This window comes from Silene latifolia, chromosome 11 (assembly GCF_048544455.1).
Source record: "Silene latifolia isolate original U9 population chromosome 11, ASM4854445v1, whole genome shotgun sequence".
NCBI classification, from domain to species: domain Eukaryota; kingdom Viridiplantae; phylum Streptophyta; class Magnoliopsida; order Caryophyllales; family Caryophyllaceae; genus Silene; species Silene latifolia.
This window is the reverse complement of record NC_133536.1, coordinates 87,890,188-87,962,276: the sequence shown is the minus strand read 5'-3', so window position 1 is coordinate 87,962,276 and position 72,089 is coordinate 87,890,188. Positions and strand designations below refer to the sequence as shown.

At 37.9% G+C, this 72,089-nt stretch overlaps 2 long non-coding RNA genes across 2 annotated transcripts; both read left to right on the top strand.

Moving 5' to 3' along the window:
* Positions 1–34,786: 34,786 nt before the first annotated feature.
* On the top strand, positions 34,787–38,600 carry LOC141614972 (uncharacterized). The gene is made up of 3 exons (XR_012529511.1): positions 34,787–34,892; positions 34,991–35,099; positions 38,527–38,600. It is a non-coding gene; the product is annotated as an uncharacterized LOC141614972 (long non-coding RNA).
* Positions 38,601–44,403: 5,803 nt separating this feature from the next.
* On the top strand, positions 44,404–46,512 carry LOC141614971 (uncharacterized). The gene is made up of 3 exons (XR_012529510.1): positions 44,404–44,509; positions 44,608–44,716; positions 46,439–46,512. It is a non-coding gene; the product is annotated as an uncharacterized LOC141614971 (long non-coding RNA).
* Positions 46,513–72,089: the final 25,577 nt, after the last annotated feature.

Genomic DNA, 72,089 nt, shown 5'->3' with positions numbered 1-72,089 from the left:
TTCTAATTAACATTACCGCAAGGGGAATTTATGACTACTTCGTCACTTTTACCAATGATTCAAGTAGATAAGGGTATATTTACTTAATCTAATAAAAGATGAAGCATTTGAGAGATTTGAGAAATTTCCAAAATAACGTAGAGAACCAATTGAATTAAGTTCTAAGCATTACGACCCAATCGTAGTGGCAAAGATCTAAGTAATAAATTTGATTTATTAAAGATGGATTTTGACCTGGCGTCACTACCCATAAGATCAAACTAATATGAGTCGGTTTGAGTTGATGAACTCAATTTTGGGAATTTGCAATCCAAAACGAACAAGTAATTCTAATTGGATGGTCAACCATGAGATACCTAGAATAGAGAGTCTATCAAACAGATGACATGGATAAGACTCGTATATTATCAAGCTGCCATGTTAGGATGGCCTTTTGAAAGCTAAACTCCGTTAAAATATATATGTTTGTGTCTCACAAAACTATCTCTCAAGAAGATAGATGTATTTCTGAGAGATAGAGTGGGAGAAGATTGTATCGTCACAAACATCTCTTATAGTTAAAATGTTACTTTGTGAAAGTAATAGAATTATAGAGTTGGAGTGTAGTTGAACTATTGTCTATAAAAATAGAAAGAGAGTATAGTTCAATGGGAGTTTATCACACATGTCTTATTGTTTGAAAATATTACTTTGTGAAAGTGATAGTATCATGACTTTGTTACATACGAGCCGAAGCATTACAATCCGAAAATTGTTACTCAAGAGTGGATTTACTTTAAGGCGAGGGTCTCCTCAAAAGTAAATAGTTCTCTACAGTACATTAATGCATAAGATTTACATGAAGATGTTGATCAAGATAAATTGTGTTAGGAATTGCCGCATTTCATTATAATGAAGAATGGCAAATAAAAATTCACTTTTCTAAAATGGGAATTTTGAGAAGGAAGTGTTTGAAACACAAAACCTTAGATGAAGATCTAAGAATCCTAACATATTATGCATAGCTATCTTAAGTGATCACAGGATGGTCTTAAGCAAGCACTAAAGGATTATACTTTTCGTTCATGTGATTATAGTGAATTATCTCATTCACATGATTGAAGAATCATGATATACATGAAGTTAAGTGGGAGCTATAATTGTTTCTCCATGTCTTATATGTTGATAACATATTACTTATTGAGAATAATATACCAATGCTCTCTTCTGGTAAGAGTAATTGGGAGACATGGAAAGGGATGCAAAGTATTCTAGATTTTGAATCTATGTGAGAGAATATTGGCATAGAGTTGAGAGTCTTATGAGGATAAGATATTTCACATCTGTTGTACAACAACAAAGTTGAATGGCTTATTCATGATGATGAAAGTGGAATTACTATGATGGAATCGTAGTCGTTCACTGAACCCATTAAGTTGTTGATTACATGAAATCGATTACTAATGTTTCCGCCATTAGAACGATTATGTATTCCAACAGACGCACATGCTGTGATGTACCTTATGCTAAATACATTATGAATCAATAATAAGTTAATTCATTAGATGGGCTTGTGAAAGCCTTAAAGTACAATTGATGACTTGTACACATGTTTGGATGATAAACTAAGTTAAGGTGTTGAAGGGTTGCACCAACTTTAGTTTCCAAGCTTAAAAGGATTTGATGAAATCCTAAGCTAATGTTATTGACTAAGGAGTAAGAAACTAAGAAAAGTGTTTTAGTTTCAAGCATTGCAAATTCTACAAAAGGATTCTAAGTAAATAGTGATTAAATAGTCAACGAAGGGATTAAGGGTGAATCCCTCTACAAATGACTTTATCACAAGTTATGCGATAACAGTGGGAGCTTCTTTCAAGTTAAAAAGCTCAGGTCTAGTATGAAGTCTAGACATATATTTAGAGAAATTCATGTCATTAGAGATGACATTGAATGGAAGGAAATAGCAATTAATAAAGTTGGAATATATGGATATCGGGTATATCCATGCCAAGCTTGTATTGCATTTTAACTAGTGTTATTAATACACTAAAGATTATAGAATATGAAGTAGTAATAATTTATTGACTATTCATATGTGATAATCACATTTATCGTTTGAGTTTTATTAAACTCACTCGCTACCTTGTCGTATCCGAATGGGTTGTAGAGACAAATTGAACCCCATTAAAGTGAACTGGATTGACATGGTATTCGCCCCTAGTTACTTATATGAGGTGACGTGTCCAAGTGACTAGAGTGTGATGCGATTGATGGCAAGTTCAAGTGCCATAGAGTCATATGGGATGACTAGTCGATCACATAGGCAGATCAGATGGGACAATCTTTCGGCGATGACCGTTTATAGAGTTCTGGTAATTCATAAAGCCTGGTCGTGGCAAGAGCTACTATAGTATTCTTATGAGTCAATTCTTTTGACTAGAGACTATTCGCCCAAGTTGGCACAACTTCTGATTAGCTTTGATTTATACTCTACGATTTCGTAAATGAGGTCAAACTGGGTATATTTTGGGTTATGATGGACTGTGGGAAACGAAGGAATAGGGCGATAGGAATTGTCCACCCCTTGTCGTGATGTTTGAAATCTCAAGGCCACTCGAGGAGTAGTTAACTCGAAATGCGTGGCCACGCTCGGAAGGTATCTATGATAGATAATTCCGGTCGACGCTTAATCTCCGGATCGAGAAAACCACTCAAGATATGATCAAGTGTAAGTACGACCTGCAAGACACCTTACATTGAGTGGGAGATTGTAATAGGACAAGAGAATTGGTGACGCACACTTGTCGAGTACAAGTGGGAGATTGTTGGGAAATGTGTCCTCAACAATAGTGCGATCACATGATTTAAATATCATTATTAAATCTCATATAAAGAATACATAAGGGATGATTCAATAGTCAACTGATCAACATTAATCGGTAACGATTGGCTTGCTAGAGTTTGACGTTACTGTCGTGGGACGTTGGTGGTCAGTTGATCCCTTAAGGTCACACCTAAAGGATGATGCCCTTATCTATAAAGTTAATTAATTGTATGTTGATACAAGTTGATTAATTCCTTAAATATGAACAATTTATATTTATGAGAGGAAATATGTATCTTATTATAATGTGATTAAATAAGATCATATTTAGTGGATTAATATGTTAATTCACTAAATTATGTTGAGGTTTTATAAATGTTTTGAGGTAGAAGTAATTAGTTATTTACATTTACAAGAGGTTGTAATTTTAACTAACTATCTATTATGGGACCCATTATATGTTGATATAATGATAAAATATTACCCAATAAGTTGAGTGAATATATGTTTATTAATTTGTGTCATAATTGTTGTATGATCAAATTAATATTTAATTATGTAAGATAATTAAACATAAGACTTATAAGCATTTGTGGGACAAATATTATAAGACAAAAATGGACCCATATAGGTACATATGTACCATCCAACACATAAGATGGTGGAGTTTTTTGTTTTTGTCATTTAGTTGTTGGAAAGATGCTCCAACAACTTATGACAACACTTTACTAAAGCCTACTACCTACACTATATGCATAAGACAAATTGAGAAGAGAAAAATGCTCATAAAGAGAGCAAACTGGCCGGTCCACTACACACACACACAACACTTTGATTGTTATTATTTTTCTCTCTAATTCTCTTAAAAATGATGCTTATGCAACATGCAAAAAACATCTCTCTTGTTCATAGTTTTTCCTCTAAAAACTTGAGAAGTTTGATTCAATTTGTTCATAAAGATTACTAATATTATTAGTGTAATATACGAGTATTAGTAATCAATTTTAAGGTAAACTACTAAACAAATATCTAGCAAATATTATTTAGTGGGGATAAGGGATAATCTTGGGTGCAATCAAGAGGAGTGACTTCTATACTTGAGGTCTTTGGAGGATCATCCTAATACTCATCATAGCTCAAGAACAAGTGAAGGTAGGAGACCTTACTTGTGCCCATAAACTGAAATTTACAATGTAAGGGACATTGTTTTCTTATAAATCTTTCATTTTGTTATGCATGCACTAGATCTAAAGAACAAATAATTAACAAGTTAATTAGTTCACTATTAGAGGAGTCTAATAATAGGTATATGAACCTAACAATGGTAAGTTGTTCAATTGATGTGAAATTATGTGTAGTCATCAAGTTCAAAATTTGGGAACACTAGGAAGATAGGTGGCCATTGCAAAGTTTGAGTGGGGTGAGTTTATCATGAGAGACAACCTATGAATAGTGGGTGGAGTGCGACCAAGATTGGATACTTAGCGGTTGTTCGAACTCATAATTAGAGAACGGCATTTAAACGACATGTGAGAGTGAGCTTATTGAGCATGACTCGAGGATTTTGTTTAGCCTACAGCTGTGTTGAGACTTATGGAATGATGAGGGAATATTTGAGGTACCAAGAGAAAAAGGAGAGTGATGACATGAATTGATAAAATTTTTGGAAGGTATTAGATAGAATTTGAGGTGATCAATGAGATTTGAGGGTACGAGATGTCTAATAGAAGTTGTAGTACTGTTTAGGTGAAAGTACTTGAGAGTTGTTGTACACGTGTGATATGGTAAACGATGGTTACATTATTATGCCAACGTCGATCCTTCTAGGAAAGTTAATTTGTGAAATAAAGTTATAGATGTAGTACTACCAGGTCGGTCTCCATGAGTATGAGTGTGAGAGTGTGATATATAAAGCGTGTGGGCTCAATTGTGTGGTTAAGGTATCCTACTTTCTTGTGTTATGTAGAATGGCCGCTTGAGCTAAGTATGTATGCATGGAGTGTGAAAGTAGTAGGGTGAAATTTTGTCCTAAGAGCGGTAATATAGATGTTATTTGTAAAGTTGCCTCCCAATCGTCGAGTGAAGCGCCCACGATGTACATTATGATCTAATTGTTGTAGTGTCATTTGAGGAGCTAGAATGATGGCCTTAGGGCCAAGAGTTTGTCTATTAGCATTTGTGTATTGAAATAGGAAAGCTTGGAAGCAAGTTTGAGAGCAAATACCTTCTACCCAGGTGACGCTCGACCGAGTGCACCACGCACTCGACCGAGTGGCCAACTCCTCGGCCGAGTGGTCGCCTATACTCGACGAAGTGGTCTGCTTTGACCATTGTTTTATTCATACTTGACCCAAATATTGGGTGTATACCCTTATCTCGCGGTTTATGTTGGTTGACTTGTGTTTGGATGAATATGTTGACCTGATATGGTGATATTTTGTGAATTATTTACGTTTGATCATCTTGTGTGGCATGTTGCAATTAAATGGAAATCGTGATTCGACATGAATGGATTGGTGACAGAAATGATTGTGATAATCTTGTTTGATGTGTGTTAACCGACGTGATTTATTTTATTGTGTACAAGTAAGATGAAAATGCAAGTTATGTTACACATAGTGGTCATTGCATGATAGTGATTGTGGTCTTCCGTATAAGGGGAAGGGGTGATGATGGATGAGAACGGATATGGAAACAAATGTGTGATCATGTGGTGGATTAGACGTGGTATATGCGTCGCATGACGTCCGAAAATGGGAATGTTGAGCATTGTTGAGTCACATAACGAGAATTTTGCATTAATTGATTGTTTCTTGTAGTCCGTATATTCGTGATTGATATGCACACATATTAATGTATGAGGATTGACGTGAAATATATACGTAGTAGTAATCGAGTTATACCCCGTGATAAACACGTATTCATATAACCGGCATGAGTTAGAAGTTATCTGTGAGATTAGAGTTTCAAACCGTGGGTTAGACCTGGCGCTTAACCTTTGGGAGGCTCGTAGGGGTACCTGTAGAGAGACTTCTAGGGAAGTTTCTAGATTGAGATTATAGCAATGGCATAAGACGATACGAGATTTGATAATGGAATTGCAATAGGGAAGAGAGTGTGTTGAACCTGAAACATAGTCATTTGTTGACTTTAGTAACGAGCGTATGATAGCACAGTTTGAGGATTGATAGTCGAACTTCGGGACAAGTTCTCTATTAGGGGGAGTAGATGTAATAATTCAGAAATTTAGGAAAGAGAAAGTACAGAATGTCAGAAAGTAGTGAGAATTGAGTGAAGAACTTTGGGGTGAGTCTGATGTTTAGAAAGAGCGTATACAGTTGATAGACATGTAAGGTGCGGGAGAATGCATGAGATTTGAGGAAAGGAGAGAGTGAGGTGAACTTCGGGGACGAAGTTCATTTTAAGAGGGGAAGATTGTAATCTTCCGTATTTAATAATTATATAATAGTAACTGAAGGAAATGTAGATTCATATACACTTTAACATACTCATATATGTCTAAAATAATTTGTCATAAAATTAAAACGGATTTTATGCATGCAAACAATAATATAAAAGAAGAGAAATAATGTCCTTACATTCAATATTTCGGCTATATTGGGCACAAGAGAGATCACCTTTCTCTTCTTGTTCTTGAGCTATTCCAATGGATGAACAAGATCTAAGAATAAGATCTCTCCCCAAGCTTTATACCCAAGGCTTAACACTTAATCTAATTAATATTATGAATACTAGTATAATATTAATCTAGTAGAAAAATGACCCAAAATTATTATATACACTTAATAATTTCGGCTATATGGGAGAGAAGAAGAAGAGAGAGTTTTGTCTCTCTAGAAATCTTATATTTTGATGAGTAAAAGAATGAATGAACATCCACTACCTCTTAGTGAATATTAGGCAAAAATAAGAAAAATCTCAAGTGTTTTTCTTCCCAAAAACCGGTGGGAGTGGAGGAAAGGAAAGAGCCAATGCATGAAATTGTTGCTCTTAACAATGTTCATAGGCTTGCATGGCTAGATTACTTTATAATCATTATGCTTTCTTATTTAAAATATAAACACAATTTAAGCCTAATCCCCTCCATTATTTCGGCATTTACATAATATGGAGTCCATATTATTTTTGTCAATTGTCTACATGTTACATGTCACATGTCACATATATTTGTTATGTAATTTTTAATATATTAAAAATTCAACGTATTATCAAAAATACGTCATATACAAAAATTGACTTAGTAATTTCATAATTACTTGTGCCAAAATATTTTTACCATTTATAAATCACAACAGATTGTATTTATAATAATTCATTCAAATCCAATCGTTTCTTTAAACAATAATTTCATCCGAGTAATGATACAATTCGATTACTCAGACCGTATCTCATTTAATCATATTTCAATTTGATACGTAAATTTTACTACCAAAATTGTCCGTCAATTTTTCAAGAAATTTAATTAACTCGTAACATTATACGATTAATTAAATAATCAATTAAGTGTATTGCCCTTTAGGTATGACCTAGGGGTCAATCGATCACCACCGTCACACGACAGTAATGTCAAACTCTAGTCACCAATCATTACCGATATATGTTGACCAGTTGACAAAATAATATTACTTCCCAATTGTATTCTTAAAAATGAGATTCAATAACGATATTTAAATCATGTGGTCGCACTATTGATGAGGACACATTTCCCAACAATCTCCCACTTGTCCTCGACAAGTGTGCGTCACCAATTCTCTTGTCCTATTACTATCTCCCACTCAATGCAAGGTGTCTTTCAGGTCGTACTTGCAAGTGATCATATCGAGAGTGGTTTCCTCGATCTGGAGAATAACTGTTTGACCGGATTTATCCACTCTGGATACTTTCCGAGCGTGGCCACGCATTTCCAGTTCATTACTCCTCGAGTGGCCCTGAGATATTGTTTTAACCCTGACAAGGGGATGGACAATTCCTATCGCACTCATTCCCTTCGACTAGCCACAGCCATCATAACCCAAAATATGCCCATTTGACCCCATTTACGAAGGTCGTAGTAACACAAATCAAAGTTAATCTGAAACTGGGCCATCTTAGGTGAATAGTCTTTAGTCAAAAGAATCGACTCATTTGAATACTATAGCAGCTCTCGCCACGACCAGGCTATATAAATTTGCAGAACTCTATAAGCGGTCATAAGGCCCGACAAGGTGTTCCTAACATCTGCCTATGTGATCGACTAGTCATCTCACATGACTGTATGGCACTTGAACTTGCCATCAATCGCATCACACTCTAGTCACTTCGAGACGTCACCTCATACAAGTGACTATGGGCGAATACTATGCTAATCCGTGTTCACTTTAACGGGGTTCAATTGTCTCTACAACCCGTTTGGATGTAACAAAGTATAATAAAAGAGTTTTAAAATAAAACTCGAACGACAAATGCGATTATCACACATGTATAGTCAATGCCTGATTACTATTTCATGTTCTATAATCTAATTTGATCTTGTACATAGTTGTTCATTTCAATTCAATTGAAATAACATGACTCATCATGTTTAGCCTTTGAGAAGGCTTTGGTTAGTAGGTTTTATCAACTTCTTGTACCTTACTCAACCTTACTACATACTCGTTTTCCTTTGTAATGTATACATTTGCATTACAAAACTTTCTGAGTACGTGTCGAGGTCCAATCAAGACATAGGTCCTCTAGCCTAAGAATAGCTCCCACTGTTTTCACAGTGTGCGGGACTCATCCTTCTTGCACATCCCATGATTGCAAGTGTACTCAATTTCCGTTATAAATATCTCTCATTGTTCTTTATTGCCTAGAACGATTCTAGAAAATCTACTTCTTAATTATCATAACCACAATGGTATCTTAACCATCATAACCACAATGGTATCTTAACCATCCTAATGTGTTTTGATTATGGTTTTGTCGGAAACCATGCGCAACCTCAATTGTCAATTGTCACTTGTGTAACACCCTTACACAAAATTGCATCATAAACACTTTGCATTATAGCCTTAATGCTTCTGCAAGCACTTAAGGACAATCTTTATGGCGTACTTGGCAAAGATTACTTAAATTCGATTTTGAAAACAATTCATCATACTCAAAGTATATGAAGTGTTATACATCATTACCTATTTAATTGATCCGGCAGCGGAAGCAAATGGAATCAATCAAATATGTTCAAATTAATTGAACTAGTCATGAATCTTATCAACATAAGACTTCTTATTGACGCTAATATCATGTGGATTTATCTTCATAAATCCGGATAATAAAGATGTATTATAATACTCCAAAAGTCTTATATCATTCGCAATGATCAATATGTCATCCACATATAAGACTAATTAAAACTTCCGTAACTCCCACTAAACTTCATGTATAAACACAACTTCTCGATTTATCGAGAAAAGTTTTATAACATGATCAAAACATTGATTCCAACTCATTGATGTCTTACTTAAGATCCTCTCTTAAGTTTCACATTATCTTAGGATTGCAAGAATCTATAAAACTCATGACATGTATTGAATACATTCCTTCTATTGAAGAAGTGTGTTTTAGATTCACTCGCTATGTATTTCATAATAATGAAACACAATCCCTAAGAAGATCCAAATAGACTTAAGCATTTCAATTGGTGCAAAACTCTTTGCAACCAATCAAGCCTTGAAAACTGTCTTTATTAGTGCAAAACCCTTTGCAACTAATCAAGCCCTTTTATTTCGGATTTTCATGGCTCTAAGCCTTATATTGAGTTGTGACTTAAACACTCTTATGTAAGTCATATGTTCATTACTTTCTAGAAGTAATCAACTTGAATCAAACAATTTCTTTTGTAAGTTATAAGCTCTTTACTTTCTTAAAAGTAGCATGAATTCATCATTTTTAACAAGTGACGAATTTAACCTCCTAGGTTTTTGAAGAAACAATGCCTTACACAAAACATCTCATGTAGCCAAGAAAGACCAGTTTCTTGCGACATAATATTCTTTCCAAGAAAGACCAGTTTCTTGCGACATAATATTCTTTGTGGCATTCTTTGTGGCTCTTGAATAATTTCTCCCACTCTGTCTTCTAAAAATAAACTTGTATTTTAGAAAGACAGCTTCACGAGCCGCAAACCCGTCGTACTCGTGATAATTGAAGAGGAAAAATGAGCATTTGTTTCTTGTGATAAACTTACAACCATGGTACCCTTACCATTTCATATCTCATATGATTCGATTTAGTGGAAAAATAATTTAGACAAAATGATAAAATCCCCAAGAAGATCAAGTAACTCAAAGTAACTTGATTGAAGTCCAAACCATATCGAATAGCGTTTGATTCACATCCAACCACACATTATTCCATAATGCGTGTTGAGAGAGATTAACTTGTGATACTATATCACATTTCCTTTGGCTTATATCAAAGTCTTCACTTTGATAATCCCATCACGACTAAATCGTGACTCCTTGAACTCTTTGAAATTCTTCAAAGATTTCTCTATTTACCTTATTAAGTGAACATATTAGTGTCAACTTAAATCGTTGGTAAAAGATAATGATCAACCTATTTTGGATCGATGATTTACAACCTCGATCTCCTTTTCAACCAAAAGGCACGAGGCATCTTGCTTTGAATACAAGATACGCATATACCATTAACAATCTAATGGTTTCAAGAGTACTCGATAACTCTTTGCGTTCATCATTCCAAAATTTAAGGTTTAATCTTGGGTTACCAATTTGAGTCTTACATCATCTTCATGATATATCATTCTAGTTTGGTTTAGAATATAATCACCTTGATGATGGGCTAGCCATACATCAAATCATGGTGTAAAGGGTCACAAAGGTGAAAACCTCTTTTGTATCTTAACAAGTTTATATTCTTATTTAGAGTTTATGCACTTAATAGTCACAATTAAGTACCACTTTAAATCCAAAAACTAGATTGAGTACACAATTACTCTATCTCTCGACTTCATTGTTGCTAGTCGTCATATTCTAATCATCCTATGTATCAAGTACAACGATGTAAACCACCACTGGTTTCAAATATTGACGAAGTGGTACTAGCAAAATTTATGTCAATCATATAAACATTTAAAGAAGAAGATCCTATTAGATGTCCCACAACTAATTTGTTGATTCTTCAATAATTTGGGGTAGTTTCCTTTCTTGTGTCCAACATTTAAGACAATGGAAACTTTATCGGTCGGGATTGATAGGTTTAGTATCGCTATTCTCAACAACTTTACTTTTAACATTACCTTGTATCAATTCCATTATAATCCTTACTTCTTGAACCTCGTTCTCATCTTAACGGTTTAAGAGAATGCTCCCACTCATTTCAATGAGTCTTTGCTTTGAGAAGCAAAATTGAATTCATGAAGAACACTCTTCATTTGTTCGTTTTAGTTTTAAAAACTTTCATTGAGGTGGTTGCGTTATTTTGGTCAATTACGAATTCTTGACAAAACTAATTACCAAAATAATTTATCGCTTCAAGGTACTTAATTCAATTAAGTATATGAAAAACAATCCATTGTAAGTAGATGTGTTAGTCAAGAATCAAAACCTGTTTGATAATGAATAACTTTAATCTATACTCTTTACAAGAGATCCTTAGCAATGGTTAATTTGAGGTCTTAAGAAGAAAAATCAAATTTTGTCTTTGGTTACGATGTTTTAATGGAGATTTGAATCAAAATCGAAATGATATCGTATATGAATTGTGGTAAAGAAATAGAACAATATAAAAACGGAATAGTGGAAAACTTAACATTTATCGTTTTATTAATACTTGTAAACAAGTATAACATTTACATAGTGACCTCTACCCAACTATGATAAATGATTCCAAGATCCAAATTCATATTAACTTGGGCACGGTGGGGCCGATACATCCCTTATCAATATAACTCGGTGGATTAACTCTTTAATCGATTCTACTTTTAGAACTCTTGGTCGATAAAATTACATTAACATTTATCTTTAGCCCAAAACACATCGACAAGGGCACGGTGGGGCCGATACATTCCTTATCAAATACTTTTGTTGAGTTCAATCCAAATTTCGAATAAATGTGTCCATGATCCAAACCCACATTAACTTGGGCACGGTGGGGCCGATACATCCCTCATCAACATGAATTCGGTGGATTAACATTTATCACCCACTTCCCCTACGTAACAAGGTTTGTACCCCGGTGGGGCCGAGCGCACTCCCTCGCGAAATAGGTTTTCATGGTTTCTACTATTTGGTAAGGCTATGTCTCAATTGATAGTTTTAGCGAGAGGTCATGTCAATTTATTATCTATCACGTTTTAAGTGAACTAAAGCGGTGAACTACGATAATTCTAATTGACACGGTCGATAAACTCGATAAAAAGACAATGCATGTTTAGTTATGGCGATTTAGCGATGCATGTGACATAAAATAAAATGCAAGCATAAAGATAAATAAATCCTAGTATGGCCTTTCCTAAAATAGAAAAACTATTAATCTATTACATATTCGGAAACCAACTCCATTGGTCCCTTGAACTTCGGTTGTGACACGCATCTCGAGGTAACACCGTCTTTATGTATCGCCATTCTTGAAGAAATCCGTCTTTTGGAACTCCTAATGAATAAAATTACATAATAAATTACATAATTTCCTATTATACATTTGTAACTAAAATAAAATAAATCTATTAAATTACAAAACGGTGATACGAGATCACAATAAAAATTACAACCGAATCGATATTCCCATACATTTCGGGCAATATCAATTAAAACTAAGGCCATACTAAGTAAAATTACATAATTCAAAATTACATAAATTAAAATTATGACAATCATAAAGAAAATGCAGCATTATAATATGTATGAACATGCTCAATTTTATGCTAAATCGCCTTTAATTAGCCAATATCGTATATTACTCGGTTTTTACGGATTTGCGTGATTTCAACATTTTATAATCACAAAAATACATAAACTCATATTTATGCATAAGTTAATTACCCTAACCTCTTAGGACTCAAAATATAGTCTTCACTAATAATTTGACCATAATTAACTTTTATTTACAAAATTGTTCATAAAAGGACCAAAAATTACAAAATAAGCTATTAAACTTCAAATAAATCCAAAAATTCCAAATAAATTCAAAATTTGAAATTTAAATTCATGAACATTCTGGAAAAATTCCATGACACTCATAATGTTCAAAATCTTAGGTTAAAAATTTCGAAAATTTTCCGGAAAAACAATGTTGCGGTTTATCGATATTTAATAAAATAATCATAAAAACATGGAAAAATTATTTTCATTAATTTTTCAATTTTAGATCTGAAAAATATAATAAAATGCAACATTAGACGTTTTTCCTAAGTCATAGATTATGTTTTATTAATTTTTCACTAATAATGTCACTATTTATGCTATTTTTCTTCAAAAATTCATAAATCATGCTAAAAGACTTCTTTATAGCCAATTATTTTACACACATCTTGTAAAATTGCATGTGACAACATATTAATTTTCTATGACCAGATTCGAAATTTAACTCATATTAACCTATTTTTCTCTTAAATCCGTATTTAATAATGAAAAATTCATTTTTCGAGCATAACAAGTCCAAAAATTATGAAAATTTGCAGGTTATCTCAAAATAATATATGTAACAACATATCCAAAGATCAACATAAAATTCGAAGTATAGCTAATTTTCGACCAAAAATGACATTTTTACTCATAAAATCACATTTAAATGCCATTATTGTAAAATATGAACAATAAAAATCCGAAAAATTAACCAAAATATCCTAAAACATTTTAGGACCAGAAATATTGACATGCATGTAATTATTTCGTGATATATCATAATAACACAAATTTTACAAGTTTTATTTGTTATTCATATAACTCGGAAAAACTTTTAACCAATTTGCATGCAAACAACCGTGGCTCTTGATACCGATTGAAGGAAATGAAGATTCATATACACTTTAACATACTCATATATGTCTAAAATAATTTGTCATAAAATTAAAACGGATTTTATGCATGCAAACAATAATATAAAAGAAGAGAAATAATGTCCTTACATTCAATATTTCGGCTATATTGGGCACAAGAGAGATCACCTTTCTCTTCTTGTTCTTGAGCTATTCCAATGGATGAACAAGATCTAAGAATAAGATCTCTCCCAAGCTTTATACCCAAGGCTTAACACTTAATCTAATTAATATTATGAATACTAGTATAATATTAATCTAGTAGAAAAATGACCCAAAATTATTATATACACTTAATAATTTCGGCTATATGGGAGAGAAGAAGAAGAGAGAGTTTTGTCTCTCTAGAAATCTTATATTTTGATGAGTAAAAGAATGAATGAACATCCACTACCTCTTAGTGAATATTAGGCAAAAATAAGAAAAATCTCAAGTGTTTTTTCTTCCCAAAAACCGGTGGGAGTGGAGGAAAGGAAAGAGCCAATGCATGAAATTGTTGCTCTTAACAATGTTCATAGGCTTGCATGGCTAGATTACTTTATAATCATTATGCTTTCTTATTTAAAATATAAACACAATTTAAGCCTAATCCCCTCCATTATTTCGGCATTTACATAATATGGAGTCCATATTATTTTTGTCAATTGTCTACATGTTACATGTCACATGTCACATATATTTGTTATGTAATTTTTAATATATTAAAAATTCAACGTATTATCAAAAATACGTCATATACAAAAATTGACTTAGTAATTTCATAATTACTTGTGCCAAAATATTTTTACCATTTATAAATCACAACAGATTGTATTTATAATAATTCATTCAAATCCAATCGTTTCTTTAAACAATAATTTCATCCGAGTAATGATACAATTCGATTACTCGGATCGTATCTCATTTAATCATATTTCAATTTGATACGTAAATTTTACTACCAAAATTGTCCGTCAATTTTTTCAAGAAATTTAATTAACTCGTAACATTATACGATTAATTAAATAATCAATTAAGTGTATTGCCCTTTAGGTATGACCTAGGGGGTCAACTGATCACCACCGTCACACGACAAGAATGTCAAACTCTAGTCACCAATCATTACCGATATATGTTGACCAGATTGATAACAATAATATTACTTCCCAATTGTATTCTTAAAAATGAGATTCAATAACGATATTTAAATCATGTGGTCGCACTATTGATGAGGACACATTTCCCAACAGTAACATTTTATTTTATTTAGCGAGTTGGGCTTGAGACAGAATAATAATAATAGAATAATGGAATAATAATAATTATAGGATGGTAATGATAATTTATAATAATAATAATAAATAATAATAATAATAATAATAATAATAATAATAATAATAATAATAATAATAATAATAATAATAATAATAATAATAATAATAATAATAATAATAAAAATAAAAATAATAATAGTAATAATAGTAATAATAGTAATAATAATAATAATAATAATAATAATAATAATAATAATAATAATAATAATAATAATAATAATAATAATAATAATAATAATAAGCTACCAAAGCTGTAGTAGCACAATGGTAAATGAGCTATCAAGCAGTTAAATGATTCCAGGTTCGAATCCTGGCTACAGCAAAACCCTTTTTACAGGTCCGACATTGTCATGACGGTGCGTTGGACCTTACGCGTCAGACTCTTACTGATAGTTTGACTGTTTATTCCAACGCCAAGAGTTCTTTGAGACGGATGGGACTCTGGTTGTGTGGGGTGTGTTTTATGACCCGTACTGTTAGAGCAAGATGTCGGCATAGTTGGGGTGATTTTGTGGAGCATCCGGGGTGTGTTGATGGCATTTACACCTTCCATATTCATGGTATTCCGAGACCTTTGGCTCCTTCTACTTCGGTTTCTTCTGATGATAGTGTAGAGCTCGTTCAGTGGTCTATATCTTCGCTGGATCGTTTGCTGTCTTTAGACCTTCGCACCGTGAAATCTATTCCTCCTAAGTGCCGTCTTGGGTTTGCTCGGGCTTTGAAAGGGGCCTTGGATGCGGTGTTTGATGCCCCTAGTGATCTCTCCCACTGGGTTCGTTTGCTTGTTCTACCACTTTGTTTGCTCAGGACTTTCGCTCCTCGGAGTAATCATGAGTGTCGGACTGCTATTCGGCGTCATCATCAGGAGGAGAGTATTACCGGGCTATACTTGCTTGGGGACACCGGGGGGTTGCGATTATTCAGAGTGCTTTGATGAGGGTCCTTCTTCATTTTCTGTGGATGAGGATCTGGATTTGAGTAAGCTTAACCTCCGCCAATGCCGGCGGAAGATTTCGATGGCCATTATATCTGCTTCGTTTGTGCGGGTGGTTTCTTCCTCCGGGTCGCCCCTACTCCGATGCCACTCTCGTGGCCCTGCGTGAGAAGCATCCCGTCGCCCCGCCTCCTTCATTGCCTCCTCTCGTCCGGGGATCATCATCCTCTGGTTGCCTCTTCGGCGGTGGTCTTGGATATGATTCAGAGCTTCCCACGTGGTACTTCCCGTGGGAGGGATGGTTTTCGTGCCCAACACCTTATGGATGTTTGAGTGGCGCTCGCTTTGTTGCTATCTCCGATGATTAGATCACTTCTATTACTAGGGTGGTTAATCTTTTCTTTGGGGCCGGTGTCCTCTTCCTCCGGGTGAGTACATTGCCGCCGCCTCTCACACTACTCGTTAAACCGGGTGGTGGAGTTCGTCCTATTGCTGTTGGTACGGTCTGGAGACGGCTTGTCTCTAAGGTTGGTGCTTCTATGGTTGGCCCGTCTTTATCTTCTTATTTTGATGGGCTTCAGTTCGGGGTGGGTGTGTCCGGTGGAGGAGAGGCTATCTTGCTTGCCTTGAACCGGCTCATTGAGGTTCGGGGGGCTCAGGTGGGGCTTTCTATGCTGCTGGTTGATTTCCAGAGTGCGTTCAACCTTGTTGACCGTTCGACCATGCTTCAGAGGTCCGCCGTGTCGTTGCCGGCTCTCTCCCATTGGGTGGAGTTTTGTTATTCCAGCCCGCCCGCCTTTTTTATGGGGAGCACGCTTGTGGTCTTGTCGGGGTGTTCAACGGGGTGATCCGTTGGGGCCTTTGCTTTTCGCGTTGGTTTTGCATCCCTTGGTTTGCAAGATCCGGGACACTTTTGACCTCACTTTGCAGGCATGGTACTTAGATGATGGCACCATTGTGGGTGATACTTTGGAGGTGGGGAAGGTTTTGGACTTGATTAGGTTGGATGGCTCTCGTTTTGGTTTACACCTAAATGTCTCCAAGACGGAGGTCTTTTGGCCTGTTGAGGACCCACGGAGCCGGCTTCCTGGGGTTTTCCCCACTTCTATTTCTCGGCCATTGCGCGGTGTTACAGTATTGGGAGGACACACAAGATTTGTCCTGGTTTTAGCAGTGAGATTGTGGCGACGCGAGTAACTAAGACCATTGAGCTAATGGACTTGGTTGCGAGGATTGAGGACCCGCAATGTGAGTTGCTTCTTCTTCGAGCTTGTACTGGTATTTCTAAGCTCTACTTCTCCCTTCGTACTTGCTCCCCTAGTGTTTTTGGGTCTGTCCATCTTCCTTTTGATGCCGCTCTGCGTTCTAGCTTGGAACATATTGTCACCGCGTCAGGGCCGGGTTTTGGGGATTGGCAGTGGCGCCTTGCTACATTCCCTTTTCATCTTGGTGGACTTGGTGTCTATGCGGCGGGAGATGTTTTATTTTATGCTTTTATTGCGTCCCGCTTGCAGTCTGCTGGTTTGCAGGCTAAGCTCCTCGGCCCTTCTGGTGTTGTAGCCGCACCCCGCTTTTGATGATGCCGCGCAGTGTTTACTGCGACTACGGTTCGATATATTAGGTCACCCTAGTGAAATTGCTGCCCCCAAACTTATGAAGAAATTGGCAGACATTTATTTCACGACGGTTGTTGCTGCCTCAGAGTCTGTTTTCTCTTTGACACCACGCCACCTTGCTTTATGGCAGTCTCAGCAGGGTTCTCACTCCTCTGATTGGTTATGTGCGGTTCCTATCTCAGGGTTGGGGCAGACTATGAACGGGAGGACTTACCGTAGTGTGCTGGGGTATCGTCTGGGTGTTCTGTTATTCACGGCATCTAGGCCCTGTCCTGCTTGCTCTCGGGTTTTTACTGGGGATGTTTTTGGTGACCACGCTGTTTCTTGTCTTTGCATGCTGTGGGCGTTAAACATCGGCATAACCTTGTCCGGGACACTCTCTTCGACATCTGCTATAGATCCGGTATTTCTGCGGGGAAGGAGGTTGATATCGGTTTGGTTGATGGGCATGGTGGCTCTCTTCGTCCTGCGAATTTATTTCTTTATTCTTGGGACAGGGGGCGTGATGTGTGCGTCGACCGACGGTTCTTCACCTTTGACTCGGACTGGGTTGGCAAATTTTGTGCCGGGTGGGTTGTCGGCGATCTTTGCTCGCTCGAAAAGTGGGATTTGTCTTGTGATGCGGTTATGGTTTCCTACCTTTCTCTTTCTCTTCACTTGGGAGCCGAGTTCGGATCTTGTTGCCTTGCTCAAGCGGATCCGAAATTCTCGGCATCTCGGATGCGGGGGGCTCGGGTAGCCGCTTACGCTTTACTAGACTTAGCTTTGCTATTGCTAAGGGTGTGGGAGCCCAGATTGTCTCTCGGCTCCCCACCAATTTCATGTAAACCTTTTATTTTTACTTTAATGAAAGCTACGCGCATCTTATAATAATAATAATAATAATAATAATAATAATAATAATAATAATAATAATAATAATAATAATAATAATAATAATAATAATAATAATAATAGTAATAATAATAATAATAATAATAATAATAATAATAATAATAATAATAATAATAATAATAATAATAAGTTGTAATAATAATAATAATAATAATACGTAATGCGATACATGTATACATATACGTATACTACCTTATAATCTACCCTACCCTTATCCACCCACCTTATCCTAACACAATCTCCACCCACACCACTCATCCTTATCTCATTTCATTTTCCACCACAAAACTTTAGAGAGAAAAGAGAGATTAGAAGAAAATGGAGATTTTTGCCTTCCGGCTCAGGATCGTAAGGTAATACCGTCTTATATTAGCTTTTATATTAATTAATTTACACCGTTGACCCGCCTTGACCTTGACTCATCTTAGGACCGTCTTTGACCACGATTTGACCACCGTTGACCGTTAAAAATCAAGTTTGACCGAGTTTTATAAGGTGTTTAGTGTACTGTTTTTATACTGTCTTAAGACAGATTTTTAACCATTAATGTGACCGACTTGAACTGGGCTTGGCTGGATATGGTCTGGGTTGATGGGAGGGTCACATGGTGGTCACGGGTGGTGGAATGGGTGGCTTTTGGGTGGTAGAAAAGGGGGTTGGAAAGGGGCATACAGGTTTAGTGTACTTGTTGTGTTTGTTGTTGTTGTTGTTGATGTCGGCCCATGTGGTGGCTGCCCGTAGTTATGGGATGGTAGTAGGGTCCACTATGGTCAGGGGGAGGCCATGGTGGTAGTCGTGGTGGCGCTAAGGTGGTGTAAAAACGGGTTCAAAAGTAAGGGTTTATGAGGTTGTACTCGTGGTTGTTGGTTGCTGCTATTTGTGGTTGTTGAAAGATCACAGATCCTAATTAGACTCTCTAATTAAAAAACAAATTATCTCATAATTTTTGTTTATGTGATCTATGTAACATGCATGCAATATAAAAGCATATTAATGTAAAAGATGAGGAAAATAATATTCCTTACATTGAAAAATGGCAGTATTTGGGCACAACCAAGATCACCATCTTGGTTGTTCTTGAGCTATTTATAAATGGCAAGATCATCCATAACCCAAGCTTCCAAAGAGAAAGCCTCCTCTCAAAAGCACCCAAGAACTTACCCAACAACCTTACTAATATTAACTAGATATTAGTAAGATTACCCTTGATAATATGTAAATATTACTAACAATCTTAGTAACAATTTTTGTTTACTAACAACTTAGTAAAAATGTTTTATACAAGTGATATCTTGTGGTATCTTTTATACTTAGTCCTTCTTTGTTATTTACTCATAATATTATTCCAAACTTATAGAACTAGATACCCTAATTACTCTATAATTAAGCCGGATCCTTTCAGGAAAATCCTGCTAAAACAATTGGCGCCCACCGTGGGGCATCTAGTTCTTCAACCAATAAAATTCCCTTTATCATTTTTCATTTAATATTCACACACAAAAATGGTGGAACTCACCGCAGAACAAAAATTAGCGGCTGCCCTGGCCAAGATCAAAGAATTGGAAACAATCCAAGAGAAGGCAGCCAGTGACGAAGCAAATCAATAGGTCAAGGAATCGAGTCTAGCCTTGAGGAAAAAATTGGAAAATCAGGCTTCGGGCTCCAAGACCAGATTCGAACCAGGAACCCCATTCTCATCCATTATCAAAAACATTGACTTTTCTAATTTTGGAACCCCGGAGAAGGATACATTATCCGGTACCCCAACCATTCCCAATGATGAAACAAACAAAATCTGAAGCAAAGAATAATGATGGCTATGCTTCAGAAATCCAAAACTCCACAACAAAATAGAAAATATACCGGTGCCGGACCACTGTGGGTCAAGTAGAAGTTGACAGACTTTGCGATTCACCCTTTGCGGATGAAATTGCAAAGATTGATCTCCCAAGAAATTTACTTGTTCCATCCATGAGAACTTATGATGGAACCTCTGATTCACAAAATCATGTTGCCATATTTAAACAGAAAATGTTGGCTGCCTCAATACCCAGTGAACTCAGGCAAGTCTGCATGTGCAAGGGCTTTGGTACAACCCTGACCGGAGCAAAGATTACGGTGGTTCATCAATCTCACAAATGGAGGTATCAAGAATTTTGCACTTAATCAATGCCTTCAATCAAATTCGCGAGCGAGAGAGATATGGCTAAGAGACCCAAAGAACTGTTCAGGGTAAAGCAACTTCCTGAAGAATCTCTCAAAGAATTTCTGGCCAGATTTATCAAAGAAAAGGTGGCCATTCCAGTGTGATGAAGAAACGGTGGTGGAAGCCTTCAGCAAGGAGTCCCGCTTGACAAAGTGACATCTATGCGGACCGACCAAGAAAGCATGCCCAACCTTTGCCACTGTTCGGTCCATCGCCTTAGAGCATGTCGATTAGAAGAAGATCTCAACTTCGAACGAACTCATCGGCGGAAAGCAAGTCTATGGACACACACTAATCGGAAAAGCTCCTACCGTAAAGGCGGCAACCCCAGATCAGCACCCTATTCCAGGCCCGAAAGATCTGAAGTCAACATGGCACAAGAACACAAAGGTAACCTTTCTAGCTTACCAACTATTCCTGAATATAACTTCTCTATTAATACTGCAGGATTAATTAAACGCCTGGAAAGCCTGGGAGATACAGTTAGATGGCCCAAGAAATCAGACAATCCCAGGAAAGACCCAACGAGATGGTGTGACTTCCATCAGGATATCGGGCACACCACAGAAGAATGCATCCAGCTCAGGAAACAGGTGGCATATCTCCTCAAGAAAGGCTTCTTGAAGGATTTAATCCAACAGCCAAAGAACAAAGATGAAGGACAAAACAAGAGAGATCCAGGAAATAGCAGAGACCCTCCTCCTCCTCCCCCCATCTATGAAGTCAAATTCATAAATGGAGGATCAGAAATATGTGGTCCGACCACTCACCGCCAAAAGAATATCCAGGGAATCCAGGACTTCAACCTCCTCCCGTGCCCAAGTCATTGCCCGCTATTACCTTTGATGACTCGGACTGCGGGGGAATATCAGATCTACACCATGACAGCCTGGTAATCACCATGCAAATTGGCACAACAAAGGTATCAAGAATCCTGATAGACGGAGGCAGTTCAATCAACCTGGTGATGCTTGACGTCCTTAAAGCTATAAAGATAGACGAAGGAAATATCATCAAGAAATCCAGCGTCCTGGTTGGATTCAGTGGAGAAACGAAGAACACCTTGGGAGAAATCAGCCTGCCAACCTATGTGGAAGGCGTGGCTTCATATGAAAGATTTGGAGTAATGGATTGCCTATCCTCGTATAATGTAATCCTGGGCAGACCATGGATCCACAATGTCAAAGTAATCCCATCAACATACCATCAATGTGTGAAAATTCCAACAGAATGGGGGATAACCACCATCAGAGGAGAACAGAGGACGGCTCAGGAATGTTACACTGAGGCTTTGAAACCCTCAAAGTCAGGTAAGTCCCTTGCATAGCAATTAAAGTCACCTGTCAGGGAAGAATATGTAGCACAATCACAGATGGAAACAAGAGAAGTCATATTAGACCCACTTCCCCGACAGAAAGTACTTGTAGGGCCAGATGCACCCGACTCAATCAGACCAAATCTGGTCAGCTTTCTCAAAACTAAAATGTCTTGTTTTGCTTGGTCACATTTTGATATGACTGGTATAGATGCTGATGTTATTACTCATAAGTTAAATATTGACAAATCCTTTAAGCCTGTACAGCAAAAGAGAAGAAAATTCGCTGCAGAGAGGCATGAAATCATCAACCAAGAAGTTGACAAGCTACTGGACATGGGAATGATCAGGGAAGTAATGTACCCTGACTGGCTTGCAAACGTAGTAGTCGTCCAAAAGAAAAATGGCAAATAGAGAGTTTGTGTAGACTACACCAACTTAAACAAAGCCTGCCCAAAAGATCCATTTCCCCTGCCACACATCGATGCAATGGTAGATGCCACTGCAGGCCACGAAATGTTAACATTCATGGATGCCTCCAGCGGATTCAATCGTATAAAAATGCACCCAGCGAGACCGGAAAGCACGCTTTCATCACCGAAAGAGGTATATATTGTTATACTTTGCTATGCCCTTTGAATTAAAAAATGCAGGTGCAACCTACCAAAGGCTAGTCAACATGATGTTCAAAGACCAGATAGGAGACACCATGGAAGTCTATATAGATGACATGGTAGTCAAGTCAAAAAAGGCAGAAGACCACGTCAAAGACCTGGAAGTAGCCTTTCAAATACTGGAGAAATTCAATATGAAGCTCATCCCACAAAAATGCCACTTCGGAGTCTCAGCAGGCAAATTCCTGGGCTATATGGTGACAAAAAGAGGAATAGAAGCTAGCCCTGAACAGATCAAAGCTATTCTGGAGCTAGATCCACCAAAGACGGTCAAAGACATACAAAAGCTGACTGGAAGAATAGCGGCCCTAAACAGGTTCATTTCAAGATCATCAGAGAGGTGCAAATCATTCTATAACCTGCTAAGAAAGAACAAGGACTTTCAATGGACCCCTGATCATCAGGCCGCCTTTGAAAACCTAAAGATATATCTATCCTCTCCTCCCTTGTTGGCTAAACCAATCAAAGATGAACCCCTGACAATATACATCGATCCACAGAAACTAAAACCGTCGGTGCGGTCTTGGTAAAAGAAGCAGACGGACAACAGCACCCTGTCTATTATGTAAGTAAGAGCCTACTAGATGCAGAGATCAGGTATGGCCTACTTGAAAAATATGTTTTAGCTTTAATTATGAGTTGCACAAAATTAAGACCATACTTTGAAAGCCACCCTATAATAGTCAGAACCAATCTTCCTATCAAGTCTGTACTTAGGAAGCCGGAATTGTCCGGACGAATGTGCAAATGGTCGGTCAAATGAGCACATACAATATAACATTTGAACCAAGGACAGCAATTAAGTCACAAGCATTAGCATATTTTCTGGCTGATTTTAGTCCGACCCTAGAACCCGACCTAATAAAAGAAGTGAATAAACTGACCAGCGACCAAACAGACCTAGAATGGATCCTATTCGTCGATGGTGCAGCCAACATGAGGGGCACAGGACTGGGGTTAGTACTAAAATCGCCACAGGGGGATAAGATAGTACATGCTATAAGCTGTGCATTTGAGGCTACCAACAATGAGGCAGAATATGAAGCCCTAATAGCCGGATTAAAGGTATGTATTGACCTTAGTGTGCAAAACCTAAAGGTACGTACTGATTCCCTTCTCATCTCCAACCAAGTAAATGGGATATATACTGCAAAAGACTCCAAAATGATGCTTTATCTGGATGTTGTTCAAATTTTAAAAGGAAAATTTCGAAATTTCAATATTGACCAAATTCCCAGGGATTTGAATACCCAGGCCGATGCTTTAGCCGGCCTAGGATCTAACTTCAATCCCCTAGACTTCGACAAAATACCCATCGTACATTTACTAGAACCAGCAATAAAAAAACAAGATGAGAGTTTCCCAATTTATATTACCAATTCTTGGACCAAACCCTACTATGACTGGCTACAACAAGGAATCCTTCCCTTAAATAAGCAAGATGCCAAGAGCACTAAAAATAAAAGCTGCTTCGTACACTATTATTGACAACGTGCTTTTTAAGAAATCGCAAGCAGGGCCGTACCTCAGATGCCTGGAACCACAAGAAGCTGAACAGATATTATCAGAAATCCACGAAGGACACTGTGGAAATCATAAAGGTGGAAGAAGCCTGGCAAGCAAAGTACTCAAAACAGGTTATTATTGGCCCACCCTGAGAGCCGATTGCCTGGAATTCAGCTCTAAATGTAAAGCTTGTCAGATTCATAGACCATATATCCATCAACCATCTGAAGAACTACATTCCATATCCGCGCCCTGGCCGTTTATGAAATGGGGCATGGACATAGTAGGAAAACTACCTCAAGCACCCGGACAGAAAGTTTTCATGCTAGGAATGACTGATTACTTCTCCAAATGGATAGAAGCTGAATCATACAGGCAAGTTAAGGAGAAGGATGTCATAGCATTCATCAAACATAACATCATATGTAGATATGGCATCCCCTCTGAAATAGTATGCGACAATGGAACGCAATTCGTGGGAAAAAGAACAGCAGCCTTCTGTGCTCAATGGAACATCAACCTAGTAACATCCACACCAGGATATCCAAAAGCCAACGGTTAGGCAGAATCCAGTAATAAAGTCGTAATCAGATGCATAAAGAAGAAGCTGGAAAGAAGAAAAGGCAGATGGGCTGAAGAGCTTCCCCTGGTCCTCTGGGCTGACAGAACCACACCTAAAAATTCCACAGGACAGACCCCTTACTCCTTAGTCTATGGATGTGAAGCAGTAATCCCGGGTGAGGTAAAAATTCCATCAGCCAGATACAGCATGAACACAATAACCAGCAATATACCCCTAATGGAGGACAGCCTGGACCTAACAGAAGAACTAAGAGATACAGCCAGCATCAGGTTAGCAGCATATCAGCAAAGGGTTGCGAAAAGCTACAACAAGACTGTCAAAGCCAGGGTATTCAGGGTAGGAGACCTTGTCCTCAGGAAAGTCTTTCAAAACACAAAAGAAAAGAATGCTGGCAAATTGGCCCCAACCTGGGAAGGTCCCTACCTGATTGATTCAATAGTCGGCCAGGGAGTTTATAGATTACAAACCCTGGACGGCGAAATGATCCCAAGAGCTTGGAATATTGCACATTTAAAACTATTTCACATATAAAATATATCTCTCAACCCAGGTATAATTTCTCACCTTGACATTTCTTGCCTGGCTTGATATGAAACTACATGTATGATACTTGCCATTATATGAATAAATGTCGTATATGATTTCTTCAAATTATGTGCCCAAGTACTTATCGATGTCCTCATGTTTACTTTTACCAAGTAGAATCTTCAATACTTGTTTTACATGCTGCATTTTATTTAAAACAAATCTTAAAGATTGGGGGCCACCCCCATCAATATCCAACTGATATCCAATTTTCAGTTGCAAAACAGGCCTTTAAATACTGAGTTCCACATAAACATACAAAACTGGAAAACTCCTTCCTGATTTGTATAACATAAATGGGTCATAAGCCCTCCAGACAGGCAGGGGACATAAGCCCTCCAGACAGGCAACAACCCTACCCATAACAAAAAAAATATATATATATATAAACTAGCCAGATCCAGCACAAAAACTGGCCCGATCCAGTCAGGTAATTGGTCAGATCCAGCACACATCCGACATTACAAAAGTACCTTGTCAAAACACAAAAAGAAACAAACAAAGACCAAATATTTATTCATTCAAAATAGTCGGCCCTACCACACACCTAATAATCATCCATTCCAGAAACATCTCCCCTGGATGAGCAAAAAAAAAATAATAATAAAAAACTTCTAAATATTCATTCCAGGGACATTCCCCCTGGATAGACCAAAACCCAAAAGAAAAATCTAAGTTATTTTTGAGCCAGTAACCGACTCACAACCATCCACCATTTCCTGGTCGTCGGATTTTGCCTTGGAAGGAGGAGAATCCACTTCTTCTTCTTGACCCATATTGGCCAAATTAGGATACTGAGCGTCCAATGCTGTCTCATCCCGGTCTGGATCCCAATTAGCCCGGTCAGATTTTGGATCCCTCATAGCATCAACCCGACCTTTCCCGAAGAAGTACTGAGCAGCATCAGCCAACCGCGCCTCCACCAATTCCTTTTCAGCAGCAAGCTCCTCATTTTTTCTCAACTGATCTTGCATTGCCTGCTTCTCAGCCTCCAACTCTTGCCGGAGAACCTTCTCAGCATTTTTTGCGGCCACCTCACAAACTATAGCAGCCCTAGTTGCCTCTCTAGCTGCCCCCAGCTGGGATTGAAGTACTACCTCATTACTCCTGGATGTATGCGAGTCACGGTTAAGGTTATCCAGTTTTTCCTCCAAACTAGTAACCCCGGCCTGGCATCCCCGAGCCGACAAGCGAGAGCCAACCCGGCATCCAATCCCTACATACATAAAAAATCAATCAGCCAAGCACAAGGCAAAACAAAAGGCACATGAACAATTAAAAATATCCCTTTACAACTAACCTCCTTAGCCTGGGAAGAAGGTTCATCAGCCTTTGTTACAAGAGAAGTTAGAATAGAAACCACTATGGTAGACGACTCAAGGGTACTAGCAGACAAGAGCTGGCCGCTCATTTTTGCAGAAAACTCATTTATCTGTGCCCGGGCATCATCCATGTCATCAGTCCTAGCAGGCACTTGCCTTATACTCCTGATTGGCTGAGCCTGGATAGGCTCTTTCTCTCCCTCCTCCTCTTCGAGGATAACATCTTCCCTCTTCCTTTTTGGAGCCTGGACGACCTCTGGTGACACTATCCTGGATGGGTCTTGAGAAGGCTGGACATCAGAAACCAGGATATCAAGCGTTTTGTCACTCCCACTAGCCTCCTGGCTCTTAGACTGTTCAGTAATCCTAGCCACCCCTGCCTTCAAATCCTTTGCAGAAAAGCTGGCCAACCTAGCAGAAGACCTAAATACTGAATACATAAAGAATATGCGTAAGTATCAGACAAGAAATGACAAGAAGATAACATTTAACATAAAGACATATAGAAGACGTACAGGAAAGAGCAGTAGAGCTAGGCTTGCCTTTGGGTACTCTGACCCCAGTCAGCTCGGTCTTCATATACCGGGGCAACAATTCCTTGCCCAAACTAGCTGGCCATGTCCTCTCTTCCTCAGGAATATCAAGGAAAGCCTCTATCCTGGAAACAGCTTCCTCATCAAGAGGATCAAAGCTCCAATCAGGAGCTGCAAAAAACCGTCAAAATTACACAGGTGAAAATCAAAATCTACTAATTTCATGTAATATATGTTGCAAAATAAGAGTACAGGAAACCTACCACTCTCCAAGGGAGGATATCTCAGATAATCAAAGCCTGATCCCAAAGTCTCAGTCCGGACAAACAGGAAAGTCTTTGCCCAACTTTTATCATCTCCAGAATCCAGGTTAGTAATTAATGGAGACATTTTTGATTTAATTCTCAAATTAAAACGACCATTAACTGGATTTTTCATATGATAAATTGCCTTGATATCATTAAGGGTAATTGTGAGATTGTGCTTAGCACACAAATTTTCAACAGAATGGATAAGTTTCCAAACCATTGGCATAATCTGAAAAGGTGATACTTCCATTGCACGAATGGTATCGATCATTAAAGGGGTAAAAGGTAACTTACAGCCTGCTTTGAACGCCCATTCAAAAATACAAAACCAACCAGGTGACACCCAGTTAGCTCTGACTGGACAAGATTCAAGGATCCATACCTCAGTCGACTCAGGAATTATTTTCTTCTCCCTTAATATCTTGTCATAATTTGTTTTCAACAAGTTCTCCTCAGGAAAGTAAGGATCCAAAGATTGAAGGGCAGTGAACACAGAGTCCTGGTACTTAAAAGCCACAAAGACGAGCGGGAGGATCAACTTCCATCACCTCTTCCTCCCGAACATCTCGTGGTTCGGGCTCAACAAAGCAGACAGCAGTTTTAGCTCGGATGAAGGACATTTTTTGGCTCCCATGTCTTTTATTGTTTGATTTATTGTGATGAAGTTAAATTATCGAAAAAGTATAAATTAGCGAAACAAGATTGTTTGAGAAATAGGGAGAATTTCAGAAGAAAATTTAGCAAAGAAAGTGGAGGAAAATTGGTGAAGAATAATCTCGTCCCAAATACCGTATTTATAGAAGATGTATAACGACATGGAGACCCTAGGAATTGCAAAACTGTCAAAGATGACATCACTTAGCCGTTGCAGTGTTCAACGGTAAATAGGAGTCTAAGAGTCACTGAATAAATATGATTCTTCTTATTGTTTAAACCGGTAAAGTTGACATCTCACCCCCGGCCGATCCAAGATGGGTAAAATGTCAAGGGGCAATTGTTAGGCCCAGTTTAGCCTGGTCTGACTCCAACCTGGCCTGACCTTAATAGTCTGACCGAAGTAACCTAGGACCGGACAAGTCTGACTACTATTCAACTATTGAAGAATATTATAGCAAGAAGGCAACTAAATCCTGGAAGAAAAGCCTCGATGGTGAGTACAGAGAAGCCTCGACACGACACCTAGGCAAAAAATTGGGATTAAGAAGAAGAACAAGAAATACAGTTATACAAACTAAATGGCCACGTCCTATTCTCAAGGAAGACCAAGTCTAACCACAAGACTATATCACTCCCATGAATCAAGACGTGATTAAGGAGAAAGGCTAAAAACAGTTAGAGAAGAACGGGTCAAGCGGATTAATAGGGAATGTGCCCTATTAATCAGGTAACAGCTCCGACTATTGAGAAGGGCGTTGAGATTGAATACAACGTTAATATTAGTAGAACTATAAATAGCATGATCGATCATTTGTAAAGTAGGTGATTCATTAGTGATCAATTAATTTATCTCTTACTATTTCCTGTATACTCAATTACATACACGAGTTTATGCTCAGCTTATTAAATAAATACAAGTGATATCTTTTATACTTAGTCCTTCTTTGTTATTTACTCATAATATTATTCCAAACTTATAGAACTAGATACCCTAATTACTCTATAATTAAGCCGGATCCTTTCAGGAAAATCCTGCTAAAACAGTAAGGCTAATCTCAATTTTAGTTATGTGAGAGATCTTGTCAATTTAATCATAAATTCCCTATAAGTGAACTAAGTCGGTGAATGTAAATGACATGAATTGACAACCGCGAAAATAAAATGCATGTGAATGGCGATTTTGGCATGCGCGAAAATAAAAACAAGCAAGCATATGAATAATCCTAGTATGGCCACCTAGTTAAAATAAACTAGACTATTACACATCGGAAACCAACTCCTTGGTCCCTTGCCTCTTCATTCCAAAAGTGACTTCTTCTTGTGGGATTTGGAACACCTTCCAAAAATAGACTCCGTCTCGATGTAATCCGTCTTTTGGAAACGCCGGTAAGAATAACTATTACAATTTAAATTACATATCTATTCCTATTATATATTAATTAATAAAATAAATAAAACTATTAATTAATTACAAACCGACGATATAAGATCGTATTTAATTACAAACAAATCGCTATTCCCATTCATTTCGGGTAATAAGGATTAAAATAAACTAGGTCATACTAGGTACAACAAAATAAATACTTTAAATAAATGACAATCATTCATTCAAATTAAATAAATATTTTTAAAAATGCTGTAAAATGATGCAAAAATAGCCCTATCTATCAATCGTTGGTATCCATCTCGGTTTTGTGGATTTAATCGATTTTTAACTTGTAAAAATCAATAATCAACTCTTAAATATCATTTGAGTCCAAACTAATTGTCCAAACTGTTTTGAACCTCAAAATTAGTCCTCACTAATTTAATGATGAATAATTAGTTTGATTTGGTGATATTTTGCTAATTTAATTGGTAAAATCATAACTTTTAAGTAATAAATCCAAAATAATTGAAAATATTACCAAAAATTGAAACAAAAATTTTTAGTATTCTGGAACACTCCCAAAAACACCAAAATTTCAGAAAAAGTGCCCCAAAAATTCGGATGAAATTTTATGAAGAAAAAGATCGATATTTATCAGTTTTTAACCACAAAAACCAATAAACATCAAAATAAGGTGAAATCACATTTTAAATTTCACTATTGACTTTTAAATCATATTTTTAAATGTACATAAATTTATCAAGGGTAGGAACAAATGTTACGAGTATATGATTAATTTATTTCACTTTTATCGACTTTTATCTCATAAAATCAATAAACATGCAAAATTTCAAACCAACCTTCAAAATTTTACATACAATCTGTAGAAAATATGCATGAAACACCATAAAACGTTCAAGACCCTAATCAACATTTAACTATTTTTAGTTAACTCTTAACCAAAATACGACATTTTTGACTCGGTTTCTACAAAAAATCATAAAAAAAAGCAAAATAACTTCATAAATTACCAAATTTTACCACAAACCTTTTGAGATCAGTAGATATGCATGCCCAAAAATTTTCATGCTAAAACCTCTTCTAACACAATTTTTGAGTTTTTATAAATTATCTCATAATTTATTAATATGCTTAAAATCAACATGCAAATTACAAGCCTAAGCTTTTATACCACTTGAAAGATCATAGATCCTAATTAGACTCTCTAACTAAAAAACAAATTATCTCATAATTTGTGTTTATGTGATCTATGTAACATGCATGCAATATAAAAGCATATTAATATAAAAGATGAGGAAAATAATATTTCTTCCATTGAAAAATGGTAGTATTTGGGCACAACCAAGATCACCATCTTGGTTGTTCTTGAGCTATTTATCAATGGCAAGATCATCCATAACCCAAGCTTCCAAAGAGAAAGCCTCCTCTCAAAAGAACCCAAGAACTTACCCAACAACCTTACTAATATTAACTAGATATTAGTAAGATTACCCTTGATAATATGTAAATATTACTAACAATCTTAGTAACAATTTTTGTTTACTAACAACTTAGTAAAAATGTTTATATTAATTTTAGAGAGAAAAGACCAACAACTTCATTCACATGCAAAATACATAAAATGAAGTAGTGTGAAAAATGAGCAATTGTTGGTCTATATGAAGGAGGAAAACCGGTGGGAGTAGGTGGAGTGAGGGAGTGTACTTGATTTATTTTTTGTCCAATCTTATATCACATGCAAATGATCATAAGATGACTTATGGAAGAACAAAAAGCAAAGTGAAATGATTATGTTTATAATCATCCACTACACTCCATTTACACGGTCCAATGTCCCATTTACGGGTCCATTTTAGTTCTTATATTTGTCGCACAAATACGTGTAAATTTTACTTTAAACATCGATTTATGTTTAAATATTTCCCGATTAATATCGTCTAAAACACTCCGTAAATATACGTGTACAGCTACACATATATTTTACGTACCAATACTAATCACATTAGTCAATTAGTACTAATTTAACAATTAACTACTTAATCATTAATTCCCGTCTCAAATAATTTATTATTTAATTATCGCATAATTAAATAATAATTTCCGTGCCTCGAGTTCACAACTCAATATCTCTCTAAATTAATTAATCAACTAACTCTTAGTCAATTTATCAAGGGACTAATTAAACTGTATCTGATACAATTAATTAGCTTTCGTGTTGGGGTTCGTTCTTCTAGGTGTGACAGAAAGGGATCACCTGAACACCGCCGTCTCACGACAGTAATGTCAAACCCTAGTTGGCCAACCGTTACCGATATACGTTGATCAGCTGAATAGTATTGCCAATTAATATCCCATGCATATTCCTTAATGAGATTTAATAATATTCTCATGCACTATTGTGGAGGACAAAAACTCCAACAGTTGTTGCTATCGGTCTATGGTCGTTCTTGGGGGTCGTTTATGGTGGTCATGAGTGGTGACCACCGTGACTAGGTGGGGTAGTGGCGGTTTGAATGGTGGTGGTTAGGGTTGGGTTTAGGTAGGGAAAACGGGTGTGTATGTCGAGTTCTTGGACAACCACTGTTTGTTGTTGTGGCTGCTGTTTTGGGGAGGTGTCGGGACTGCTGTAGCTGCTGCCCATAGTGGCCAAGGCTGTGGTGAAGGTGGCCCACGGTGGAGAGGGGCGGCGGTGCATATAGGGGTTGTTTCGTGAGTGTTAACACACGCCTTAACCCGTGTGTTTGGATGGTGTTGGGTAGATTTACAACGGGTTTTAATTATTAAATAATGAGTATGAGTCAGGATTCAAAGCATGTAATTAGCGGGAATCAAGTCGGGATTTGAATTTAATTATAATTAGATTAAATAGCGATTCGTATTTATTTAATTAGATTAGTTAGTAATTATATTTAATTATCGTAATTAGGTGCCAATTTTATGGAGGAGCGCATTTGTATCCGTTTGCTTGCATATTAGACGGGATTGCAAAAAGGTAGGTTTATCCTACTCAGTTTCGATAATGTGTCTATTTGTTAAATGAGTTGTTTGTCATTAATTGCATTTAATGAGTCGGTAACTGGCATGTTATACAGTATCTTGCATTTATTGTGTTTGTCATGTATATTGGAGGATATTGCGGTGTTGGTTGGTTACTTGTTCTAAGGAAACGGGAGGCGGTTGGGAGACCGTCTTCCGCTTGAGTCGCCTACTGGGGTTTCCCACCCCAATAGGAATGTGGACATTAATGACTTGAGTCTTGGAGGGACGCGTGTGGGTGAGGCACGACGTCTAGCAGAAGACCCGAGTCGCTATTGGGTCTAGTACCACGGACGTGTTCGGAGTACCTTGTGGGAGTATGGTGTCGTGGACGTGTTCCTGGCACCAGTGGTTGTAGGTACGTCTGGGCGTGTCCCGTTACCGGCGTGACGGTTGGATAATTGTGTGTCATTCATATCATGGTCATGTTGTTGACTCACGCACTTGAGTCGTGTCACACTTTCTTTTATCGTTTCTGACGTTTGTGTGTCTGTGTAATTGTCACCTATCTCTGCAGGTTGTTTGGATAGTACACGGGAGACGGAATGAGCTTGATGATATCATGAGACGAGTCTAGTTGGCTAGGAGAGTATAGATGTCATGGGTTGTATTTTATTTATTCATTTGTTTATATTTATGTAATTCTTTAACATTATATTTATAACAAATGTTCTTTGATTGAAGTTTAGAAACACTACATCGGGAAACCGAGATGGTAACGCTCCAATTATCGTGGCCGGATAGTTGGGGTGTTACAAAGGCGATGAATAAAAGACGACAAAATAAATAAGGACTTCAAGCTCAGATTCAAAACCTCCAAGTCCACAAAATAAAGACAAAGCAGTCCAAAATACAATGAAAAGCCAACAATTAAATAAAATGTTGACAAGACCATCATTTTACAAATGATGAAATAAAGAAGAATATTCGTAGAAGTTAGTGCATTGTAACATCAAGTCTTGAAGCATTCAATTTGATGATGTTACATTGAAGGATTTTTAAGAAGAAAACGCATGCTAACATTTACGTGGATGAAGAGTTATTCTGATAATTACAACATGAAACATCTCAAATAAATTTTTTGATTCATGAAACATTCGGCATTTGAAGAAACGTCATGCACTAAAAGCACAAATTATAGAAATAATTTTATAAGCAATGTATTTACATTAATTATTTGTTCTAAACTTACATGTATAATTAAATTTGAAAGCTCAAATGATCGCCTATATAATGAAGGTGATTTGGTTTTGAGAACAAAGAGAGACAGAGAGAACACAACAATAAGCAATAAAATAATTAGTTTCATATTAAATTCTATTTATTCTCTCATTATTCACATCAATTATCTTATTCATATTTTTACACTTTTATGCTATTCTTTAACGACAAGCTCAAAGTTCTCAACTTATCATTTTCGTAGTTAATACTATATTAATCTCCCTTATTCATCTCTTTTATATTTGTTTTATTAATTTATTTAAATATGTTATCTTCTATTATTAAAATTCTAATTGTAATCATAATTCTTGGTCGTGAGTAGTCTTTTATGTAACGCCCCGTAATTTCGGACCGTTAATATATTTCGGAAATAATTTATTAATCAAATAAAATTTGACATTTAAAGTAATTAAAGTAAAAATAATTCAAAGAAATATAATTTTATTATATTTTGAAGAAAAGTATTTATTTTGATAGTTTCGAAATGTTTAAAAATAGTTTAAACCGTGTAAAACTTTTTATTTCGAAATAAGGGCGTATCGGGGGGGGAATGACAATTCTTTTGAACGTTGGGTAAACGAAATTGGAAATGGGTCGTATGAATACTCAATTTTCTTGTAATCTCATGTTTAAAAACTTTGGTCTTGACGGAATTTGCGTTTGACTTACGGATTTAATTATTATTGAAACGAGTCAAAACCGACTCGTAAAAATCCCGACTAAAAATCCCGCACCTTCCTTTCCTCCTTTCCTTTCTCCCTTACGCGGCACCCCTTCCCCCTTTTCTTTCTTTTTTCTGATTTTCTTACTTTCTATCTTCATCTTCTCTATTATCCTTTTACCAAAAACACCATTTTCACATAATCAAGCTATTTTGGCCATAATTTCTTCGTTTCTACTCGGATTTTCACGAAATTTACCTTTCCGGAATCCCCTCGCCGAGATCTACAACTTAGTATGTTCTAATTTCAATTTTCATTAAGTTGTTTTAAGACGAAATTTCGGTAAATTCGGTATTTAAGCTTATATATTGTGTTTTTATTGTTTATTTAGGTGAAGAATTGGAAGACGAGTTCGGGGACTCGTATATTGTAGAGGATAGCGGCTAGTTGTCGTTAGGGTTTGGGTTTTGAGGTGCTAATTGCTCATTTTCTAGCTTAAGGTAACATATTTCGAGTTACTCGACGAAAGATCGTCACATGTTTTGATTTTGGTATGTTTTATGATTTTTGTTTGTGTAGTAATTTTCACATGTTTAAAATGGTTGCATGCATGTCAATTGTTAGATTAAATTAGCATAATAGTATGGAAATGATATGGGAACGGTTAGATATTGCTTAAAACGAGTTAAAATGAAGAAAAACGGTAAAAAAAAAGAGGGTGTTAGGGTGGCGGCAGCAGGCCGGCAGGCCCGTGGCAGGCCCACGGCTAGCCCACGGCTGGCCCGGGTCGGTCCGTTGCTTGTTCCGCGGTTTTCCATGCAAAATTTGTCATTTCAGGTTTATTAATGACATAGTTAGTATGAGTACACTTTAGGAATTGAATCATTTTAGTAAGAAAAATTATGTTAATGGTAAAACTATGCTTATATTAATAGTTATCACATGTTAGGATAGTTTACAAAATGAATTTTATAGCGATAATTGTAATGTTTTGTTGATTGTGCCGAAAACTGAGCCTTAGTCCCTTTGACTGATGCGATGTCAGTTAATTGAGTGATTGGTCGGCCGCAATTTGACCCGTACCTGTCGCAGGGCTGGGGTTACGGGTAAAAATTCGGTTGGATGAAATTTTGAATGAATTAGATAGTCGGCCTTTTTCTTGTTTTAGGCCATTCATTATATTTCTATCTCACATGTGTAATTAGTTGATTTAAGTAGCTTCTCATATTGTAGAAACGGCCCTAGATTCCCTGAAGCCTTTAATATGGTTAATATTGTTAGAATTGAAATTTGGTATTTAATAATTATTGAGGATACTGTTGGGTTTGTATGCTGAATAGACATTTATATAGCCTTTCACATGATAGAATGTTAGAATTTATGTTGGTAAGTAGGACTCTTTGCCCTCTTATGGTTAAGTGGGTGTCTTACTTGACTTGTGTGGTGAGTCTTGTGTGGTGTGGGCTAAAGTATTCAAGCTGGGACTAGCTGGGACTAGGTCCTAGGTGAGTATTTCGGCCTTCATCATAGATAGGTCTTTATAGTCTCACTACTACAGATACAGGCTATAACAACGGTCAAAAACCGTTGTTATATAAAAAAGCGGACGTTGTTAAAGCGTCCGTTGTAGAAGGTTTTAACAACGGTTGGTTTACTTAAGGAAACCGTTGTTAAAACTATTAACCACGGTTTTATGTATAAAAAACCGTTGTGGAAAGTGTGACTCAATTTTGGGGGGAAAGTTATAACAACGGGTTGTAATATACAAAACCGTTGTTATAACTAAAGACAACGGGTTGTTTTAAAATAACCGTTGTTGTTTGTTCTTAAAAAATAATAAAAAAAAAAATTAAATATTACTAGATGCATGCATAATTACGGCCTGTTAGAATTCCAATGCATGCATTATTACTGACATTCACTGTACATATGAACGGATAATATGGAATGAGAAGGGTTAGTAATAGGATTTGAAGCAGCATTATTGAGAGAGATGATGATGATTATGGCACAACTTCCTAACATATATATTAATTAAAAAGCAATTAACTCAACCCACACATTGCTTAGTATAAATACATTGCATATCTCAACTAACATTTCCATTATCTCATATATTCATCTCCAAACTCTAACTGTTAAAACAAACTCTACTTAATCTTTCAAATCAAACTCAAAAAACTCTAAGAAAATGAATGATTTCATCCTAAAGACTCTTACCATGATCGAGAACAACAACAACTTCATCCGCCGGTTCCTCCATATTGAGGAAAGTTTCAGAGCTACCTTGCGGAAGCTCGATCCGCATCAAGCACGCCAAAGAAGATGGCTTGACGGAGCAAAGAGCAGCTGCGGCTATATGACGATATAGCAATCAATCGAACGGAACCTCCAAATAGCCAAGGAGGAGAGGATGGATACGATAGAGCACAATAAGATCCTCCATGAAAATATAAGAATTGCATTTTTACATATGTAATTTTTTTTTTTAATTTATGTATTTATAAATATATATATATATATATATATATATATATATATATATATATTAATTATGTTTATCTTACTTCTTCATCTTGCTTCTTCATTGTTTTAGTAACTAATTATGCGAACAATACTTAAACAAATAACATAATGGTCGATAAAAACACATATATGCAAAAGAAATAAATAGAAAAAGAAAATAATGACGATGACAGTGACGGCGAGATTTACCTGATAAATACAGAACGTAATAGACGATGAAATCACAATGACGGCGAGAAGATAAAGCGACGATGAGAAAGAGAGAAATAGAGAAAGAGAGAAAGAGAGTGTGTATGTGTTTTGTGTTTGTTTGTCTGCTGTGTTTGTGTTTGTGTTTGTGTATTAAGGGTTGTGTTTTGTGGCTGCAGCAGACTTCTGTTTGTGTGGTTTATAGTATGGAAGGTATTGACAACGGTTATTAAACAACAACCGTTGTGAAATATGTTTTAACAACGGTTGTAAAAAACACCCGTTGTTGAATAAGTTTTAACAACGGGTTTCAAAAATAACCGTTGTAATTACTTTTCACTAACTTTGCGCCAATTTTGCGCCAAATTATTAACAACGGTTGTGCATGTGTGACCCGTTGTTAAAACTAATAACAACGGTTTTTATAACCATACCCGTTGTAATTTATTTTAGTAAAATTCGCGCCATACATTCTACAACGTCTATTGTGATTTTCGTGAATAATCGTTGTTAAAGGGGCGTTGTAGTTGCCTAAATTTGTAGTAGTGTCTTTGACGAGTATATGTTCACTGCTTGATAGCCTTTGTGTTCCTGACTAGTGGATTTATATCCAAGTTGGGGCATGACCTCAGTTACTTATTTTGATAGTAAGTGGTCAGCTTAAGTACTAGCCAACCCTTTGGTGGACTCCTTAGGGTACCCACTTTGTTTTAGAAAAATTGTGGGTCTTGGGTGCGGTGGTGTGTATCCGCATGTCTAGGTCTGCGCAGATTTTAGGCTAGGGTTGTGTTGTCTTTTGGCCATGTTTTATTAATATTAACCGCTGAGCCAAGATACCGGTTCGATTACCTTCCCTACCTCGTGGTATAGACTCGAGTTACAAAGTGACTATTGACCGTACTAAGAACTTATGCCTGTCTTTGATATATTGCCCTTTCTTGTTTGATGATTCTATGAATCATAGAAGGTGAGATGCAAGCCGGCTATGGTTGATAGAGTTTGGATTACAATTTGTTAAATTTTTCACATGATAGTTTAAATTAGTCAATTTAGCATTCATATGTTAGGATGCTTGGAAATTAGATGAATTATCATATAGGTTACATGTTTTACTACATGTTACATTAATTATGACGATTCGTGGCTGGGAGGACTCGAAGTTACTCCCCACTGAATTGTGGCTTTCGTATTTGTATAAAATGCGATTGACAGGTTGTTGATGCTTAGTTGGGGTCACAGACGAGCTAGTGAGCAAGGAACCTTGGACCTAGATTGGCTTTCTTATGTATATAACCTTTTACACTTTTGGTTTGTATATAATTTGAAGGGACATATGTCTCCCTTTTCTATTTTGGTTTGTATCCTTATATTTCCGCGTCTTTAGTTATGTATGTAAATTAGTTTATCAGCTTTTGCAGGGTTGTTGACACTCTTCTTGAGTTGGATTGGTTGTGAATGGTTTAGGAAGAAAATTTTTTGAAATTGCAGGTTTTTGACTAGTTGAACCATTTACAAACATATCCTACCAGTTTTTCTGTAGAATTTACGTAATTATTTAAGGCTAGGTATAAGGGTGTCACAGTTGGTATCAGAGCCTATTGCTCCCGATGCACGTTTGTGCACCCCACTTAGAATCACTTGACCTTTAAAAATAAACTTGAGAGAAGGGTAGGATGGGTAGAATTAGGATTTTATGTGGTAGTCTGTTTGTGATTGCTAATTGATAGGTACTAATTAAATTTTTCCCTTTTGTAAGATGGCTCCGCCAAGGAGATACATTGATGATGCTATCTTACTAGTTCTTACTCAAATTCTCCAAAACCAACAAAATCAACAAAATCAACAAGCTCCTCCTCCTCCGCCAGCTGAGGGTACTCCAGGCACCTATACTTGGGTGGCTAACCAATTGACCCGAATCAACACTCCCACTTATGGTGGAGAGATTGATCCAGCTGCTCTTACAGGGTGGTTTCGGGAGTTGGAGAAAAGCTTCACGTTGTATGATGTCAAGGAGGAACATAAAGTGAAGCTAGCCTCTCACTTCCTAGTACGAGAAGCAGACCGGTGGTGGTCCATGACTGGGCCTACCGTTTCAGCTGAACCGGGATTTGACTGGGTACGTTTCAAGGAGTTAGTGGAGGCCCATTTCTATCCGCAAGAGTTGAAACAACAGAAGTTGAAGGGATTCATGGAGTTGAAGCAAGGAAGCCTTCCAGTTCAGACCTTCACCGACAAATTCAACGAGTTGGCTCATTATGCCACTAGATTAGTGAAGGATGACAATGAAAAAGCCTTCCTCTATCTTGAAAAGCTCTCTCCTAAGATCAAAAGTATGGTCCGCCGAGATTCCACTAGCTTTGTTTCCATTTATAATGATGCTTTATGGGCCGAGAATTCATTGAAAGAGATTGAAAATGAAGCTCGTGCAACTAGTTCTAATCTTGGCAAGAGGCCTTTATATCCCTCTTCTAGGCCCTTTACTCCTTCACCCAGGTTCATTTCATCTCCCTCTGACCCAAACAAGAGGAGATTTGTTTCTAATGTGCAAGTTAACCGGGGTGGTCAATCTTCAGCTGTTAATGATAATAAAAGTATTAAAGACCGAGTGTGCTATAACTGCAAGAAACCAGCACACCCTGGTAAATGCTTCATTGACCCTATCATATGCTTTTCTTGTAACAAACCGGGCCACAAGGCTAATGTTTGCCCGGAGAGGAAGGTGACAGCTCCTACCACGCCTGTCGTCCCAGTGAGGTCAGTGAGGCCAGTGAGGCCGAAGGGCCGTATCTTTTTTATGAGCCGGGCAGAAGCTGAGGCACATCCTGATATCATTATCGGTACATTTTCTATTTTTGATGTTCCTTGTTTGGTACTATTTGATACGGGTGCCTCTTTATCTTTTATTTCAATAAAACTCTCCAATAAATTATCACTTGAATCAACACAAGAAGAAAGTACATCTATATCTTTACCCTCTGGGGATGTCTTTTCCTGTTCTAAAATCTATCCGGAAGTTCCTATTTCTATTATGGGATCTATATTTCCAGCAAATCTTTTCCAATTTCCACTTGAAGAATTTGATGTCATTTTGGGCATGGATTGGTTACATACTTATCATGCTCGATTTGAATGTCGAGACCAGAAAATAATTCTTACAAGCCCTTCAGGTCACCGTGTGTCTTATCAAATGGTTAAAAGACAAACTGGTACTAAACTAATTTCTGCTATGAAGTTTATCAATGCAATGAAAAAGGGTCATCAAGCCTTCTTATGTATGGTGACTTCTTCTGATTCTTCCTCTCTGCCTCTTAAAGAGAACATTGCTGTAGTATGTGAATTTCCCGATGTTTTTCCTGATGAGCTACCGGGAATTCCTCCTGAAAGGGAAGTTGAATTTGCTATTGATCTTATTCCTGGTACCGACCCTATTGCTAAAGCTCCTTATAGGCTGGCACCGTCTGAAATGAAAGAGCTGAAGACTCAGCTGGATGATTTGATTGCCAAAGGTTTTATTCAACCTAGCTTTTCACCTTGGGGTGCTCCTGTTCTCTTCGTAAGAAAGAAGGATGGATCTATGCGATATGCATAGATTATCGTGAACTTAACCGGGTTACTATCAAGAATAAATATCCTCTTCCTAGAATTGATGATCTTTTCGATCAGCTCCGTGGTGCTTCTACTTTTTCTAAAATTGATCTTCGTTCGGGCTATCATCAAATTCCAGTCCGAGAAGTGACATTCCTAAAACGCCTTGATCACGAGATATGGTCATTTCGAGTTTACGGTGATGCCATTCGGTTTGACCAATGCTCCAAATTGTATTCATGGATCAGATGAACCGTACTTTCAGAGAACACCTTGACAAATGCGTTGTAGTGTTCATTGATGACATCTTGATCTATTCTAAATCTGAAGAAGAACATGTCCAACACCTTCGTGCTATTTTAGAGATTCTGCGCCGTGAAAAATGGTATGCTAAATTCTCTAAATGTGAATTCTGGTTACCTAAAGTGACCTTCCTTGGGCACGTTATTTCAAAAGAGGGTGTTATGGTAGATCCTGCCAAAATTGAAGCCGTTGTTGATTGGAAAAGTCCAACCAATGTTTCAGAAATCCGTAGTTTCCTTGGCTTGGCGGGTTACTATCGACGATTTGTGAAGGATTTTTCAAAGATTGCTAGGCCGATGACTCAGCTGTTGAAGAAAGAGTCTAAATTTGTGTGGTCTGAAGAATGTGAAAATGCCTTCCAGGAATTGAAAAAGAGGTTGACTACCGCTCCGGTGTTGACCTTACCTGAAGAAGGAGTGGACTTTGATGTATACTGTGATGCTTCTAAGCATGATATAGGTTATGTCTTGATGCAAAAGAGGAAAGTCATTGCTTATGCCTCTCGACAGCTTAGAGTTCATGAAGTTAACTACCCGACTCATGATCTTGAATTAGCTGCGGTAGTACATGCTTTGAAGATTTGGAGACACTACCTCATTGGAGTCCATTGCAACATCTACACCGACCACAAGAGCCTGAAATATCTCTTTAACCAAAAAGATCTGAACATGAGACAAAGAAGATGGTTAGAATTGGTGAATGACTATGATGCCAATCTAATTTATCATGAAGGAAAAGCTAATGTGGTGGCTGATGCTCTTAGCAGAAAATCCTGTCATTCTTTGAATTCTTTTCGGGACTTACCTCCTGAACTTGCTTTAGAACTTCAAAAATTAGGAGTAAGCCTTGTAAAAAGGGCTCTCATCATCTTGATGCCATGTCACCGAACCCGACTTCCACCGTGAGATCCGTACTTGCCTTCCTAATGATCCTACTTTCATATCCATTCGAGCTAAAATTCAACTTGGGCAAGCTAAGGATTGTAAGATTGATGATGATGGGTATCTCCGTTATCATGGTAGAATCTATGTTCCGAGTGCAGCTGATTTGAGAAAAAGAGTTCTTGATGAAGCACACCTTTGTCCTTACTCCATTCATCCGGGAGGTACCAAGATGTATAAAGATTTGAGATTGCAATTCTGGTGGCCTAGGATGAAAATTGAAGTTATGGAGTATGTCGGTAAAAATGCCTCACCGCCGGAAAGTAAAGATAGAACATCAAAAGCCCGGGGGTTTGCTTCAACCCTTGGATGTTCCTCTTTGGAAATGGGTGTCTATTTCCATGGACTTTGTGATGGCTTTACCCAGGACTTCCACTGGGAAGAATGCTGTTTGGGTGGTTGTGGACCGATTGACTAAGTGTGCTCGGTTTATTCCCATCAAAGAGACTTGGAGATTAGAAGTTCTAGCTGGTGCCTATGTGAATGAAGTAGTACGCTATCATGGGGTTCCTAAAGATATAGTTTCAGATCGAGATCCTCGATTTTGTTCTCGTTTCTGGACTGCATTACAGGAGGCCTTGGGTAGTAAACTATTAATGAGCACTGCTTTTCACGCCGCCACAGATGGTCAAACTGAGAGAACAATTCAAACCTTAGAGGATCTTCTTCGTGCCTGTGCCTTAGATTTCCAAACTTCTTGGGAGAAATGTTTACCTCTGGTTGAATTCTCTTATAACAACAGCTATCAAGCTTCCATTAAAATGGCACCATATGAAGCTCTGTATGGTAGAAAATGCCGTACTCCTGTCTGTTGGGATCAAACCCAAAATGTTCCAATGTTAGGTCCTGATTTGGTGACCGAGTCCATTGAACAAGTTAAAATCATTCGAGAGCGGATGAAAGCCGCTCAGGACCGTCAAAAGTCATATGCTGATGTCCGTCGTCGACCACTTTCCTTTGAGGTTGATGATCAAGTATTCCTTAAAGTGTCACCTATGAAAGGGGTGAAACGGTTTGGCGTTAAAGAGAAGCTGAGCCCTAAATATATTGGACCTTTTCAGGTGATTGAAAAGATTGGTCCAGCTGCTTACCGTTTAGAATTGCCCCCAAATCTGAGCAAGGTTCATAATGTCTTCCATGTTTCTCAGTTGAGGAAGTACATTAGTGACCCTAGCCATATCATCCAAGAAGAAATTCTTGAATTGGAGCCTAACTTGGTGGTTGAAGAAAGGCCAATTCGGATTCTTGAAAAAGCCAATAAGCAACTTAGGAGCAAAGTTGTGCCTCTAGTCCGTATTCTTTGGCGTTGTGGAAATGTCGAAGAAGAGACTTGGGAAACTGAAGCTTCTATGTTAGCTAAATATCCTGAATTATTCTCGTAAGGTATTCCTTTTCTTACTCTTTTTCCGAGTTACTAAGCCTTATTTAATCATAATTAGTAAAAATATTATTCTTACTATAGAATTTTAAACTAAAATTTTGAAAATGCTTGTATGATTTTCAATGGTTTTAACATTAGTGAATGTTGAATCTCGTTGTTGGTGACGTCCCAATAATGGGTTTTCTCATTTATTGGTGTAGAAATATTTTTATATCTTGATATGAATATGGATGTTCTTGTCTGATCAACAAGAGTATCACCGTTTCATTGAAAAGATACCTATATTTTCTTATAACTATAATTTCTCCTTCTGAGTTTCGAGGACGAAACTTTTTAAAAGGAGGGGTGATTGTAACGCCCCGTAATTTCGGACCGTTAATATATTTCGGAAATAATTTATTAATCAAATAAATTTGATATTTAAAGTAATTAAAGTAAAAATAATTCAAAGAAATATAATTTTATTATATTTTGAAGAAAAGTATTTATTTTGATAGTTTCGAAATGTTTAAAAATAGTTTAAACCGTGTAAAACTTTTTATTTCGAAATAAGGGCATATCGGGGGGGGGGGGGGGGGGGATGACAATTCTTTTGAACGTTGGGTAAACGAAATTGGAAATGGGTCGTATGAATACTCAATTTTCTTGTAATCTCGTGTTTAAAAACTTTGGTCTTGACGGAATTTGCGTTTGACTTACGGATTTAATTATTATTGAAACGAGTCAAAACCGACTCGTAAAAATCCCGACTAAAAATCCCGCACCTTCCTTTCCTCCTTTCCTTTCTCCCTTACGCGGCACCCCTTCCCCCTTTTCTTTCTTTTTTCTGATTTTCTTACTTTCTATCTTCATCTTCTCTATTATCCTTTTACCAAAAACACCATTTTCACATAATCAAGCTATTTTGGCCATAATTTCTTCGTTTCTACTCGGATTTTCACGAAATTTACCTTTCCGGAATCCCCTCGCCGAGATCTACAACTTAGTATGTTCTAATTTCAATTTTCATTAAGTTGTTTTAAGACGAAATTTCGGTAAATTCGGTATTTAAGCTTATATATTGTGTTTTTATTGTTTATTTAGGTGAAGAATTGGAAGACGAGTTCGGGGACTCGTATATTGTAGAGGATAGCGGCTAGTTGTCGTTAGGGTTTGGGTTTTGAGGTGCTAATTGCTCATTTTCTAGCTTAAGGTAACATATTTCGAGTTACTCGACGAAAGATCGTCACATGTTTTGATTTTTGTATGTTTTGATTTTTGTATGTTTTATGATTTTTGTTTGTGTAGTAATTTTCACATGTTTAAAATGGTTGCATGCATGTCAATTGTTAGATTAAATTAGCATAATAGTATGGAAATGATATGGGAACGGTTAGATATTGCTTAAAACGAGTTAAAATGAAGAAAAACGGTAAAAAAAGAGGGTGTTAGGGTGGCGGCAGCAGGCCGGCAGGCCCGTGGCAGGCCCACGGCTAGCCCACGGCTGGCCCGGGTCGGTCCGTTGCTTGTTCCGCGGTTTTCCATGCAAAATTTGTCATTTCAGGTTTATTAATGACATAGTTAGTATGAGTACACTTTAGGAATTGAATCATTTTAGTAAGAAAAATTATGTTAATGGTAAAACTATGCTTATATTAATAGTTATCACATGTTAGGATAGTTTACAAAATGAATTTTATAGCGATAATTGTAATGTTTTGTTGATTGTGCCGAAAACTGAGCCTTAGTCCCTTTGACTGATGCGATGTCAGTTAATTGAGTGATTGGTCGGCCGCAATTTGACCCGTACCTGTCGCAGGGCTGGGGTTGCGGGTAAAAATTCGGTTGGATGAAATTTTGAATGAATTAGATAGTCGGCCTTTTTCTTGTTTTAGGCCATTCATTATATTTCTATCTCACATGTGTAATTAGTTGATTTAAGTAGCTTCTCATATTGTAGAAACGGCCCTAGATTCCCTGAAGCCTTTAATATGGTTAATATTGTTAGAATTGAAATTTGGTATTTAATAATTATTGAGGATACTGTTGGGTTTGTATGCTGAATAGACATTTATATAGCCTTTCACATGATAGAATGTTAGAATTTATGTTGGTAAGTAGGACTCTTTGCCCTCTTATGGTTAAGTGGGTGTCTTACTTGACTTGTGTGGTGAGTCTTGTGTGGTGTGGGCTAAAGTATTCAAGCTGGGACTAGCTGGGACTAGGTCCTAGGTGAGTATTTCGGCCTTCATCATAGATAGGTCTTTATAGTCTTTGACGAGTATATGTTCACTGCTTGATAGCCTTTGTGTTCCTGACTAGTGGATTTATATCTAAGTTGGGGCATGACCTCAGTTACTTATTTTGATAGTAAGTGGTCAGCTTAAGTACTAGCCAACCCTTTGGTGGACTCCTTAGGGTACCCACTTTGTTTTAGAAAAATTGTGGGTCTTGGGTGCGGTGGTGTGTATCCGCATGTCTAGGTCTGCGCAGATTTTAGGCTAGGGTTGTGTTGTCTCTTGGCCATGTTTTATTAATATTAACCGCTGAGCCAAGATACCGGTTCGATTACCTTCCCTACCTCGTGGTATAGACTCGAGTTACAAAGTGACTATTGACCGTACTAAGAACTTATGCATGTCTTTGATATATTGCCCTTTCTTGTTTGATGATTCTATGAATCATAGAAGGTGAGATGCAAGCCGACTATGGTTGATAGAGTTTGGATTACAATTTGTTAAATTTTTCACACGATAGTTTAAATTAGTCAATTTAGCATTCATATGTTAGGATGCTTGGAAATTAGATGAATTATCATATAGGTTACATGTTTTACTACATGTTACATTAATTATGACGATTCGTGGCTGGGAGGACTCGAAGTTACTCCCCACTGAATTGTGGCTTTCGTATTTGTATAAAATGCGATTGACAGGTTGTTGATGCTTAGTTGGGGTCACAGACGAGCTAGTGAGCAAGGAACCTTGGACCTAGATTGGCTTTCTTATGTATATAACCTTTTACACTTTTGGTTTGTATATAATTTGAAGGGACATATGTCTCCCTTTTCTATTTTGGTTTGTATCCTTATATTTCCGCGTCTTTAGTTATGTATGTAAATTAGTTTATCAGCTTTTGCAGGGTTGTTGACACTCTTCTTGAGTTGGATTGGTTGTGAATGGTTTAGGAAGAAATTTTTTTGAAATTGTAGGTTTTTGACTAGTTGAACCATTTACAAACATATCCTACCAGTTTTTCTGTAGAATTTACGTAATTATTTAAGGCTAGGTATAAGGGTGTCACATTTTATCTAGGGCTCGGTGGAGCCTTAATATGGATTGGTCAACGTTATAATTTTCTAAACATTATTTAATGGGTGTACTTAGGTTTGATAAGGTTATGTTAAAGTATTAATATATTGGTCATAATCTATATACATAGCTCTTGATTAATACTACAATGAGAGTTGAGTGTAGTCTTTTTGAGTTAGTATATATATATTATGATTTAAATATAATTAATTGTTACTCAGTTGAAATTGCAATGAGAGTTGAATTTTCACGTAGAGAGCCCGAGTCAAAATTAAACCTCTCCTATGAGTATGGTGAGAGCGATAGTTGAGACATTTTAGTTTTGGTCCTTAAAACTCTTATATGTAGTATAAGTCCCATGAGAATAGGAGTAATTCACTATAGGAAGCCTTATTATATCTCGAGAGAGAATAACAAGTATTGGTTTTAGTTTACTGAGTTAAAACCATATGATTAGTCCCACCTAAGTATACGATTAAATATGTTGTTTCTTTCATTAGTCTATGTTGATCAATCTATGTTAATGGTGATACCGTTTTTCTAGAGCTTCTCATTATTGAATTAATCTCATTATCTAGTTATTATATCTTATTTTTATTCTGGCATACCTGGCACATACACAAATATTATTCCGATGTAGATAAATCAAATCTTAAATTGACTAGGACTCAACCTTCCCTTCCCTGAGATCGGCTCGTAAGTGCTACAACAGACACTGTTCACTTGCGGTAATTTATAACTGAGCACTACATCCACATCCAATACCTGCTAAACAAACAACTCACAATCCTCGAATGAATCACCACAGTCTTTGAAACAATAAACGGGTCAGTCATCTGCATAACCATAATAACTCACAGATACACAATTTAATCCACACTGCAGTAACCATCCTCCAAACTCCACTCGTGACGATTAACCGACTACACACCGCAATGTGTAACCCTACCAGGTTCCCATCGCAACGGGAAACCCACCCTGCCAGTGGGGGACCACAGTCTTGCCCACCAAATCCCCGCTCATCGCAACGAGTGAACCCAGATCATTAATGTGCACATCCCCTTGTGATGGGAGCGACAAGAGGCGAACATGGGGTTGAAACCATCTCCCAAAAATGGTCCCATAGCAATAATGCCAACATCGATATAATCTCAATCAATCTCAATCCAATGATACATGTCACACAATCAATCAGAATCAATCTTATACCAATTATACAATCAACTGAGTAGGAAAACTCTAAATGTTTGCAATCCGTTATATTGCAGCCAATCATACAAATGCACAACAGGTACCACATCGGCACCTACTACAATGGTAAACAAACAATACTCATCACAAACTATCACAATCAATCTCTACCGCCAAATTAACCACATCCAGGTTTGCATGACCCTTAATGACAATCATATACTGAGTAAGGAAATGCTAGAGACTTACCATGTAATATTCGGATAATTTGGGACCCGCAAAGGACCTAGGGACACGTGAGGGAACCCACGTATACTCGGAAGTAAAGGATGACCCCTCCCACGAGACCAAGTAAGACCTAAACAAGACCTAGTAGACTTATAGTGGACCGAGTAGAACCTCTAGCGGACAAGTGAATGGCACTCGGTCCAGTAGAGAGTATACTCGACCGAGTGAGTGTCACTCGGTCGAGTGAACCGGACACTTGGTCGAGTGGCACTGTGATGTACCCGAGAAATGATATTTCGAGATTTCATCTAATCCAAACCCTTATCCTCTTTATTCTTCTTCTCATTCCTTCTTACTCTAAAACACTCTCCCCTCTCTCTAAATGTTTCCTAAACCTTCCCCCTTGGCCATCAAGCTTGGATTGGTGATGAAACACCTCTCCTAATCCCCGATCTACCTTTGTAAATCGAAATCTCACCTTTTCCTCATTGTCTTATGTTAATCTCGAATTAGGATTTACTAAGAGAGATTAATTAGTATTTAGCTTATGTAATATGAGTAATTAGTGACTAATAATAAAGGGTTTTATATTATTGTAGTGTAGAATGCATTGTGATAGTGTTGTATGATTTGTTTAGGGTGAGACGGTCTCATGAGACGGTTTTATGAGACGGAGTCGAGTCAGAATCAAGTAGCTTGTGAAGAATGCAAAAAGGTAGGTTATCCTACTCGGTTTCAATATTGTGTATGCATATTTGGGTGTCTTTCCTTACTAGTACATTCATGAGTCGGTTGGTATGTCATGTGGATATTCGAAGGGTTGTTATTCATAATATGTGAAATTGAATTCATGAATTAGTCATATGTTTAATGTTTCTTTACATTTATCATGTATTATTATGGTTGTATTGTGTGGAGGTCTTTGGTGGTGGTACTTGATTGTTGAGGAGACAAAAGACGGTTGGGAAACCGTCTTGCGCTTGGGTCGCCCTTGGAGCTTCCCACTCCAAGGGGGATGTGCACATTAATAGCTTGAGTTACGGAGGGACTTGTGTGGTTGAGGCACGACGTCTAGGAGGGGATCCGGTTGGCTTCCGGATTCGGTACGTATGGGCGTGTCCCGGTACCTTTGTGTGAGGCGGGGTGTCATGGGCGTGTCCCTGGCACCAGCGGTTATGGGTATTTCTGGGCGTGTCCCGGTACTGGTATGGAAATTGCATATTCGAGTCTCATTCACATGATTTTTATGCCGCATCTCTACTTATCGAGTCATGTCTTATGTTTATGTATTGAAACTGACGTTTGTGTGTTTGTATAAATGTCACCTATTTTCGGGGTGGCCTGTGTCGATCCATATGATATTTTCGATCATATGGGGAGCAGTTATTTACAGGTTAGCTTTGGTAGCATGTGAGAGACGGGACGATCTTTGGAGACATTCGAGTCAAGCATAGTTAACTAGTTTAGCATAGTCGTCATGAGTTGTATTATTTCTTTCATTATTCATTTATGGTTATATAATTCACTAAATGCTTTATTTATAATAATCTTTTCTAATTGCAACTCCGATTTCACCGCCTCGGGAAAACGAGATGGTAACATCTCCCAATTACCTTGGCCGGCTAAGAATGGGGTGTTACAAAGTGGTATCAAAGCTTCGATTTTGGGACTTAAAGAAATGAACGAAAAATGAACCTAGGTGTGTCTAATAAAATGAACTCGACACGAGTGCAAGAGGAGATCGGTTTTGGATGAGTGGGCGCCTTCATATCAAAACCAGTGCCTATTGCCTCGGTTGGTCACTACGTGATTGGTTACAAGTAAGGGTGAATGATATTGACAATGTTGTGTGATTACCTGAATGATATGGTTGTTTATAAACTCTTGCATGTTATGAGTTTCACATGTGTATGGTAAGATACGGAAAATTTGATGAGTAGATTTACATGTCGTGACACCTTTTAAAAGATGATAATTCCATTCTCTTGAATCATACCGTGTGTTTATCTAATGCTTGATAGTGCTACTGCTAGTATATAATTTGTGATGATTTTGGAAGAGTAAGTGCGAGTATGGATGTAGTAGATAGGAAACGGCGATCTCGATATCACATGAGCTAACTCAGAACGAGTCAGCAATAGACGGTGGACTCTCGAACCTCGTATTGTCTTGCAGGAAATCCGTCAATAAGGCTTTATTGGGAATTTGGACCCAGCGGAATCACTTGACCGAGTGCGAGTACCAACTCGACCGAGTAAGCAATCACTCGACTGAGTGGACCCTTGACTCGACCAAGTGGACCTAAATACAGGAGGTAATACATTCTGGAAAAACCCGTTACTCGACCGAGTAGGCCTTCCACTCAACCGAGTAGAGTCGTACTCGACCGAGTACACTCGACAATTGAACGAGTGGGTTCACATGGGTTGGGCTACTCGACTAAAAGCCCTTATCTCCTCCACTTTTCATTCTTATCTTCATATCTTCATTTCATTCCTCACCAAAAATTTCCCAAAAACCTCCATTGTTGTTCCATTTTGCTTGGTATTTATTCTATTACTCCACTTTTCTCACCTAGTTCCATTAATTTGTCAAGGTAAGCTTATTCATCCTCTTCCATCTTTTCCCCAATTTGAGTTTTATTTAGAGCTACTCTTAACATTTGAGTTTGTTAATTAGTTGTCCATTTTACTTAGTTCATGATACTAGTAAGATTTTTACACCATTATTGTTGATAAAAATCAAAATTTTGGGATGAAATTTTGTTCACCATTGATGAACTCGAAAATGGTGTTCTTGAGTCAGTAATGGGATTTTGGCGCTTTTTGTCATGTTTAATTGGACAACAAAGGCTTAACCTTTGGTATCATGGATGAATCTTGTTTAAATATGTGAAAATTTCTTCCTAAACTTTTGAAATATAGGTAAGTAATGCCCAAATTTTGTTTTTTCATGAGTAAAACTTGGTTTATTTGCTCTTAAAATTTCATCTTAAATTTTCGAAATATAGGTAAGTAATGCCCAAATTTTTATTTTCCATGAGTAAAACTTGGTTTATTTGCCTTATAAGACTACTATCTTGGCTAATAATGTAGTATATGGTCCCAAAATGAAACAAATTTCGTCTTAAAATTTGGGTGAAATTTTCCGACTTCTCTTAAAACTCCCATGAACAATGTATTTTATGTCTTAAGAATGGTTTTACTATGTTGTTGGATTGTAAATTTTATAGTTGTTACTATCCCATGGAATGAACTAAGGAAAATTTTGTCTTAAAGGAGTGGTCAAATTCTTGAAAATCCGACACTAACCATGTTGGAATTTTAATTTTTATACTTACTACTTTTGTTGCTTACTCATGACATCTCAAAACTTCAAGCCCATAATGCCTGAAGTAGCCTTACATCAAAAATTTATCCGACTCAAGGACATTAAAATGGCAAAGGAAGCATTTCACTTGCCCGAATTTCTTTTAAATTTCAACAAGTTAATTCTCATTTTATCGATTTTGACGAATTAAGTTGATGACAATAACATGTAACCACTTAAATAAGAGTGTTAAAATTTTAAAAGTGTAGGCAAATGGCTAGTATGGTAGGAATGTAGTGTAGTGTGTCATGGTTGAGTCAAAAATTAGACAAGTTGGATGATGAACGAGAGTAGCACGTGTGATTAAAGTCATGTTTTAATACGATATTACATCACAAGAATTTCAATTTCCGGAAAAGAATTTGTAACATGAGAAAATTTTGAAAGGTTGGTTAAAATACAAAGAGAATTATATAGGGAACTCCTATTTACTCATCCACCAAATTGAGAAGTAGAGAAAATTTTCATTCATATCCAAAATTGGCTTCGAATTCTTGCCTTTTCCATTCCATAACTTGTGTTTGATTTTCTCTTGTAGCATTTCAAGGAACACTAGAACCGACCGTGGAAGGAATGCCCGCCAACCTCATCAAGAAGCACCGCCCGCCATCACCCTCCCGGGCTACCCGTCAATAGCCTTTGGGAGTGAGGAGCACCGGAGTAATTTTTTGGTCCTAGCCACTAGGAAGATGGCCCTAACCAAGTGCACGTCGGTAAGTACCTTGGAGGCCTTGGAATAGAGAAGGAGGTGCATAACATCTTTACGGTTGCATGGATCGTACAGCTTAGACGAAATAAGCTACCATAACCGCAGCCTCGAGTTTTTGAGCTTCTTCACCTATGATAAGGAAACCCGTGATGTGAGTTTTAGGCTCAATAATACCACCTTCAACTAAGGTAGTGATGCCTTTGCCGACCATTTGGGAGTGGGTAAATGAGTCGTGGGTTACCAAGATAAGGTTGAAAAGGACATGAAGGCTTCAATGTATTTTCATCTCTACACGGGTAAAGGAAAGGTTAGTATGAGTAACATGAAGACTAGTGATATTGAACACCCCGTCCTAAAGATTTTATTGCGCTCCTTGCCCACCTCCTCTATGGGAGGAAAGACCCAAGCAAACTCAACTCCACGGAGGTGTTAATCTTGAGTTCCTACCTTAACCCCCGCTGTGAAGAGCGTTTCTACTTTAACGCCGTGTCAATGGTGTGTCTTGCCCTTGAGAGGATGACCGAGTCGGAAAGTGCTCCTTAGATTTTGGGGCCTTGGTAACTCGGTTAGCCAAGAATCTGCTAGCTTATGAACTGGGGACAGTGGATGCACCCATGTCTAAAGGAGTTGTTTATTTTGACCTTAAGTGGTTGAAGGCTAAGTATGGTTGTGGATGGGGCGGAGGAGGATACCTATTCTTGGAGAGTTGATGAATATAAGCATATGAAGCTCCCCGCCGATGAAAGACTACCCCCGACTTCCCCCTTGGAGAGGGAGGGACCACCCTGGCCCAAGGCCCAATCGTACACCATCCCTAATAACCTTACTTTTGACCTTAATGATTCTACCATGGAATGGGAGACACCTCCACTTCCTTCCACACCCCGTGATCCCGTAGAGCAAGCTCCCACCTCTTTTCCCTATTCTATGCCTACATCGATGATGCCTCTACCTTATGCCGGGAACTTTGGCCAAAACAAACCCACCTTTGACTCCAACTATCCCTTATCGTATCTCATCCACCGAGTGAACACCAACCTTGTGTTGAGAGACATGCACCAGGCGCCTTATTCCCAAGGAGTAAGACTCGTACACCGCCCTAGCTTTTGGTCCGGAGACAGGGACACCACCAGAGTCTTTAAGGCCTATGGGATCCAACCAACGGATTGGGAGAACAACCTGCCTTTCAGTGTAGGACACTTGCATGACCCATATATGGGTGATGTCGGGATCTATTTTGGCAATGTCTACCAAGGAGGTGGAAGTGAAGCGGGAACATCCGCGGCGGCGAAAGGCATGGACCTTGATAAGGTATGGGAGGAGGCGACACGTACGGGAAAGGGAGGGTAAGAGGAAGATTAGGAAGAGGAGGAGGACAAGAAGTAGGAGCAAGTAGAAGGAGGAAGCAAGACGGTGAAGTATCATCCCGGGTGGGAAAAATGGATGTCGGGCATTGGCAAGAAGAGGAAGCCCTCCGAGTAGTGGCGACCTTATGATTCGGGACTCCTTAAGACTTTTCTTTATCGTTTGAACTTTTTAACAATTTAATTCTCGTGTTGTAAACCCGGCCATAAGGCCAAAACTAGTAGACCTTTTATGGTAGGATGGTGTGGTGATCACCATTTGGACTCCATTGCATGTATGTTCGACCATAGGGGAACTTGTAGGCCATTAATGGCCGAAATTTAGAATGCCCAGTGGCACTCGACTGAGTGCCATCTTCATTCGACCGAGTGACCCCCTTCACTCGATCGATTAGGCCGAATACAGACCCTAGAAACCTCCTATAAATACCCTCACTCGACCGAGTGACACCCCCACTCGGCCGAGTGACTTTTACTCGACCGAGTGACTCATAAATTCGACCGTTTACGATGGAATTTGATCATTTCTAGGAATATTAGAATGCGTATGACATAATTGACTTAATTTTGGACTATACTAACCTCCTAAGAGTCGAACGACCATAGGAATGCCACACGGTGGACTTTCATGAATTGTTTACATTTTATCTTGTCACTTGTTTGAGTAGTATATAAGGGTAGCCACATTACAAGTGATTTTTTGATAGCATAGAGTATATGAGGACATGTATGCATTCCTTAATAATAGTGGATAAGTAAACAATAATGACAAGTACATGTCACATGGCAAGTATTTAACGCTAGTACGAGTTATAGCGGTTCGATACGATATGTGAATGATATGATGAGTATAAAGAGTGGTTGCTCTTACTCATTGATTCGGTCGAAACTTTGTCGTCTTAGCTGACAAATCAAAACACTATTTATAATATCAACAAGCTACTCTTAGTATAGCGGTAAGTAAAGGTCGGATCCCAAGGGTCGGGTATTGTATTGATTTATCGGTTGTAGAAAGCTATGTCTTTGGTGTCACAATTTGGGTTGAGGTTGAAATTTGCCATCTAAACTACTTAAAAAAGGAAATGTAAACAAATGAAAGTAAAGCAAAGCAAGCAAATGGGGTTTGTAAACAGTTGATTAAAACACTAGGGTGTCATGGGTTCATAGGGGAATCATGATGAGATCACATAAACAAGTTTCATAGATGCATGTAATTTATTGTTGTAGTGGAATCGAGTTAATTTATATCTTACAATTTCTAGGAAGTTTTGGGTCTCGGAGCCGAGTCGGTCAAGACTTTACAACACCTATAAGTCGACTAAATTATTCCTATTCAACTATATACATGGTCTAACAAAACTTGAGTTTTTTATGTCTTACAAGTCTTGTTGAAAGGATAAAAGAATCATGCTAGGTTGTCAATCAAGCATATTTCATCAAGCATAACATGTGCATAAGTCGAAACTACAACAAGCAAGCATTCATATGAACTTATTAAGTAAAGATCTACCCCATGATTAACTCCCCTAATCTCCCATTAACCCTAGTTAGGAGACTACTCACTCATGATCACGGAAAACATGCTAACAATGGTGTCAATCATATTAACAAGTCTAAACATGATGAAAGGGTAAAACAATAAATAAGGATTAAGCAAAGAGTAGATAAATTGTACCAACTTAGGATGATCAAATAGAAAGCAAAGAATAATAGAAGAAAACTTGATTGATTGATGAAGAGTTGTCAATTCTCTAATAATAACTCAATAATCTTCAAATTACCGAACTAGATCTAAGAAAACTTGAACAATAATTAAAGAAGGATTAATGAGTAATTAAGCTACTTGATTCCTAATTAATATCTAATTACTTATAATGACTTGTATCTCTAATTCTATTATAAATGGGTATTTATACTAAGTACAAGTATTAGGGTAACTAAGGGCTTAAAGGATGATTAAGCCCCTTAAATGAAGATTAACGCCTTGCAAGTCCTTCATGGAGACGCCCGACCTGCCTTTTTTGGATGCTCATGTTGTAACGAAAGACGTACATCCTGCCTTTGGGACGCTCGGGTTGAGTATTGGGGACCCCCGTCCTTCCCTTTGGGACGCTCGGGCTGCTTCTGGGATGCCCGTTTCAAAGGCCAGCTTGGTTTCTTCTATATTTGGCTGCCTCATGATCCGTGGGGATCGTTGAGGAGCAGTGGGGGTCCTCCATCATTGCCCATATACTTGTTTTATTGACTTAGGCCTTTAGTGTTGGTCTCCTCTTTGTTACTTGGTCGTTAGATGCGATCCATTTACCTCCGTTTTGCTCCATATAAGCAAGGTTAGCATTCCTCTCCTGCCAAGGACACAAAACCTCATAGAATATGCAAAGTAGGAAGTTAAAGATAAAAAACGACCCTAATACATGCAAAAAAGCATAGGAACGAGGCTAGTTAGGGGACTAAATGTGCGTAAATACGAGTCACATCAAATATCCCCAAACCGAACCTTTGCTCGTCCCGAGTAAAGATGTGACTAAAACTATGACCAAGATATTAGACTAACACTACTACTTTAGGCGATGTGAGACGATTAGTGGGTCTCACTCTGCCCCTTCAACTCACAACAAGCCATCTATGAGGTAAGATGCCTTCTTGCAAGGCAAGGTGGGGCTTGCCAAAATGGCGATGCATCCAACCATTTAAGCACACAAAAACAAGTAAAAGGATTCATCTACAAAAGAATAGCGACTTTCCTCATCTAAGTGGCGGAAATCATCTATAAGCGAAGCAATTTAAGGGTACACACTCCATCATAGATATTAGTTCTCCTAGTTACTAAGTCCAAGAGGATACAAATAAGTCACCTCCAAGTTGTGTTAAACTAGGCTACTTTCGTCCACAATTGCTAAATGCTTTTGTCAAGGGCGATCGGATGGGGTGGAAAGATGATCCTTATGACGTTAGTGGCATATGACATGACAAATCTCGTATTCTCTACAAGTGTAAAGAACAAGGATTGTCCCAAGATCAACAAGGTGGCATAATAAAAATGATTTTTGGGAATGAAGTGCTCAAGTCAATCAAAATAAAAATAGTGGATTTGACTAACTTTCAAAACTTGGCCTCATTTTAACTTCCGCATTTCACATTTCAAAGCTTTGAGATGGGGTTTGTCCCTCATTTGCTAGTGTTCCTTTCTTCCACCAATCGCTTATTAGGCAACCGGTTAACCTCTAGACAATAGCTCTTGGGGGTGATAGTCACTTTGTCTTTGGGCGGCTAAATTCACAACCGTGTGGGGGCCCAATTCAATGGATCCCGCACCAAATCACATTGAAGTGGTACGCCTCCATCAAATTTCTCGGAAATATCAACAATTCAAAATATTTTGAGGTCTCTTTGGCAATTAAAAACGATTTCACATTACAAAACTTTTGAAATGAGTACTTCAAACTTATTAATGAAAAGTGTTTTTTGGGTGCCAAACCACCAAGTCAATCAAGGTCCCTTATATAAGTGGATCAAGTCCATATCACATCATAAGATTGGATAGGTGACACATATGCAAACCCTTGACTATGCCTTAGGCCATGAGACAAAAGATACTAGTATGACACATCTAGGGTGTCTTGAGAGTATTCTAGCATGCAAAGTCTCAAGGAGAAAAATTATCTACAAGGGCCTTATATACACTTGTCAAGCTTCCCAAATATGAATTTTCACAAAATTTTCTATCATGCAACTAAATGACATGATGCAACTAACATATATATAACTTTAATGCATATGCTTCAATCAACTAATATGCCATATAAACTAGATGCATACTCTTAATAACACATAGGTTCATAGTGCATCAATCAAAATATAGTCACATTATCATTAACATATAAAAAGGAGGAAGAAAATTTGGAAAGATCATACCATGCGGTCTTTTATATCCTTCATGCCTCGAATGTGGCATAGTCGTCCCAATGTGATTGGAGTGACAAACAAACAAATATATACAATACTATACTACAAAGGAAAGAACATGTTTTTGGAGAATTTAAAATTTTTCAATATTTATCATTTTTGAAATAAGGGTTAGAATTTCCCATCCCCACACTAGTATGGACATTGCCCTCAATGGACAAGACGATATGAAATTATGAAAATGCATGAAACTATATGAAATGCATGGATTCTACACTAAATGCATACTACATGATAAATATTTACATATGATAAGTATTTACATAAGATGAAACTAAACTACGCTATATGATGCATGCTTTCGATTGGCCGGAGAGCTAATTTAAATTAACTCGGGTTGCCTATGAATGAAATTCCCCAAACCAAACAAAACACTATTTCTAGTGCAAAAAATAGGGAGGTTTATTCACAAGGCATGCAATGTAATGCATGAAAAGTAAGTTGTCATTTTGGATTCTTTATGGTGGGATAAAAAAATATAGTGACCTCAATGTTGCCAAGGTATGAGTCCTTTGATGGTGCTAGGACTCAAAAGTTCTTAGCCATTAAAGAGTCCAAAATGACTCTCTAAATGCTCTAAACTACAAGTTATGTAAGTTATGTAAACATGAGATAAAAACAAAGCAAAATGAGGGGTAGAAGACTCACAATGATTGGTTGAGATGCTAATGTAAGCTATAACCTGCCCAGTTGGCCATCCTCCTGCATACTTTGTTCAACCATAAACTATCACTCATATCATCATCATCATAATCGTCCTCCATGGAACTGGAGGCATCATCATCATTTTCTTCTTTTTTCACTTGAACTTTGATCATTATCATCATGGCTTGATTCATTACCTTCCCTATCATTATCATCAACATCATCCTCACTCATAGCTACCGGATATCCCTTTCTTCATCTTGAGAAGTTTGAGGAAAGAACACCTTCTTATCCGCCCAATCCGGCAAAGTACTCTTAGGGTCAATCATTCCTTGCCTAGCAAGATGATAAAGTGGTGGATATTGGGCGTAACAGGTGTTCACCCAATCCTTGTAAGCTTCTCTATGGGTATGCTTCATTAACTTGGTCAAATAGTCATTGCCTTCCACAACACTTGGGTCATTTGTTGTGAATTCTTGGTAGGCAAAGGGATAAGGTGGTACAACAATGGAGGAGGGCTCTTCAATCGGATTTTGTTGTTGGTTGATGATGTTCTTGGCAAGCTTGGAGATGGGGATAAGGTAGTTGATTCGGCAAGTGAAAATGCGGCATATTTTCCTTGGCAAGACAATAGAGTCGGCATCCTTGATAATCCATTCATATCCTTGGGCGGAATTATCATGCTTTACCCAATAGAATTTATGAATCATTGTGCTCATATCAAGGAGATTACCACCTTTGACCAGTTTAAATGCTTTGTCTTCATTGAATTTCGGGTTAAAGTGGTTGGCCAACCTCGTTATCAAGCCTCCATTAACAATAAAAGCCGTCATTTTGTGCACAAGCGCTACTCGCGCCGCGCGCACCCGCACGTTGTGTTTTTGAGCCGGCGGCACTTTTCCCACGGAACCTTGGTTTGCCAAAGCACATCATGGGCCATTACCAATTTGTGAGGCATTGAAACCGGTGAAAGGTTGAATAAGCCTGCATTTCTGGAGTCGCCACCAATTTATTATGGAAAATTGGAAACCGTTCGAATACCTCGTGCCATGTCAAGAGACAAAGTAATGACATGAATACTAAGAACTCGTTACCCTTAGCATTCTATGTCTAGAATGACTCTCGAGATGCCAATGGACACGGATGTCTAGAGATAACTGGAGTAAGGGGTGAGGGTACGTATCAGGAAGTTCTTTAATTCGAACACCTAATCCCGCCCGCCTCGATAGAGGCCTCTACTAATGATTTGGGAAGTCATTCATATTTGATATATCGTCAATAGAATGCATTCAATGCAAAAAACATCGATTAATCCTAGCATGTGAAATTAGACTATGTCGGTTAACACGTGTTTTAAGAAACAATTTGGTCGAAGTAAATTTTAGATTCAATACATGTGAATGCCATACAATTAAATCATACATAATAATAATTACGATAAATGAATTACAATAATTAAAATTACAAGCTTTATTTGATCTACGTCAAAAGCACGTTCAAAAGACGGGATTTCGAAGAAGAAAATAAAAGGAAAATAAAATTAGAATTAAAATATGAAAATATGTCGGATTAGAGGTGATAATATGAATAATAGTTGATTTAAACCATAACTAGGAGCTACGTCAAAGCGAGAAAGAGTTCAGAGGCACACAGCAACCCAGAACAGGTGCAGCATCTGCTCCGTCCTCTGAAAGAGGCGCAACACTTCATGCGTCTGTTCTCGAGCTGGGTTCTGGCTGTGAAGTCATAATCGCAACACTTTTATTGTTCGTTGATAGATTTAAGATGGATTGTTGATATTTAGACTCGAATTGAAGTGTTTTAACCGATCATATGTATCTGGGCAAGTCATAAAATGAATTAAAATGAGAAATTACAGCGGTTTACATGATTACGATTATACGATGAACTCGTGTCGGAAATACAAAAAAGGCGAAACTTGAGGTTAGATTGAGAGGAAACTGGACGAATAAGACTCGGAAGAAAATTTATATATCAAATTAGGATTTCCAGAACCTCGATATGAACAAGTCGAAACCCCTGAAGAATCGATTTAAGCTAAAACGACGAAATTCACAAGTATTGAATTACTCGGGATTCAGGACGAATTAAGCATCGTAATTAAAAGGGAGTTGTTAAAATACGATTTATATTCTGAAATAACAAAGAGAACGAAGGAAAATGGAAGAATAAGAAAAGAGGAAATTTGCAGGAAGTCGAGGAAGAAGAAGAAGAAGAGACGGAGCAGCAAGCAGCCTCTGGAAGAGGCGCAACAAGGCTGCGATCCTTCCTGAAGGCGCAACTACTGTTACGTTTGTTCTCGACGTCTGACCTCTGTTGTTTCCTAAAAATGGTTTTGAAAGGTGGATTTTAAATCGATTTTCGAACGTGCTTTTGATGTAGATTTACATTAATTGATAAAAATAAAAGTACAATAAAATGGGATTTACACCCTCAGACTTACATGTTTGACGAAACGAGATTGACTGAAGTTATTGTTTATTGATTGCTCGACTCGAATATGCGTGGAAAGTACCCTCGTTAGAGGATTTAGTAGATTGATTAGGTTGATTAAGGCTCTGTTTGGTAAAACTAACTGAAAAGGTACCTGAAACCTGAAAAGGTAGCTGAAAACTGAAAAGCTAACTGAAACCTGAAAAGGTAACTGATAAGGTAGCTGAAAATTAGGAACTGATAAGGTAGCTGATTATATAAAAAAGTGTTTGGCAAACTAGCTGAAAAGGTAACTGATTTTGGTAAAATGACGTAAAAGATAAGAAAATTATTTAATATTATAAAATAAAGGGGTAAAAAATGGAAACTAAGTCATTTCAGGTACCTGATTTCTCAAATGCTACCTGAGGTAGCATTTCATTTCAGGTACCTTATTTGACCAAATAAGCTACTTTGGTCAAATAAGCTACCTGAAATGTCGTGCCAAACGAAGCCTAAAGGTGGAGTTGGTCAAATTGGTCGGTCTTGCAACGTGACTGGGACTCATAATAATCTGAGCTTACGTGGTCGATTGATCAAGCACGTAGACGTCGAAAGGCAATAGCGTAGTCTAGAATGCAAATAGAGAGAGAGATAGAAGGGCGGAACCCTCGCGTGCCAAATATGGAGGCCGAAGGCCTCTATTTATACTAAACATATGGAAGAGTTTAGGAATGACACGGATATGAAAACAAATCTCGGAAATATTCTAGAAAATGCAAAAAGAGGGCTGGAGAAGAGTCGCAACAACTACTGTGATTCCTCGAAGAGGCGTAGCATTTGCTGCGTCTTTTCTCCAGAGGTTTCCTCCTTGGCAAGAAAGATTTCCGCGTTTTATTATGGAATTTCGGTAGATTTACAGTTCCTTATTCCATAAAACACAGTATTACGGTAGATATAAAAATATTAATTTTAATTAGGAATAAATATCCAGAGAATTCTAGAACATTCCTGAATATTCCGACTTGGCATTTAAACGGGTTTTAGAAAATGAAATTGTTTTTGACCCGGACTCCAAATGAACTCTAATTACTGTCAAAACGACTGTATCGGTGCGTAGATGATGACCCACGGGTTGACTCGAGTGTTTGAGCTATCACTTGACGATGAACTTACGGACTGTCATAAATCATTCCGCGTATCAGACATACGGCCCAACCATCACTGGGTGGTTGGCGGGAGGTGTATAAATGAGGTATCTACAAAGCCCCCACTTTGACTGAGGCTTGGATAAGGCTAAAGTCAAATTATAGCCATCCGGTCAATCGAAAATTACAACCTGACGACTATGGCGACGCGAGGCGGCTCAAGGGGTCTCAACGAAGGACTTGTCTTCGGGAACATTTTAGAGTCTGTCGACTATCAGGGAGGGTTGTTTAAAGTCCATTAGACTACGTAAGGAAGCTCACCAGACATAAGAAGAAACCAGACCCGAGACACCTGTGGGTAAAGGATTCGAAGGTACAAATACTCTTCGGAGAATTTTATCTTAAACTCCGTGGGGAGGAATCATATGTCGAGTCGACAACGGCGCATCCTTGGCACTGCTGAGGAGAAAATAATAGATCGACTACGACACGTTCTTGGCATCGTTGAGGAAAATAAAGGTGTTTGATCGACAACGGCGCGTCCTTGGCACCGTTGAGGAGAAAATCCGCTCGGGTCGTCGCAAGCGAAATTCTGATAAAGAGGAGAAGCCCAAGAACTGTATTTAGTGATAATGAATTCTCGCTGGGGAACAAAATATCGTGGTTGTGTATAGTCTGTTCAAGATAAAATGCTTATTCGAACGAAGAGAACGCCAAAAAAGGAGCCATATGTTGAAGATAAGATGTTGGGGAAGAGACGCATGAATCCTGGGCCCACAAATAACGAACTTATAATGAATTTTAACGAATCTGGCTGGAACCTTGTTGAGGAAGAGGCGTAGCAAGAACTGCAGCACTTGGATGAGGCGCATCAAGTGCTGCATCTTCTCCCGACCTCACCCCTATCTGGGTAAAAACCCGACTTAAGTCGTGTTTATTTTTATTTCAAAACACAAACCTATTTCATTTTCTTACAAAAATCAACCAAATTCCGTCAAAACTTAATCAAAACTTGCCATAAATCATAACTAATCGAGGTATATGCCTTGTAATTGGTTTATTTTGCATTTGAGCTTTGACCTGGGTCGAAAATTTAGGGTTTATACCCACTTTCATTCGAAAATATGGGTCTTTTGTCCCAAATGAATTCGTCTCATGAAATTGATGTTAGAAATGCGTAATTTATCATGTTAGGAACATAACCATGTATTTCTTTCGAATTTTCGTCAAGTATTAAGGATTTGAGGGCGAAATGTGACGGTTTCTTGCTAAACCGTAAAACCCTTCGAAAATGGCCCTATGCTAGCCCATTTTTGATGAAACTTGATGTTTTGGAACCCTTGAGTAATGGGTAAACTTGCTATTACGCCGTATTTTTGATTTGTGACAGCTTCTCTGGGGCACTTTTTTATGGCAGAATTGCTATTGTAGCTAAATGCTGCCGAATTTTCGACTCAAACCCGCAACTAGGCTTGACTTTAGACTCATATTGACTTAAACTACCACATGTATGCTCGGGCTTGGAAAATTATGGCCAAAGACGGCTAGAAAGGCCGTTTTTACATGCTTGAAACGCTTGAAAATGCTTAAAAATGTGTTTAACATCGCTTTGTTTACTTTGATTTTGCAGAGAATATTCCTTCTACGTCGGGGAGAGGCCCTACGGATACTGACCCTGACCCTTCTACCGTCCAGGAGATGGAGGAGGATATAGAGGAGGAGGCCCCGCGGAGGGCCAATGTAGGACGAGGTGGTTGTCAGCTCGCAGGAGCGCCTGAGTGGGCCGAGAAATGGGATGGTAGACATCTCATTTGGGCGGCGGAAAGCCACCTGTCGTATAGGACGGCGAGGATCATGGTAAGCCTTCAGCTTGTCATTCCCTTATTTATTTATTTCTTACACATTTTATTCTAGGGAAAGCTTTGTTTTGAATTGACGCAGGAGGCTGGGAATATGAGGTCCTTTTCTGGTTATACGATGATGATAGACGCCTTCGGGAAGAAATCGGAGGAAGTGAAGGCTATCATCGAACGGGGATCCTTTGGTGCCTTGATACGAGGCAGGATGTAGATCAAGGAGAGGAAGATTCGGGCTAACCTCAGCCTGATTCGACCCTTTCTTGATCAGTTCTGGGACACGACCTCGACTTTCCATATGCCTTTTGGAGAGATTGGGGTCACCTTGGAGGACTACGGCATGATCTCGGGTCTTCCGTGTGGAGAGGAGCCGTTGGTGTGGCCGTTGGCGGCCATAAGAGTAGACTCGGCCGAGGCGAGGTGTCTGGTTTGTTGGAACCTGGTTGCGGGTGCGGCCTAGGTTCCTGGTTTAGTGTCGAGTTCCTATGTCAGAGACTATTTCGGTGGCAGGATTCCGGCGAGAGTGAAGATGGATGGACGCATGGTGCCTCCACCACCTTGTACTGCTGAGCTGCGGGCCCGTTTATAGTTGTGGTGGTTCTTGTCTTCGATTTACTTCGGAGACAAGAGGGAGAGGCTATCGATGAAGCTTCATCCGTTTCTTTCTGACTTGAGTAGTCTAGGTCGCTGGGACTGGGTTACTCTTAGTTTTGTGGTCCTCATGCGCTATATGAGGGCCATGGTTCGTCCGGAGCTGATGGAGAAGGGGACTTCTCCTGCAGCTGTCGGTCCTGGACTCCTCTTGGAGGTATGAACCTTTCTTGAAAATAGGAAAGATCATTTTTTGTAGAAAACGATTTGTAATCATTATTATTTTGCCTGCAGGCGTGGGTGTACTCTTGCTTCCCTGGCTTTGTGCCCACGAGGGCGGAGTGTGGGATTTATCTGTATGCATCCCTTTAAATTTAAGGACTATAACGAATTTATCATGATGAAAGCATGTCATAAAATAAATTGCATAAAAAAAAGGATAAAGAGATGACCAAATAACCTTCGGTCCTAGCTTATATGGCCTATGAACAATATCGCAATGATATTCTCCTATCAGTAGCACCCAAGATGATATGAGAAATGCCCTTTGATTATGTTAGAATCGATCCAAAAATTAACTAATTAATCTTTAGGTTTTTTGTGTTTTTTTCTTAGAGATGAGAGGCAAAAGTGAGATGGAAAATTAGGTTAGAAAAATTAACCTAATTCCCTCTCTTAAACCGTGAAAAACAAGAGGAGAGGAATAGGTTTTCTTTCTTCTTATTTTCGGCCCACATACCGAAATAATAAGGAGTATAATTTCCTTATTTTCGGTTATGGCGAAAATGTATAAATGTGTTAAATATAAATTGTCATCTAGTGAGGATCGAACCCATGACCTCTTGGTTTGAGTACCCTCACTATTACCACTATGACACATTCATCTTGTTGATATTAAATATAACCGATTACATTTAATTACGAATTAACAGATTAATTCGTCCAAGCAAACATTACATACATTTAATTAAATATAACTTATTATATTCAATTTACGAATTGACAGTTAATTCGTCTCAACTAATATTATTTAATCTTCACTAAATAATTGTCTCATCAACACATTGACTAACTGTTTAGTCATATAAGGCATCAATGTGATTATATTTCTATAACCACATCTCTCAAACACATCTTATAGGTGTGACCTTTAGGGACCAGTTGATCACCGCCATCTGTATGATAATAACGTCAAACTTTCTAGCAAGTCAACCGTTATTAGGTAATCGTTAATCAACTGATTAAAATACGAAGTATACCCTTGTGAACCTTTAAGAGATTTATTGATGTTATCACACTAATTTGTGGAGGACACAATCTCCAACAAACTCCCACTTGTCCTCACAAGTGTATGTGCGATAACCGATTCTCATATCCTAAAATTTCTCCCACTCAATGTAAAACAATTTGCAAAATCCGTATTCGCAAAGGTCGTATTTTACAAGCGATCATCATCAAGAGTGGTTTCCCCGACTAGAGAGTAACTTAACTGATAAACGAATCAACATTCGAGCATGGCCATGCATTTCAGTTACAACTCCTCGAGTGGCCCTGAGAAATAACTATACCTGATAAAGGTTGTATATTTTCCTCAACTCGAATCCTGCAGGTGTAAGCACAGTATGAAATGACCCAGAAAAAATCTACTTAGCCTCCAGTTACGGCAGACCGTGAGAAAGAAACCAAAGTAACCCAAAAACTGCCTTAATCTCAAGAGACAGTCGATAGTCAAAAGAATCGACTCTAAAAACACAATGGATGTCCTATCCACGACCTGGCACCGAATGTTTTTAAACATTTAGGACTCCATTACGTTGTCACAAAAATTTGTCTTACGAGATATCGTTATAATCTCGCATTTGTGATCGATCAGTCAACAGTTTGACTTATGGCTCGTTGAACCCACCATCAATCGACTGCACAATATAATAGCCGGAGTTATCAGCTCACATGGGCGATTACGGACCAAACAAATATAATGTAATTCAGTTCACTTTGTGGCGTTCAATGTTGTCAGTACAATCCACATGAAAAACAAAATATTATAAAAACGATGAAGTTATAAATAGTATATGAAAAAGATAACGTATCGAATTCATAATCAACTATAACTCAGGTACACGTTTAGTTCTTATGGAAATAACGTGCCCTCTATGCTTATCATATTTCAATGGTTCGGTAGTTGAATCTGCTACAACTTCCTGTTTGGAACTATTCCAGCTGACCGCAGCACCATTAAGAGTATCAACGAATCTAGACTGAGATTTCTAATCATCTTGATCCGTTTGGAAGCCAGCATCTGCGTAACCGGTTGCGCATAGCTTAGTATCTCCTCCATAAGTCAATACCCAATCCTTAGTCCTCCGTAGGTACATGGATTCTTTTGGTACCGACTCGTCATACTCAATGCATATGCCACGTCTGGACGTGTGCATATCATGGCATACATGATTGATCCTATAGCTGATGCATAAGGAACGCGACTCATGCGCTCAACCCCTTCAGGCGTCCTGGGTGACTGAGACTTGCTCAACTGCATCCCAGACGTCATTGGAAGTTTCCCCTTCTTGGAGTTGGTCATGCTGAACTTATCAAGAATCTTATCCAAATAATACTCTTGACTAAGTGATAACGTCCGTCGTGATCTATCTCAGTAGATACGGATTCCCAATATGCGTTGTGACTCTCCCAGATCTTTCATCTGAAAATGGTTCTTCAACCATTCTTTAACCGAAGATAGGAGAAGAATGTCATTCCCAATCAAGAGTATGTCATCGACATACAATATCAAGAATACAATCTTGCTCCCACTCGACTTGATATATAAGTATGGTTCCTCGACCGATCGAGTGAAACCATACTCTTTTATCACCTGGTCGAAATGATGATTCCAACTACGAGAAGCTTGCTTAAGTCCATAAATGGAACGCTTAAGCTTGCATACTTTCTTAGGATGTTCAGGATCTATGAAACCTTCGGGTTGCACCATGTACAACTCTTCCTCCAAATTACCATTTAAGAAGGCGGTTTTCACATCCATTTGCCAAATTTCATAGTCATGAAATGCGACAATCGCTACGATTATCCGAATGGAATGTAGCATGACTACAGGTGCAAAAATCTCATCATAATGAATCCGTGCACTTGAGTAAAACCTTTTGCCACTATTCGTGCCTTATAGGTATCTGGTTGCGCGTCTACAGAACGCTTTATTTTGTAAAGCCATTTGCACTGTAGAGGTTTTACCTTATTAGGTAAATCAACTAGATCCAATACGTTATTCTCATACATGGAGTCCATCTCGGATTGCATGGCTTCGAGCCATAGCTTTGAGTCCGAACAGGCCATAACACCTTCATAGGTAGCGGGTTCATTACTCTCTAGGAGTAAAACGTCATTCTCCTCGACCATACCAATGTATCTGTCCGGAGGATGAGAGACTCTACCCGACCTCCTAGGTTCCTCAGGAATATTAACCGTATCATCAGTTGGAGGAACAACTTCCTCCATCCGCTCCTCGGTTGTTGGTTCTGGAATCTCCGACAGCTCGAAGGTTCTATTACTCGTCTTGTTCCCGAGAAATTATTTCTCTAAGAACGTCGCACTAGCCGCAACAAAAACTCGATGTTCGGTAGGCGAATAGAAGTAATGACCAAATGTTCCTTTTGGATAACCTATAAAGTATGTCTTGACCGATCGCGGGCCGAGCTTATCCTCGTGTCTCCACTTGACTTAAGCCTCGCAGCCCCAAACCCGAATAAAGGACAAGTTAGGTACCGTTCCCTTCCACATTTCATATGGAGTCTTGTCGACAACTTTAGTCGGACTTCGGTTAAGTATAAGAGCAGCTGACAAAAGAGCAAAACCCCATAATGTATCAGGCACTACCGTGTGACTCATCATAGATCGAACCATATCAAGTAAGGTTCGATTTCTCCGTTCAGACACACCATTTAATTGAGGTGTTCCAGGTGGAGTTAACTGCAAAACGATTACACGGTCTTTAAGGTGTTGATCAAACTCATTTGAAAGATATTCGCCACCCCGATCTGAACGGAGTGCTTTAATCTTTCTACCCAGTTGGTTTTGTAACCTGTTCTGGTATTCCTTGAATTTCTCAAAGGACTCACTTTTATGCATCATTAAGTAGACATATCCGTATCTACTTAAATCGTCCGTGAAAGTGATAAAATATCTATAGCCATCTCTAGCGGTAATTGACATAGGTCCACAAACATCTGTATGTATGAGTCCTAATAGGTCACTAGCGCGCATTCCAACACCTTTGAAGGAAATTCGAGTCTTTTTGCCAATGAAACATGATTCACACGTGCCATATGTAGAAAATTCGAATGCGGGAATAGTCCCATTATCGATGAGTTTCTTTACACGTTTCTCATTTATGTGTCCCATTCGACAATGCCATAGATAGGTTTGATCTTTGTCACCAACCTTTAATTTCTTATTATTCACGTCTAATACTTCCGTGGTTTCATCTAAGATGTAAATTCCATTCATGGAAACTGCTTTGCCATAAATCATTTCATTAAAAAGAAAATACAGCTATTATCCTTTATTGAAAATGCAAAACCGTCTATATCGAGTACGGAAATATAAATAATGTTCGTAGATAAACTGGGTACATAGTAACAGTTATATAAAAATAACTCAAAACCACCAGGGAGTTGGATTACATATGTTCCCTTCGAGACTGCAGCAACTCGTGCTCCATTCCCGACTCGCAGGTCCACATCACCCTTTTCGAGAGGTATGATGTTCTTTAGGTCCTGCAAATAAATACACAGATGATAACTACAACCAGTATCAAGTACCCAAGTTCCGAAACTTGCATGGTTAATCTCAATCATATGAATATAAGATGACATACCAACAGGAACGACGCGGCCTGCTTTGATGTCCTCACGGTAGACTGGACAGTTCCTCCTCCAATGTCCAGACTTGTGACAATGGTGGCTTTCAATGTCACCGCCCTTGCTCTTTGCCTTGCCCTGTGAGCCACTAGTCTCACCGGGCCCACTCTTACCATTTCCTGGCTTGTTAAACTTTGACTTACCTACAGCTAGGTCGCCATGAGCCCTGCCCTCACCCTTACTTTTATTGGAAATCATGAGAACATCTTGCTTCATGCTCCCACTCAATTTCATATACTTCTCGGTCTGTACGAGAATGGAGTGTAGCTCATGAGGACTCTTTTTCAAGTCATTCATGTAGTAGTTCGCCCTGAAAAGGGCAAAACCATCATGAAGAGAATGAAGCATTCGGTCAATGACAATGCTCTCACTGATTTTGCAATTAAGTGCCTCCAGCTTCTCGACATTCTCAATCATGTGAAGAATGTGTGGGCTAACCGGTTGGCCCTTCTGGAGTTTCGCATCAAAGAAGCGACAAATATGCTCATAAGTAACGATTCTCGGTGCTTTTGAGAACTCGTTAGTGAGCGTGGTGAAAATCTTGTTTGCACCTTGGGCAATGAAGCGTCTCTGCAAATTGGTTTCCATTGCAAAGATGAGTACGTTCTTTATCGCACCCGCTTCCATAGCGAAGTCACTATAAGCATCAATATCGTTGATTCTTGCATTTGGGCCTAGGTTTGGCGGTATTGGCTCAGTTAAGTACTTGAGCTTACCGTCAGCAATGGCAGCATTCCGTAGTGCTGCCTCCCAGTCCGCAAAGTTGGACCCGTCATTTTTCAGACGTGTGAACTGATTCATGCTGTCCATAAAAATTTTAAGCCAGGACTCGCGTCCAAGTGTGACACTCGGCATTGGGATTTCGTTATTTCCAGCCATTTGTTGTAACAGTAATATAAACGTGTTCTACACTGCGAAAAGAAGAATAAATAATAAGCATGTGCATCGATTTTAATTTAAGTCTAATGAACTAGTGTCATAACGCGAAGACTCAAAACATTTATACAATTGACCTTCCTCAAGAATTATATAAATGATCCCAAGACTCAATTATCTGTAAATTGATAAGCCAACCTATTGGCTAATTCTCTTTATTAGAATTCTTGGTCGATAAATTTACAGAAATTCTATCTTTAGTCCATCATAATCACGAGAAACTCTTCGGACTATAATGTTGAGATAAACTAAGTCAACACAAACTACTTACCCAACGTAGAAGGGGTCATATTATGCCTACCGACGAAGAAGGGATTCATAGTTGTTTGCCCTTATAAAGACTAATCTCAATTTCCGTTTTAGAGGAAGATCCCATCAACTTTATTTTAATTCATTTTAAGTGAACTAATATCTAGCATGCGTGAATGCATAAACTAAGATGAAGGCTTAATAAACATGTGACATCTGTATGTCTATGAAAACTAACATACAACCTATATGTGTCAATTTTCATGCATTTTAGTAGTAGGTGGTTTGGTTTTAGGCGGAAAATGATGCATAAACTATCATGTGAATGAAAAGCAATAGGAATGAAAAACGTAAAAACAATAATAAAGTCCTAGTGTGGCCTATCCTATCAAAATGAACATAAAATACAAATTTGGAATCCATCCTTGGACCCGAGAAGCTTGTCTCGATGTTCCATCTTGATCCATGTAGCGGGAGTGAGCTTCAATCTCCATCTTTAGTCTTCTTTGAAAAATTACAATAAATAAATTTACATAATAAACCTATTTATTACATTCTAATTTCATAACCCAAAACTAAAGAAAAATAAAGGAGATTCGAGATCTCATAATTACATAAAAATTATGTTTCCTTCATTACGAAAACATAATTAACTAAGGCCACACTAAGTATTACAAATTATAACCGGTTGCAAAAATACGTAAATTAAATTCATTCAACGATTCATTCAACAAAAGAAAAGCATCAACTAAAAAAAATTAAACATGCAAGACATAATTCTTTAATTATGTAGATTAATTTTATCCAAACCACCTATTTAATTGATCAAATTAAGTGACAATTCCTCAATTAATCATATTAATTTCAATCTTAATTCATATTAAACTTGTAATATGAATTTAATCCATCAATATTTTAAACTGCTTTAAAATAATTAGGTATCTAATAATTATGAACCGCTTCACAATTATTTATCATACATTGCAAATTTAATGTATAATCATTCTAGGCCAAAAACAACAAAGAAAAAAAACATAAATTTTTTTCTTCAAAAATAAAACTCTCGGCATAAACAACAGCCCAAAAAAAATTTCTCGGTTTTTCTTCAAAAACCGAAAAAAATCATTTTTTTTTTAAATACTGCTGAACGTGAACAGTAACAGAAACGAAAAAAAATATATTTTTTTTTATTTTTCACGGCTGAAAACCGAAACAAATAAAAAAAACAGAAACCCTAATTATTTTGTGTTTCGGCCGAAAAAAAAAAAGATCAAAACAGCCCCAATTTTTTTTTTTATCAATTCGGCATTATGCCCTAATTGCAAAAACATGATATTGATGAACAAAAATCGTTTATTGTTGCTATTAACAAAATTAGCATATGAATTAATGAAACATGATTAACCGTATATGCCAAAAACTATATAGCAAAAACAAATTTTTATATCATCAACATGACAATTCCCATTTACATTCTAACTTAATCTGAATTAAATCAAAACATCTACCAATTCTTCATATAATCATTCTAACTGATTAAAACAACAGTATGAAAAATCAAAATGGAAATTAAATCATCAAAACAAGAACAAAAAAACCGGCTGCAAAAAAAAAAAAATTTAATCGGCATAAATTTTTTTTTCAGCAGTGGTTTTTTTT